The sequence below is a fragment of the Gossypium hirsutum genome, chromosome D05 (genome assembly GCF_007990345.1).
Source record: "Gossypium hirsutum isolate 1008001.06 chromosome D05, Gossypium_hirsutum_v2.1, whole genome shotgun sequence".
Lineage (NCBI taxonomy): Eukaryota > Viridiplantae > Streptophyta > Magnoliopsida > Malvales > Malvaceae > Gossypium > Gossypium hirsutum.
This window is the reverse complement of record NC_053441.1, coordinates 10,482,445-10,554,533: the sequence shown is the minus strand read 5'-3', so window position 1 is coordinate 10,554,533 and position 72,089 is coordinate 10,482,445. Positions and strand designations below refer to the sequence as shown.

Below are 72,089 nucleotides of genomic sequence, written 5' to 3'. Positions count from 1 at the left end.
ATGAGAAAATGCAAGATCATTTACTCCACCAACATGAGCATCAATCTAGAATATAAAATTCAAATATCAATTTCAGTTTCACAATGGAAACTCAGCAAGAGAACTGAAAAAAGATCCAAGATAACAAGCTCAAATATATACCTCCAGATGCTGCCGAACCTCATCGCCACCATGATAAGAATATATTTGCACAATGTGCCTCGAGTAAGCAACTCCTGTTTTCCGAACAGGTATAACATAATCAATGATCCCACACTACTTATAAATACGCACATAGGTGCTTGCAGATTAAACATTGACTAATTGTAATGGATTCAATCTCACCAAATAAAGAACCATCAGGGCTCCAAATCACACGATTTACAGAGACAGCAGGATCTTTGACTAGAGCAGCCTAAATTCAAGTAAATAAATGGTACTTAGCATGTGCAATTAGCAAGTGCATTAAACAAACACTTTGAGGCACAAACCTGAAGAGGCATTGAACAAGCACTAAGATCCCAAACTTTAAAATTCTTCAAAACCAGCCGCTCCCGAGAGCCAATTTCCCACAATGCTATGTCTCCAACATTGGTACCAACTGGATCATAGCATGTAGAAAACTCAGAATTCCATTACCCAAGATAGAACCAGCAGCCAGCCAAAAACAGAAAGTGAAATGCAACTATAAAAAATTAAAGGCGGAAGTTTAGCACAGCAGACCTAGAAGTAGAGTCTGTTGAACGGGATGGAAATCCATGCTCATAGGAGATGAACCCTGATTCAAAGTTCTTGCAACTGCCTTTGGCAGATCATCGGGTGCATTGAAAGTCTGACTGTGACCATGGCCAGGAAATGTTACAGGCAGCACATTGACAGGAAGATTTACCTGCAAAAAAGAAAGCAAAGATCGGTAAAATATTTTAGGCAAAAGGAAACACAACCATAACTATCAGACACCCGATCGAACAGCCAGACTACATATCATATAAATTAATTAAAGCAAAACTTGAATACCTCATCAGAAATCCCCATGGGCCTTGTCCTTTTGGAAACATGATCAGAGTCCCCAGATGGGTAGTCTACAGAAGGATTAGTTGGAGGAGTCCTAGGATGCTTCAATGCAGCTATAAGTCAACAATGAAACATAATTAAGGTTAAAAAAGGTCCTAGAAGAAGGAATGATCAGCATATGATAGAAAGAAAGGGAGGAAGTGACAATAGAAGAATGACATTTGAAAGAACAAAGAGAAAGACATAACTACCTGGTATTGAGGAAGGACCAAGACCAATAGCTCCACCAGACACAGCTGGATGAGTTACAGTAGAAGGGTTTGACATCCAACCAGCAAGGGGTGCTGGAACTGGCGCTGGTGTAGGTTGAAAAGGCTGAAGATGTAAACTGAGTACTTTAAGAGGAGATTATCGACAATGAAAGAGATTTTTTACACTATCATCTAAAATGGATACCTACCCCATGAGCACCAAGGGGAGGAAAGCCCCCGGCCTTTGGTAACCCTCCAAGAAGAGGATTGTTAGCAGGTGATGGTGCTCGCGCACCATTTGGCTGTCCACAAGAGTGATCCACGAAGAGAGTTTTTATATCTGGATTCGGCCTCGGGTTTTTACAAAGTTGATGCTGCCAATTCAAGCTGTAATTGCACAACAAATCAGTTGTCCTATAAAGCCACAACTAGAATGACTTGAGCTTATTCAGAACATCAATGCCAGTGCAGCCAAGGCAATAAAAAACCAAACTTGAATGTCATGTAATATCCGTGAGTTCATTGCATAAATAAGTCAGCATTGAAAAATTACCAACCCCCAATCTCTTCAAAGCAGCTAACAGAACGATGATATAACTGAAGAAAATTACCTCTGATTAATGAGGGTGCGTAACCTTGAATTTCTAAGGTTTGGGAACTGTAATTTGTCACGGAATAAAGGATTTGCTTCAATAAGCTTCTTGAGTTCAACTAACATGATTGCTCTAGCAGACTTTGTATCTCCATATTTTGACAACTGTTCATTCTCCCTGTTATGAAAAAAATTAATTCCTCACCACATTCACCCGCATCAAGACTTGAACCATTTATACACAAAGGTAACATACCTGAAATTCTCCAACGTCAAAAGCTGAGTGATTTCCCTAAAAAGTTCCTCATTAAATGTGGCAAAAACTTTCAAATCCTTTACTAATATCTCCACGGCCTTGGACAGATCATGCCTAATTAATGTATAAACATTCCAATTGTCACTAAATTCTATCAAGGAAGTTTTTGGGTTGAAACATCACAAACTTAAGTGAAACAAATCAAAAATTGCAGCACACAAAAGCTTACTTATCCAATGCCTCGAGATACTTCTGCTTTCTTATCTCGAAAAAGATTTTCATGGAATATCGATTGTCGTCTACCTTGGTGAAACCAGACAAGTATTTCTCAACCTCATCCCAGTTTCCGTTATGCACCTCATCCTCAAAATACTTCATATTAAAGAAAAACCCAGATTCCTGTTCAAGCCTATTAAAAAAATCAAAATGATTTAACAAAACCATTAATAAGGTGAAGTCATTACATTTTAAATTACCAGTTAACAAAAAAATACTGAATATCATGAATCCTTAAAAGTAATAAAACTAATAAGCTTTTTTTAACCAAAAAAAAACCTTACCTGTGAACAGTCTCTTTAAACTTTTCCTCATCTAGAAACTGTAAGATCAAGAACACAAGCTCTCTACTGAGAGACGACATCGTGGCCGCCCTGTCTTAATTTCGCAAGGACGAGACTAAAATCACCAAATATAAAGTCTAGATCTGCAAAAGTATTCCCCCCCCCCAAAAAAAAAAAAAAAGAGTCAGCTCAAACACCTTAAAAATCCTTTAAAATAAAAGATAAAAGAAAGCCCAAAGTTAATTTTACATGAAACTTAAACCATTTAACCTTCTTCAAACACCTCTCTCCAAAAGAAAAAAACTCTAGGGATTTTTAGCATCAAAGAGACAAAACGAAAAAGCAACTTTATACCATTTAGAAACCCGAGACGGAATTTTCCCAAAAAACCAAAAAATATATAAAGAAAACTGAAGGTTTTAAAGTCACAGATTCTATAAACATAAAAACAGGAACAAAAGTAAATAGATTTGTTAAAAACTTACCTTGTTCTTTGAATAGATCGGTTTTCAGACAAAAAATTAGAGATAAAAAAAAAACCTTGCTCTCCCTGAGGTAAATAAAATGAACCTTCTTCTCTTAAACACAAAGCAAATATTGCCTCTTCCCCTCTAGAAAAAAAAATTGTATTCCCTTATAAATAATACCCAACCTAAAAGCTTTCAGAAATGGTGAATTATAAAGGAAGAAGGCGACAGGTTAAAGAAGATGATATGCCGCTCCACTTATCATTGATAGCTTATGATAAAATGGACAAGTTATTTTGATAAATTGATGGACTTATTAATACGTACAGTTAAAGAGTAGGCCCCACTTAGCCGGCTACACTTTGTCGAGTTTATCGGCGCGGAATTTCTAGCTGACAGCTATTCTGCTACAACAAATAATGAGATCTAGTAAGGTATGTTTCGGTTTTCTTTCTAAACCGTCGATTATAAGTTTTTAAAATGAATCGAACGGTCAGAAATAGAGATTACTGTAATAGTGCGAAGTAGGGAAAAAAGAGCCAGGAAAGCGATATTTATATTTGCTATTCTCAGATCCCCCCAAAGAAACGACAGGCTTTTTCTCGTAGCGAGGGGAATCCAGTAAGTTTAACCCTAGATATTGCTGAATATTACGGAACCTGCCATTTCGGGGGAATTTTTTGGGGGAAATAATACTGACTTGTAGAAATATAACGTGAAACTTGAAAACATTGCATTTTTTAATCATGAATTTATCGTGATATGTTGCTGCGAGAAGTCGCTTTTGGTTTTGAAAGCGAGCAATAATTAATTTTTTAGGGTCTTTCTGAAAACATTGTTTGTTTTAGGTTGGAGTCATAATCAGAGGGGTAAAAATGTCCACAGCTTTGATTGTTTCTAACAAGGAAAGGAGAGAAGATATAAATAACATTAGTTTATTTACGGTAAAAAGAAAATGAAATATTCCACGAAATTTAAAAAAAAACATCCAATCCAATGTATTCCCTTTTTATATTATATTTTACTTCAATTTTCTAACAATACTTAGCTTAATTTTTTTTAATGGATATCTTTAATAATTATTAAAAATATATCAATTTAATGAATATAATTCAATACGATTAATTTATTCCCAAAAATTATAAGGTATTTTATCATATTTATATAATCATTATAATTAATATATTTAACTAAATTGAACGTAGTTGGAGTGATTATTTATTTTTGTAATTCCCTGCTATCTCTTCCCTTTATTGTTTTTCTTCTCCCCTATTTTGTTGGAGATTTCTCTAAAAGGTAGATTCATCCTCAGTTCAAACACCAATTCAATTATATATCACCTCGTATTCTATATCTTATTAGTTGTTTTATATCATTTTTCTCCTTTTTCAATTAAATTTTGGTTTAATGATAAATTTAACCATTAATGTTTGTATGTTTTGTCAAAATGGCTTTATTTGAGCATTTTTTGGCCTTCAACCTTTATTCTTTAACAGATTTAATGAATAAATTTAAAGTTTTAATTTTTCTTTTCTTTCAAGAGGTTTCAATTTTTCATAGGTTTGTTTATTGAGAAGTTTCTCTACTGAGTTAATTTTTTTAGATAATTATGTTTATTTTCTTTAAATTAAGAGTTCTTTTTTAAATTTAATGTATTATTTATTTTATTATTCTCCACATGTAATTATCTTATTGGGTTATCTATGCAATAAATTATATCTCCTTAAAAATATTCCATGTATGAAACTCTACATCATCCCCGTTAACTTTTTTAATGATTTTTTCATTAAATCTGTTAGAAAAAGCAGATTGAAAAAAAAACAAAGGTTGATGGCCGAAAAGCTCAAAAATACAATTAGGACTATTTTAACAAAACATGCAGACATTAATGGTTAAATTTGTCATTAAACCTTAAAATTTTGTATGTATATATGTAATATAAATATTTAAATATCAATATATATAACATTTATCTTTACCATGAATGATATTTATTTTTAAACCACAACCATAATTAGGGTTGAGCAATAAAAATTAATAAATTGAAAATTGACCTGAATTGAAGTGTTTGAACGGTTTATAGAATACAAGTTTAAAAATTGTGCTTACTCGAAATCAAATCGAAATTTATTTTTTATTTAATATAGAATTAATTTTATTTTTATCATACAAGAATAAAAATTTTATATTTAAGATAGTGAAAAAATTTTAAAAGTTTTTAAAGTTTTATATAACTTTTTAAAAATATTTATAAAAAAGACTTTAAAATCTTACCAAATAATATTTAAAAGTTATATGAGGAAGTTAATTTTATCAAAATAAATATTAAAATGTAAAACAAAAATTAATATAAAAATGGATAATTAAAGTAAAGTAAAACAAATTATAATAGATGATTAAAAAATGTAAAAGGAAATCCGACGAACCAAATTGATATTACTCTGTGCGTAAAAGTAAGCACCATTATTAAAAGTAATTCAGTAAAGCATAATACTTTTGGTTTGAATGCGTAAAAGTCATGTCAGAGTCTCCTACCAAAAATAAATAAATGAATGAATGAAAAAGAAGGCATGCATGAGTTGAAAAAGTCAAAGCTACTCAACTCAAGGAATATTAGGATTTCTCAATGTATTTTTACCTTAATAGCCTATGATAACGATTCCTTTGATTGCTAAACTCACCTAATATTTTACCAAAAAAGATGTCACCTAATACAATAAATTCCACGTATCCAAAGTCTACTCGTGTCAATTCAACTCTAATCTTTATTCACATGACTATTATCAGATAATTGATAGTAAATTAAAATTTAAAAAAAAACTTTTTATTCATTAAATGTAATTATAAAAATTTGACACTTTTTTAATATAGATTTTTAAAACCGAATAATTATCACTAGCTTAAATGTCTCATTGTTTGTTTAATTTGGTAACCTTAATCTAAATTATGTCAGGTTTAGAATAAGTTTGCATCCGTCAAAATTAGTCTGATTTTCGATTAATTAAAGAATGTATAATATTAATAAATTTTTTTAAAAAATCTGATTTATTAATTTTAAAAATAATAATTTTGAGTTTTGTGAATAGAATGTAATGGAATTTTAGGCAAGATTGTTGAAAGCCAAATTAACGACAAGGCTACACATGGTCAAGGATCGTGATTTTCCGCTTTTTCTCATGTTAGTATGATTTATTGCTTTATCAATGGTCGTTGAAATCCGCATAAAATCAAATTATTGTTTTAATATTAACTAAAGGAATCTTCCTATCCACAACAATACATATAATAAAATTTATATTTCTTAATTTAATTTCATCACATTGCAAGAACATATGTATTATATGTTAAAAAAAATCATATGTTCACAGTCCAAATTAAATTCTCACCCTCCAGAGAAAGTCGAAATTGAATTCTATCTAGGGTTGTGTTATTCGCTTATTCTTAACTTCAACAAATCTAAAGATAAAGTTAAGTATTGTTTAATTAAATAATAATAATAGGTTAAAATATGTTCAAATCTCCTATTCTTTTTGTATGTTAGAATAATTTTCTTTTACTTCCATTTTAAGGAATTCAGTCTTATTTTATTGAATTTAAAACTACAAATTCAGTTATAAATCTTATAAAAAATTATTTAAATTTAATTTTATTATAACGTTTTTACTTTTATTAAATAGGTATTAAGTAAGTATTTTTAAAATGTTATATTATTGAATATAACTAAAAACATTCTAAGAATATTAATAATTAAACCTAAAATTTAAAATCTGTCTAGTTGAAAACAAAAATAGATGAATTAATTAAATTCTATATATTATTAACCAAAATAATACCAATAATTATTATTATGATAGAAAATAGTAAATAAAAAGAAAGCCAGATAAATGTGAAGTGCAAGCCATCAAAAGGAGAAAATAATAATCAGGAAAAATCTGGGAAAAGGTAAAGATTCTAATGCAGACGCGCCACGAAGGAGCATGAAGATCACTAGCCACTGATGCTTCATCGAGCTGATGTTGGTATTCGAGCAAGTGGGTTCCACTATTCATCAGTCAGGAGGGGACAGATCTAAACTGATGTGTACGACGCGACTGTCTCCCTCGTGTTTTGGACTTGGCCTCTCTGACTCAGCGCGTGCGATTTCACCCCTCTCGTTTTTATTATAACTTTTTTCACCCATCGGTTTTTTTATTTAATTATTTAAAATTAAATATAGTTTAATGTGGGTTTTGTTAATTAGCGTGATAATAAATTTATCTCACTAAATGTTTTTACATTCTATAAATTTTATCAAAAATTTAAAATTCAATAAATATATTCTTCAATATTTACAAAATTTATCATTTTAATTCTAATTCTAAAAATAATAAACATATTTAAAAACTCTTTTTACAATTTTATAGTTACTTTTTTAAAGTTTTATAATATATTTTTACTTTTTTACAATTTATATTTACTTTTTTTCATCGACCAAACATATAAAACCCAAAAATTAAAACTATTTTTCTATTCAATCTATTTTGATTTAGTTCCCTTTTTTTATTGTTACATTATTCATCTCAAATGCTTGATTAAAACTTAGAAAAAAGCTCAAATTTAACTATTTTAATTATAAAGCTGACAAAATGGTTGGGTTGACACTTGATGGCACAAGCTCTAACTCTTTGCTGCAAAGGTAGTGTTGGTTTCAAGTTCTATTGTTCTCGTGTCTTTATCATTTCTAGCTCTACATTGGCGAGAGATTGTAAAACAATACCATAACCTTTGATATTTTAAACTTCGGGCTCCTTTGGATGCCCATTTTCCTCTGGTGTGGTGCAATTAAGTGTTATTTCAATGTAATCATGCTGGTGGAAGCTATTTGGATTGCACAGCATCAATGCGTTGAACGCTACACAACACCAGTAGAAATGAAATTTTTCACTGATGAAAAAATTGACAGTGAGTTCAACGCAGGTATGCTTTTACCATTTTGTCTTTGTCATGTGCTTTCATGATAATAAATAATATTTTTAAGTGGATTTTTATAAAAAATAATTATATAATTAATTAAGATATTTATAATAAAATATCAAAAGATACATTTTAATATTTTGTTAAATGAATTTATAAATTCATATATTTTTAATAATTTCGTAAAAGTAAATTAATTTTAAAAACTTCATTATATATCATTTTTAATCTGATGTCCTTAATAGTTATTTTTTATTCTCACCACACCGTTACAGCTGCGTTTGAATCTAAACACACACTCTACTGCTGTTTCTAATCTCACTGCTACAGTAACTAATCTCATCGCCACCGCAGTTTTTAACCTCACCGGAGGTAAACACACCGCCCATTCAAACTAAGCCTTCATCAATTGAGTGAATGAAAGAATAAAGTGGAAGATATTGTTGAAAGTCACTTTTGGTACAAAACTTTTTAAAATGTTTTTCTATTTGTTTTTTTAAATTTTGGTTATACCTCCACAATGAGTCTTTATACATGTCCATGCGATTCATTTTGTGACGAACCTACCACCTCTCACGATAAGTGAATTATTGAGCCAAACAAATCTATCGAGACTTGCACCACAATATAACAAAAAGCTTACTTAAGTGTACAAAACTTTTTAAAATGTTTTTCTATTTGTTTTTTTAAATATAGGTTATACCTCCACAATGAGTCTTTATACATGTCCATGCTATTCATTTTGTGACGAACCTACCACCTCTCACGATAAGTGAATTATTGAGCCAAACAAATCTATCGAGACTTGCACCACAATATAACAAAAAGCTTACTTAAGTTGACATTCACTAAACATACATGAGATGCACGTCGGAACCAAACTTATTGAATCATATCCTAATATGTCACATCATCGTCATTTCAAGGGAACAAACTGTGAGCTTATTGACAATAATCCCTAAACATATTGTCTTCAAATATAAAAACCCATGACAGTATCTGAAGGAGGTTAAGTCTCTTTCCATATCAAAAACTTATTTCCCTTAGACTATTTCACCATAAGATCGTCCTAACTTTTACTGACTTTTTGCCTTACTCAAAGATGAACCATCACATCTTCCCATTGTTAATCTCACTAGTAAACAAAAGCTCATTTTTATTATGATTTTTATTTATTTCAACAAATTTTAAACATTAAGGGCTAAATTTGTTTATTTTTAGATTTAAGATCAAATTGATAGTTTGTATAAATATTTGAGGCTAAATTTGTTATTAGACCAATAAAACAAAGCTTACGTTAGACTTCTGTTAAACAACTAACGGAAGAGTGATTAAAATATTTAATTTTGAAAAGTTGAATAACTAAAATAAAAAATTTTAATAGTTGAATGACCAAAATTGAACAAACTAAATAATTAGTTGACTAATCTTATTCTTTGGCCAATTAAAAATAATTATGAATGGTTATACATACAACTAATCATTTATGAACCAGGGATTAAAAAAATAACATGCATAAAAGAATTGTACAATACTCACACATAATTTCGTAACTTATTTTTTTATATAATTCTTAATTCTAAATCTTTTTACATTAACTCATGTCTTTTTAATTATTATTAAATTTTATCATATTTATGAAAGTTAACTTTCATAATAATTAAAAGAACATGTTAGGATCATATGACTTTTATAATTATGTTTTGAACTAGAATGGCCGTTTATCTCACAACCTTAACCTATTGACAAATAATAAATCATCTAGTGGTAGTGGAATGTCAACTCATAAGTGTCACGTCAATAAAACAGTTTTTTTATTTAAAAATGTGCCTCTTTAAAATAAAGATAAAAAGGAAAGCTTGAAAAGATCCTTTCACTTTTCGAACTCATAAGAATTTTGAGAGAAGAAAATCAATATGATATTTTTTTTTAACAAGTGAGAGATAAAAAAAGAATAGAAGGCCATTTTGTCTTTTTCTTTTTTTTTCATTTGAAAATAAAAAAGATTTGTCCTTAAAAAAAGGAAAAGAAAGATGATGTGAAACTTGTGTACATGACAAAATTGTGGCGTTTTATACGACATGTATTTGATGGAACAGAAATAATTCAGGTACGTTATTTTGAAAAATTATATATATAAGTTTAAAGAAAGTTTATGTCATGAAATATATTAATTTTTTTTGTACAAATATCAATTATTTGATAAATACTTTGGAAGTAACTACGATTTTTATTCGATAATTATGATTATTGAAAAAGAATATTAATATTGCGGTAAAAAGTTTGTGATTCATCACACCTAATTTCAAGTTGAAATCGTAAATACTTAATTATTAATATTTTAATGATAATATCATATTTCATATTTTATTTATATAAATTATGCATGTTAAATTTGACATAAATTAAAAATTTTTAATTATTTATTTTATATAAAAAAATTAATTATATAAATATTTTTTACATCGATATAATAAAAATATCAAATCGATTTGATAAGAAATATTTTTATAATTAGCACAAACGATGAGAAATCACGAGGTACAATGAATTAACTATCCACTAGTTTTATTTAGTTTAGAGGAAACAAGGAACCGACAAACAATGGAAGGATTGTGACAGACGCAAGCTCCAATATTCCACATTCCTGAATATAATAAAACTAATTAATGAGCAATTATGTAAACTAATAATAATGAACAATAATTAGTTGTTGTTTTTTTGTTTGTAAATCAAGCACTAAAGATGTGCTCTTTTTAATTAATTTGTCGTGGTTTCCACGCGCCACACTTGTCGTGATTATTTCTGTACACCCATTAATCCACCTTTGATATGCCGCTTCCTTGATATATTTTGAATATTATTAATCAATTTATCCCGAAGGTTTGCTTCCAGTTCGGTCACCAGATCTCGAGAAAATTGAAGAAGCTCGTTTATCCAACCAAAATATCGTGATAGGATACGGAAGCTTAGTTAGTTCGTCCTTTTTCTCGTAGCATAAATTTGTCGGTTGTCTGTTTCTTTTTACTTTTGGTTTTAGTGGATGGACGGTATTATTGTTTTTCTATAATACTAGATTGAGGAAAGATAAGAGTATTTGACGAGAGTTTTAAATACGTTTTATATAAATTAATTATGATTCACGGTGTTATTAATATTTTTATATGAAATTATAAATATACATGATAAACTCTTATTTTTAAGTAATATTTATAAATTTGAAAATTCTAGAGACTATAGAAAATAAGAATATGTTTAATAGATGTTAAAATCATTATGTTATAGGCATGAGAGTTTGAGTTTGAACCTCAGCAATTTTATTAACTTCTTGCAATTATCAAAAAAGAAAGTTTAATAAATGTATTAAGTTATATATTAATACGAGTAACATAGGACATATATATATATGCAAATTTCAATATAATGATGTAAGAATATATAAAATTAAAATTAATCATTGCTATATTAATATCGACGATGAATATCCGATTTTAATTAAAAATTAAAATGATAGAGCAAACAACCTTACTCTAAATAATATGCACAGATATATATAACTAGATTGTCTTAAGCAAAATGGTTCCGTGACGTTTTTTAGAAATACAAAACTAAATTTTAAAAAAATGAGTTAAGTAATGTTAATTTTCTGAAGAACAATAATTATTAATTAAGTAATAAAAGTAAATTGTTATGATATTTATTTTTTATTAAATTGTTTATTTGACTTTATGATTAGTTTCGTTTATTGTTAATGGATAAAGTTGATATTAATTAAATTATGACTCGTGAGTAATATAAAAAAAACTTTAAAAGATAATTAAAATTTTATATTAATAACAAAATTTCTAATTATATTAGAGTTATTAAAAATATAAACAAATAAAAAATTTAACAACAACAAATATTATTAAAAAAACTGTTTGTCTTTCAATACTTCTATATAAAATATTTGAAAATTTTTAACCATTATATGTATAAAGAAAAAAAAGAAGAAGCTATTGATGCATGCGTGTGGGGTGCAGTTATGGTCCCATGGCAATGCTATGAGTTTCAACAAGACAGCTAAAGGTTCACCTACTTTTTGCCTTTTTGGAATATTTTCTTTGGAATCCAAAAACCATAATATAGGAATACAATCCTCTCTTTCTACATTTTTCTTCAAGCGTTTAGTTTTTTTTTTTTCACGTTATAATATCATTATAATATTTAATTTTATTATTATCGTTATTTTTACACTAATAACAAATAAACGGATAGCTCACCCAAAAACACCTTAAACTATATTAAAAGTTAAGTTAAAACTATTCTCGGATATTTATGCTGTTGAAGTTATTTGCCTACCAACAATCTCAAAAAAAGAAAAAAGAATCTCCTTTTCTTTTGCTAGAAATGTTTTGTAACAACACTTCTTGTTCATCAAGTAATATTGTGTCATTCTCAAAAAATATCTCAAAAAATCTCACCTTTTAATATATATACTAACCATCAAGTCAAGAAACCCCCCTCACACCCTCAACTGGTATTCTAAAAAATATAAAAATTACACAACTAATACATATGACAATTTCTTGATGGAGTTGAGAAAAGAAAGTTATCATCAGTAATTATGCTGCCTTATATAAACATTTACACATTTGAGTGAGTATTTCTAACAACTTCAATAAAATCTAATTAGATAAACAATCTTCATTTTCAACATATTTCATCAACGAAAAGAAATTTGATGCTTTGGAGAAATTACATCTACTTGGTTTTCTTAACTCCTTTAAAACTTTTTGAAAAATAAAATCCAACCTTCTTTTCCTCTTACATTTGAAACAAAGAAACAATGGAGGAAGGTCATCATTTAGGTCTAATAGAACAAAGAATATGAGTCATGAGTGGTGATCGGGTAATGTAGGACATTGATATGATTATATCACTTGAAAACAACATAAATAAATTAAAATATAAAATAACTACGTTAAATTTATGTAATCCATATTATTATTTAAATTTTTTATTGGGTTGGTGTTTCCTTTAATCAGATTATCAACTCGGTTAAGAAGTTACGAGAATTCTCTTCCTTAATTCAAATAAGTAATATTATTCGAGGGTATTTAGTCTTTTCACTTAAAAAAATCAATAAGAATATATTTGAACCCACACAATTTACTTTAGTAAAATCTTTAATTGATCATTCAACTAAAGTTTTATTTTAATATTTTTATATATTTAATTTTATTATGCACGCTGTATTTCCCCCCTCAGTTGTATATATTGATAATATACTTCATTGATTTGGTGTCATAAGTTAAGTCGACACCGACTCAGGATTGATGACAACACCATGATAAAATAATTTAATGAATTTTTCATTTTAATAACATATATATTTCATATTGTTGTTGTTAATTAATTAGTTTCAAATCATACAATTCATTATTTATTATATTATTTTTGAACAAATCTTTGTGTTTTAAATTTATAGTTTCCACACGCTTACACGTGTCATAAAATTTCTAGTAATATATTAATTTTTTAACATTTATATAAATGTAATATATTTTAAATATTATCCGAATATACAAATTATCAAAGGTAACATTATAGTTGAAAGTCAATGTGACAATAAAGAACTAGCAATTAATAGTTTTAAAACAAAAAGGTTGTTTACAATGCATTCACTAAATTCGTATAAATCTATATTATTGTTTAAACTCTTGATTATAAATGTAGCACCCCTAACCAGGTACTTAGAAATTTTTTTCAAAACATCAAAAATTTTCAAAGGAATAGGGGATGCACGCCCATGTGGCCAGGCCATGTGGCTCACACGGCCAAGGGACACACCTATGTCTTAGGCCATGTCCAAAACTGGGTGCTCACTGACTTATGTCACACGGCCAAGTCACACGTTGTGTGAGCATACTGACTTACAATATTAAGGTGTAAGGTTCATAGGACCAAGTCACACGCCTGTGTGCTAGGCCATGTGCCACACACGGTTGAGACACACGCCCGTGTCTCTGCTCGTGTAAAAATACATGAGCATTCTGTTTTGAAATTTTTAAGTTGCATGGGACACACGGCCAAAGCACATGCCCATGTGTTAGCCGTGTAGACTTAAAACGAACCTTCTTAGACATCAAGTTTACCAATTCCCTGCAATCTTGAACACCAAGCAACTTTAAAATCATTTATTCAACCAATTCAAAATACGATCAAATACCTTCAAAACATGTCAAAATAATCAACCTAGATGTCTAACCAATGTACCCTCATAGGTACCACAATTATATTATCAAAACATATTAATTTAAACATCATTCAAATCAAATTTGTAAAGATACCAACTTCATTCTAATTTGCCTATATCATATTCATTTATGAACTAATTTAAAACATGTCATATTATAGCCTTAATTAACATAACACATACTCATATGTATATAACCAACTAATATTAACTTATAATCTTATTTACAATCAATCCACAAAATATTTAATATTTAGACGCCCTAGGTACATGCCGACACAAAAAGAGATATACATCACCACGTTTTAAGTTCAGGACCGTTGATGGATGCTGAGGTAATCAAACTTAAGTACCTAACCTACGCACGGAAAACAAAACCGTACGCTGAGTATAAACTCAGTGGTATTTCTATAATCCAAATAATTTAAATGCAATATATTACAATATATACATTTAATCACACCATAACATTAATCATTCAATTAATCAATTTCATAAACACATCATTCATAACATATTCAATTCTCATATTTGCTATTCAAATAACTTTTCACAATATAATACACAATTCACGTGCCTCATTTTCATTTCACATTCAATGTTTTCCAATACCAATCATAGTATCATCTCATTTGATTACCCCTATTAACACGACTCGGACTCTGACGGATACACGGATCCAACCAAAACACACCAGTTTGGTACCTAGTACCTCATTGGATAATTTGAAGAAATAAATTGACACCCAGTGTCTCATCGGCTAAACCGAAGTAAATTGGCACCCAGTGCCTCATCGAATTAATTCGAAGTAGTGAATTAACACTCAGTGTCTCATCGACTCGAAGTCGAAGAAATCCCTAAACTCTTCCAATCTATGGCATGCCATCTATATCCGACTTAGCTTGATACAGTTAATAGAGTTTAATTTCGCATTTCAGATATAATCAATATCCAATACCGATTTTTCATATAATCACAAAATTACGCATATAATCATTCCAATTCAAAAATAATCCATTCAATATATATATCTACCAATTCAATTCATTCAATCAATTATCAAAATATCAATTACTTACGTCAACACTTACCATATACATTAAATAAAAATTACAACAATTAATAACCAATTTCGGATTATAGAAATACAAACCAGAATTTTCGAGCTATTCCTCGTTGACTTTATCTTTTCCCTTCTTAGTAGAGGTTTTCGCCACAACGTTAGCTACGGAATTAAAACAATTAAAATTCATTAATACAATACAATTCAATTTCACATTGAATATTTTCAAATTTTATTCAACTTTTTCCTAAATTCCAATTTAGTCCCTAAACCGAGACTAACTTTATTTCTTCACAATTAATTCTATATTTTCATTCAATTTCCACTTTAAACTAGATTTAACTCTCTAATTTCACATAAATCCCTAAATTTTGAAAATTTCACAATTTAATCCGTAATACTCAAAATTTATAATTTATTCTACAATTCAATCCTATTTTATTTCTAACTTAAAAATCTATCAATTTAATCCTAATACTCAAATTATTCAATATAGACAACATTTAAAAACTCAATAATTTCTAAAATTTTGACATAGGTTGGGTAGTATTTAATACCGAAATTCCAAAAACATAAAATTACAAGAAAAAGGGACTAAATTAACTAATCAATTGAGCTTTGAACAATTGAAAACCCTAACTTGTCTTTCTCCTTATTTCTTTCTTTTTCCCTTCTGTTTCGTTTTCTTTCTTTCGTTTTCTATTTCTATTTCTTTTATTTCTTTGTTTTATAATATAATATAGTATAATATATATACTTAAACATTAAGTTTTAATATTATATAATATTATAATATATATTTTTACTTTAAATTTTATAATAATTCCATTTTATGCCGCCTCAATTATGACCATTGGCATAATTTCTTCTTTAATCCTTTTAATTTTTCTTGAATCTATAATTAAACTTTCATCCTTTATACAATTTAGTCCTTATACCTAAATACTCTTAATTCATACAAATTCACCTAACCAAAACCTAATAAATCACACAACTAAATATTTATGAGTCTAATTTACGAAAACAGAATCTCGAAAATGCATTTTCTGACACCCGTGACTATAGAGTTGTTACAAAATAGGTATTACGAGTTAACCTGGGAATAATCTGGTTAGAAAATTTATTAAAATGTATTTTTATATTTTAAACAAGTTATCGTATTAGAGAGTATTTTAGTCTTTATATTTTAAAAATAATAATAAAAAATATACATATGATGAGATTTGAATCCAATTAAAGTGTATTAGAAAAAACCTTAAAGTTACTGCACACCCAAAATTTTATTTTAATATTTTTACATATTTTAATTTTATTATGCACACCTTATTACCTCTATCAATTGTATATATTAGTAATATTGTTAATTGAATTGGTGTCATAAGTTAACTCGACATCAACTCAAGATTGATGATAACACCATAATAAACAATTGTAGTGCATTTAATATTCTTAATCTAATGTATTTACACGTTTAAATTTCGTTTACTCGCAATTTAATCTAATTTTAATGTCATACACATTGCATATGTAATTATGAATTAATTTCAAACCATATGTTTTATTATTTATTGTATGTTATTTAAACACACTCATATGTTCTAAATACGTAGTTTTCACACACATGTACGTGTGATAGAATTTCTAATAATGTTTCAATTGCTTGACTTATTCCAAAATACAATTCTAATTTTTTATTGTTTTTATTATTTTTTAAACATTTAAATATTTTTACTACTTTATTTTTTTACCTTGAAAGCCCGGTTTTGAGTCTCACTATCTTCAGTTTTGATGTATTCGTCTCCCTTCACCATATGCATAGACTTGTGTGAACTTTGTCAGGTTTTCTTTTGAATCGGTCCAGTTTTTGTTCGGTTCTTAATATGTTGTGCATTGTATTAATTGATTCTAAATTATAGTTGGTCGAATATGAATTTATATTTGTAATTGTATTGTCTTGTCTTGTATTAGTGATTTTTAAAAAAATAATTATGATTAAATTTAAATAAAAATAATGTTAAATTTAACTAAAATCGAATTAAGGAATAAAGATCTCTTACATGAAGCCATGTTTGATTGGGAAATGGGTTTTGTCGTTATTTCTTATCCTCGTCTTAGATTAGTTGCGGAGACAAACATCAACATCATTATTGAAATCCAAATCCAACGGCGACAAAACAATCTGTCGGTAGACCAACTATATTAATATTAATAATATATATGCTCCAATTTCTATTTCAGACAAAAACCACACACATGGTTTTGAATTCGACCCCCACTGTTGCTTTCAAATAGGCCCATCGCACTCAGCCACGCGTCGTTATTCTATAATTAAATACAAACGGTATAAAAAAAATAACATATACAAAAATTTATATAATATGATTTTTTTTAGACTTAATGATAAATTTGGCAATTTTGACAAAACATATAAAAGTTAGCAGCCTTAATTATATTTTTGAACTTTTTTTTGGCAATCAACCTTTGTTATTTTCTTCAATCCGTTTTTTCTAAAAAATTAATAAAAAAATTTCAATATTTCAATATTTATTTTCTTTCAAAAGATTTCAATATTTCATAGGTTTGTTTTTTAAGAATTTTTTTACTGAATTAATTTTTTTAGATAATTACATTTATTTTCTTTAAATTAAGAGTTATTTTTTTAATTTAATATTTTTTTTATTTTTCACATGTAATTATCTTATTGGGTAATCTAAGTAATAAATTATATCTCATTGAAAATACTCCACATATGAAATTCCACATCATCCCCATTAACTTTTTTAACCATATTTTCATTAAATCTATTAAAAAAGCAGATTAAAAAAAAGAACAAATGTTGATGGCAAAAAAAGACTCAGTAATATAATTAGGGTAATTTTGACAAAACTTGCAAACGTTAGTGGCCAAATTTATCATTAAATTTTTTTTATAGTTAAAATTATATAAAAATGAAATATTTTAAACATATTTATGATATTATAAAGCTATAAAAAATTGTTAACAACTTCTTATCCGGTGACAATAGACAATAGTAATATGTTGTTGAAATGAGAGTTTTTGTTCGATTCCATGTAATTCCATTATCCTTCTTCAATTGTATAAAAAGAAAAAATATTACGAAAATTGTAATTTGCTCTTTATGTGATAATTTGTTATAGTTTTCTCAAGTTTATTGTATTTTAGTGCATGATTGATTTACGTGTAGGTAGTATTTGGTGTTTTTTTATATTATGATTTTAATAGAATGTCATTATTTGGAATGTGATACTTAGAAATGTGATTGCCGGAAAATTTACTTTATAATATTTGGTATAGATATGAAGATATTGATTAAACTCTAATGAATGTTACACTATTACATTTGATTCACTAAATACTTTCTTAACATGATATTAATGTATTTTTTAATGAAAAACATATTCATTAAAAACCGAAAATTCTGAAAAGGCAAAACGAAGTGAAAACAAATAGGGCATAACTATACCCAAGCTGACAGGTTTAATTTTTATAATAAACTTTATTATTAACAAATATTTAAATTAAATATTTAATAAAAAATTAATTGATATTTTTTTTAAATATTTATAATGCTAAATGAAACGAAAATCATTTCAAATTTGTCCTACATATATTTTGTAAAAAAAAATAATGTACATGTAAAATAATGTATATATAAAACTTGATTTTGAATAAAATTAAAAAATTACATATATAATATTTACGAAAAATCCGTTAAAATAATACAAGAAATCAAGTAGAAGGACAAAGGAATACTGCAGTAACTTCTTCTTTCTTTTATGTTTAGAGTTAATTTTGTTGTAACATTTTTTTTAATTTTCATACTTTTTACCATAAGAATCATATTGTCATATTCATGAGAAAGTAACTTGTAAAAGAGAGTTAGATTCCAAAAAAAGAAAATAAATTTTAACATACCAAACATTAAAATTGTTTTTCGATTAATTAAATTTTAAAAAAGTGATTACTTTTTATCATATCAAACGCTACCAATATATCTTGATAATAGCTATAAGTATCTAATATCATTCTAACCAAACCCGTAAACCCCACTTTGTTGTATAAGTTGAGAGTTTGACATCTGGCATTAAACCAATAGGACATGTGTCTTAAATTATGCTAACAATTTATATCGCATAAAACTATGTTTAATTTTTTTAAAAAATTCCTTAATATTAGACTCTTTTTGAAAATCTGTATATGCATAAATTCCATAAATGATTATTTCAAGTTTCCATTAATCATTCCCTTACATTACCATTAATCTTGAGTTCATTATTGGAACATTCCAATTTATACGGGCTTAAAGAATAAAATAATTTAAATTTCCCAATTTGCAATTAAACTTTATATTTATGGCAATGCACATTAATCTTTTACACCAATTTTGAATGTAATTATTCTAAAAAAAAAATGGAAAAGGAAAAATCTGTATTGATTGTTGCATACTTGATAACTAGTTTAGATCTTAAGATAGAAAAACTTCAACCACTAATTTAAGGAAATGTTTTTTTAGTTTGAAGATAATATATCTACTGTTAAAAAAATTTCTTCCACACACGTAATAGGTATGACATAATCTAGTATTAATAAAAATAATATTCTATATATATTTCATCGGTTAAAATATTATATTATTGATAAATATAATTATATTAAAAATATTAAATATTTGAATTGTTAAAATATTAATTATAAAAATATTTGAAAATTCAATACCAGTATAATCCTCTCCTTATATTAACATATTTTTATATTATAACTATATTTAAAATGTTATATATTTATATGATTTTCATGGTTTAATAAAATTGTGTATTTATATCCTAAAAAACAATTTGTAATAGCCCGATTTTAGGCCTAGTCAGAACAGTGGTTTCGGGACCACAAATCCGACGAGAAAAAAAAATGTAATGGCCTGAATTTTCAGAGGTGTCGGAACGGTGATTCGAGATCACTAAATTCGACAAATGGGTAGAAAATATTATTAATTTAGTAAGTATAAGTTAAATGTGAAGTTAGGAAAATTTTTGAAATAGTGAATAGTGCACTAGAAATAAATATTAAAATAATTAGAATCGAAATGAGGTATCAAGACCTCGGGGATTTTAAACCAAGCCATAAATATTTTTATAAATATTTATGGAGTGTTAAAAAGTTAGTATTAAAGTTTCGTTAAGAAATTTTAAAGTTCCGATAATTAATTGAGCAAAAAGGACTAAATTGTAATAAATGCAAAATTTTGGGAAATAATTAAATAGCTTAAATGATAAAAGGAAGAGGGCTTAAAAGGCAAATAGACCTAAGGTCTATTTGGGCTGGACGGCAAAGGCATGAAATCAGCAAGAAAGTGAGAAGAATTAAGGGTAAAATTGGAATATTGCAAAATTTGCTTAATAAAGTTAGGACCAAAGAGGAATTATCTAGATTTCTCTTCATTTTTCTGAATTCTCATTAGCTAAAACACCATGGAAGGGCTTCTTCAAGCTGGTTCTTCATATTTTTATTACAAGTAAGTTCAATTCTTGACTATTTCTTGAAATTTTTGTATTTGTATGACTTTTACAACTAGGCCCACTTGTTAAATTCATTAGTTTTTGATTTTATGAAAGAAGTTGAAAGTTGATATGAAAATGTGCTGGAATTATATGATGATTTATCATGAAATTAGAGCTTTAAATTGTTCATATGCTGATTTTATTGAAAGAATTGAATAGAAAGTGAATGTTTGGGACCTAATAGTAAAAGAGTTTGAAGATAGAGTTATATGTGGAAATTCTGGATTTCAATAGTTGAGTAACAACTTATAATGTCTAGGTAAAGTATTAATTGAGAAAATTAGATTAATTGAGGGGTTAATTGAGAAAGGACCGAATTGTATAAACTGTGAAATTTGGGGCAAAATGGAAATCAACATTTTGCACTAAAGCAGTTTTGGACAGCAGCAGAAGTGTAACTTTGAAAAATCACCAAAACTTGTAGAGATTGAATTAGAGGATGAATAAAATATGAAACTAAAGCTTGTTGAGTCTAGTTTCTTATAAAAGAAATGGTGTGAGCAATGGAATTGTAAATCATGAGATATAATAGATTTTGTGAGACAAGGTCAGAATGAATTCGGGTTCCCCTGTTCTGACTTTGGAAAATCATTAAAAATCGGACAAAAATTATTATGAGTTATAATTTATATAGTTAGAATCCTTAATGAGTATATTTTTATAAGAAACAAACAAAAACATCATCCAAATTCTTTACAATGAGATAATTAATTTTTAGTGAAGAGTGGTCGGAACTGTCAGACAGTGAAACAGGGGAAACTTTAAAGAATAAACTGTACTATTTGGTCGAACCAAAAATTCTGAAAATTTTATGATATGAAGATATGTGAGTCTAGTTTCAGGAAAAATTAATGGATCTTAATTTGGAGCTCTGTAGCTCCGGATAAAAATAATTTAGTGACTCTGACTCGGATAAACAATTTTGAATATACATGTGAGTGAATAGTGAAATTATAGCTAATGTTGTTTAAGTGTGTTATACACATTAAGGATGTGGAATGGAGAGGAGGAGGAGGAAAATTGGGAAATATATGAATGATTTGTGTATAATTGGTCATATGCTTGATTTTAATTGATAAACGATGAAATATGAATTATACTTATATTTGTGCATTATTGGTCATGGCATGTGTGAAAATAAAGTTTCATAGTATGTGTGTATGGTATATTCAATATATGATGTGGCATGAAATAATGTCATGAATGGTTTATGAATTAACACATGTTGGTAAGCCTGATATATGAATAAATGATCAAATTGAGCGGAACGCCGGATTTGAGTACTTCTGATCAAGTGATAAAGTGATAAGTGGTAGCATTAGCTACACTTATCTGATCAAGTGAGAAAGTGATAAGTGGTAGCATTAGCTACACTTATCTGATCAAGTGAAAAAGTGATAAGTGTCACACTTATCTGATCAAGTGATAAGTGTTAGCTTTAGCTACACTTATCTGATCAAGTGAAAAAGTGATAAGTGCTATACTTATCTGATCAAGTGACAAAGTGATAAGTGTTAGCCTTAGCTACACTTATCTGATCAAGTGAGAAAGTGATAAGTGGTAGCCTTAGCTACTCTTATCTGATCAAGTGACAAAGTGATAAGTGGTAGCCTAGCTACACTTATCTGATCAGGGACAAGTGATAAGTGATCATATGTAAGACCATAGTTATACTATGGCAAAGTGAAAGTGAAGTACTCAATTTTCCGTAACTGTTCCCTAATTTGATTAAGGATGGTAAGTGACAAATGGGCCCAAAAGAATTAAAGTAAATGGATAAGTGGTAGTGTACTTATATTAGGACGATGTTGTTATTCAAGCTAAAATGATATTTTCGTTGCAAAATTGAGAATTTCATAAATGTGTTATTGAATGGTATAATCAATAAACATTGAGTTAAATGGTAAATACGTATTAGTGTTGAACTTGATGTCATTGAATTGTACGTGAACTAAATGGAAATTGCTAGTGATATGATCTAAATCGTGAGCATGAGAAATTGCGAATTGAGGGAAATGGAAATGAAGTATTGAATTGCATGAGTATGTATCGGGTCTCGTAAGCCCTAATTATTATGATTATAACATTTTGAGGATATACTGTGAAAAGTTATAGAAGCATGTTAATTATTTTGAAAGTTTTAATTTAAATGAAATTTTATAACTCGGTTAAATACGTTTACAAGTGCATGTGTTTTGGTAATGCCTCGTACCCTATTCCGGTATTGAATACGGGTAAGGGGTGTTACACAATTTGTGTATATTGTATAAAAATAAAATTTACATTTATTCCTAAAAATATTTATATTATTTTTGCACATTGTACAATATATTAAAAAATAATTAATTCTTGATCATATTTAATACTATTTTCCTTCACTCCTCTTCTCATATTTAATACCATTTTATTTTATTTTATTTTCTTGTGATGTGAGTCATCCCTATAGATCTTATTTGATTAAATAAAATTTAAATACAACATGGAAATTAGGGATAGTAACATAGGTTGATGTTATCAAATTTATTATTGTTTCACAATTGGCACGTTTTACTTCACTACTCATCTTGTTTTGTTATGAACTTTATCTACACTCTGGCGCACTTTATTTTAATTTAACTTTTATTAGTTATTTTTAATATTTTATTTTTTAAAAAGTCAAACGAATATTTAAACATTAAAAATATGGATCTTTTTATATTACATTATTATGATTTTAACTTTTAATACAGGTATAAAAATATATAAGGGTAAAATGATAACTTCATATAGTGGAGTAGGGTAGAGCGGGATAAACAATTATCATAACCACTTCATACTTATTATCCAAAAGAAAAAAAAAATTCACCCTGTCCCATCTCATATCCACTTTTCAAGAGAAAAAAAATAATTTCAATTCGAAGTGGATAAGTTTGAAATCCATCAAGTTATTCGAGTTTTACCATCTCTAATAAAAATGACAAAAACAACACAACATATTCATTAAACACAATTAATAGAAGAGTAATTGTTTGAAATATAGTGGAGTTTTTAAACATATTTTTAACTTTTATATGTACAATCCACTCGTAAATCTAAAAATTCCACTACTTACATATAAATAATTTAGGATGATATAATGAAGATTGGAATTGTGGTGGAGGGATATGAAAAAGATGATGATATATAGAATAAAGTAATGTGGGTGATTATGATTTAATGATGTGAAGAATCTTTAATTTCCTTTTTGTAAATGTTTTGTCCACTTTCTATCTATCTTATTGCTCCTACTATTTCGTTTTGTACATAATGAATGATTAATATACATTTATAGGGAAAGCACACTGATGAAATCCATTCAATTTGGGTTGGCTGGACTTCCATATATAATTTTTCTTTTTGCATTTTGGATTCAATCAAACATGCCTTTTTTTGCAAATGTAATGTATGAAATGGCGATAAGATGTACATAACTTGTGAAGTTCTCCTTTACCAACATCACTTTCCTTTATTTTTAATTTTTGCTAAATTTGATTCGGCGGTCCAAGCCTAAAATAGAAATTTCTCTATTTAAGTTTTTTTAAAGTTTTAAATTAGTAAAAATAAAACTACACTTTGACTCTCATTAAAAATGATAATTTTTTTTTAAATTCTTTCAAAATTATAAATATATAAAATTTTCAAATGATAATTTTACATTTTCACTATCTATCATAAAAATTAAAATTTAATGCTTATATTCTTAAATAAATTTTCTATCTTCACCCCTAATATGTTATTTAATCTATCGTCAAAATTTAAAGCTTGCTTACGTTAATTCATATAATTCTATAAGATTTAATAGATTCAGAGTATAAATTTTACAAGTACACGCATCAATCAAAGAAAGTAAGAAAGAGAAAACATAAACTGGATTTGATTAGGGTTTCTAGAAAAATATAAGCTTGTCACAACGGTTTGAATAGAATGCCAACAAATCAATATTATTGTGGAACTTGTCCAGTGCCACACATTTAAGGATGTTGTTAACCTTGAGATATGAACAAGTTAAACGCATCGAAGTCATGAATTCCGTATTCTGTAAAATTTGAATATGTAAAGACAACAACTTCACTGTTTAATTATGTTTTTATTTTTTTACTTATTTCAAAAATAAACTTTTAAATGCCATACGAAAAATTATTACCATGTTCATTAATAGGCAAAACATTTTATTAGCATATTAAAAATAAACATTTTGTCCGCTGCTAATAAAAAATATCTGTAAGTTTAATAATAAAAAAATCTACAAATGTTATAAGGATATTACTATTTTATTATATCTTAAAGTCACGTAATGTTATTTCATACTTGCTCGTGAAGACTTTTAACTGTACTAATGATAGGAGGAGGGGATAAATATTTTTTTTAATAATATAAGACATCACACATATAATAAAAATAATTACTTGATTTATTAAAAATTAAGGTTAATATATAAAAGTTATATATTCGAGTTATGGTCTTTAAATTATACATTCGTAACTTTATGATATTTCATTGTCATAAAATAGAGAGCTACCTTCTACGTGTTAATTTAGAAGATTAAAACTACAATGTTTGAATATTTCAAGATATCAATGGATTTAAGTACACTTTCACATTTAGTTTTTTGTTCTTAATAATTTGACATAACAAATATTGATTTATTATATTTTAATATCAGAATTTATTTTACGGCTCTAACATTATCCCCGATTTATTTTTCTCGATGACTTAAAAATTAAAATTGTAAATTTGTACATTTAGATGTGGATTGCTTTTCCTCAATTAAATGCAAAATTTGAAAATTATTTGGTGACCAATTAGTTAACCTAAAAATAAAAATTTTTAAAATTTTAAAATAGTCATTGATCAAAAAAGATAAAATTAAATAACTAATAGATTATTTTGTAATTTTTTTATAATAGAGTGATAAAAAATACAAATAGTTGGTTGAGGGTTAAATTAAAAAAATTATAATTGGGTTACTGCTAATATAGTTTATCATAACCTTTTTCTAGGTAAAAAATGCTATTTATTTTAAAATTTTAATTTGTGAGTTGGTTAAGGCTGAAATCTTGGACTCATCTATAACAAAAATGTTAATTTTGTAATACAACTATTTGACTGAAGTTAAGTATCATAAATGAAGCAATATTAGTTAAATTAAAAATTATCGTAAATTAAGATAACATATTTTTATCTAAAAATTACAAATTACTCGTATTTCCACTAGAAAAAGGATTTATATTTTCAAAGTTTCTTTAAATCTCGAATTTGTTTAATTTTTTCAGTTTTCGTATAAAACAAACATTTAATAAAATAAATTTAGGTTTATTTCAACTGGTTTACCTAATTATTTTAGATAGAAAATTGAAGCAGTTAGAACTCAAATTTCAATGCTTACGCTTTTTATAGTATTTTTTTATTATGTTGTAAAATTTAAATTAATTTAATATTTTTATCATATCCATCTAAACACTGTAATATTAATAGTTAAAAATAATTTATTTTAAATTTAATATAACATGAAATATAATGGTTGAATTATTCAAATATTAATCATAAAAAAATTATAAAAATATTTAAAATCTGATGTAAATAAATATTTCTTTAAATTAAAATATGTTTATTGGTTTCATAGTATAGAAGATAACCAAATATAGCATTATTCTGAGCTCTAAAAAAGAAACACTTAAAAATGAAAATTTCATAGAAGATTCCAAAAACTTTTGTCCCCAAAACCACGAGAAATGGCATTAAATTGGCCAAGTACAATATTCTTTATAAAAAAAAAAGTTTAAGACGAGAAATTGCGTCGTAAATAAATCATTACCTAATTTATCGTTAACATATCTTGAGATTTAGACAGGTGCGTAGAATGCGCGAGATGGGGCCCAAAATTTTAAAAGTATGAACAGTTGAGAGACCGCTTAATTATATTTTATATTTATTTTTATGGTTGCTTGACTCGTTCTATGAAAATGAAATATTCAGTTTCAAATGTGAACATGTTTTAATTATTTTTATAAATGTGATATCTTATTTATTTTCCAATCTGTTTTCTTCTCATTTTATTTATTCACTTCTTTATTCTCTCACAACAGTACTTTTACATTATATAAATTAGATCTACCTTTAATCTATTTAAAATTTAATTTTTAGTATAAAATTATTTTAAAATAATAGAATTAATTGTAATATTTTAGATTGGTCTCGAATTTTAAATCATTAAAATATTTATCGTATCAATCAAGTCTTGTTTTCAATTTAGTCATTAACTTCGGTGTTGAATATTGTTAATGGGTAAAAATAAGTATTCTATAAAAATAAAAATAAGTGAGAGAAAATGAGGAAAAATTATTTTTAAACCCTCCAATTTTTCTATCTCCATAGAAATATTCAATACCCATTCTTTAAAAAAATATAGAAAAAATTAAACATAATTATTGGTTCTCTATTTTTACCTCTTTTATTTCTTGACCTAGCTTTTTTGTTATTGGAAAAGAGAAAATTCAGAATATAATTTATTTTTATAATTTGTGTTTTGAAAAAAATAATTGAAATGAATTAAAATTTTAGATTGAGTCTGAAAAAGAAAATTTTGTGGTAAAAATTATATTTTTGGCTAAAAATGACATCAGAGCCTATTTTACAAGCCTTTGTAATATCAATTTTCAATATTATTTGGGGGCATGTAACTTGACTTGAAGATATTATTAATTTAGTTTTTAGAAACATTGAGAAAGCATGTAATGATCTAACTTTGTTTTGTTTTGTTTTTAATTTTCTACTGGATTCCATTGAATGATGATTTTTTTTATTTCCCATACATATTAGTTCTTCAACAAAAATATTTTCAAGATTTTATATTTCTAGAATTTTTATATAGAAATTTTTTATTTTTAATAATTTTGAGTTTTTTAAATTATTTTTTATATAGAATAGGAGTAAATTTGATAGAATACAAAAAAAATTGAGGACTTAAATTATTATTATTATACCAACTAAAAAAGTGTCATTTAATAGTTGGGTGATAAAAAAAACAATTTCAAAAATTTTAGTGGTTAAATTGTAATTTTTTTAGTTAAGTGATTAAAATGAAAATTTACCTCTAATTTAGTGACTAATGATGTAGTTTACTCTTATTTTAAATACTAGGGTTGTTGGCAGTATAAAGAAGAGGCGGCTCATGATAGGTAGCATGCTAGGCCAGGCCCATTGCTCTGCCTTTAAAATTAATACTATTAAGTTATTAGCTCTTATGAATGGGTTTCGGACATTTGAAATTTAAACATACTCGTATTATATATATATATATATATATGACTCCGATATAGTAGTTTAAATTGCTGCTTTTATATGGAATATTATTAAGTATTCTGAAAGTAAAAGTTTTATTAGTAATAATAACTTCCTTTTTATAACAACATTTCATTGTAAAATCCGTTGTTTATGTTTTATTTTTATTGTTTATATATCAATAACAATCATTTAGTATATATAAAATAATAACAACTTATTATTTCAAATTTTAGTAAATTTAATTATATCAAGTGAAATAAAAATAAATTTTAGCTAATATATCGTTTCAATAAAATATTTAAATTTTATATAAAATATAAATAAAATAAATTATACTACTATGAAACAAGCCTTAAGGCCTTACTTACATGACATATGTCCAATATCAAATTTTTTTTACGGCTAAATTCCAGTTTCTAATCCCTCTTTTATTGTTGAGATTATGTATGAAAGGTTTTATATTTCGATTAAATTTAAAATTTAAAATTTAATCTTTATATTTTATTTTTTTGACTTAGTACCTCAATTTTTGTAATGTCTTTAGTTAGTCTAAATACTTTATTCTAATTAAAATGCTGATGTGGAATTTTAAAATTGTTGACACCAATAAAATTTTCTATTAAATTCAGGTTCATTACAATGTTAGTTTTTTTTGTTACATGGATACCAAGTGAGTGTTTTTTTTTAAATGCCACGCCAACAAATTTAATAGAAGAATTTTAACACTATTAATAAATGAACTTAAATTTTCATGTTCGAAAAGTCGAGAGACTAAATCCCTACAAATAAAAATATGGAGATTAAATTTCAAATAGTGTAACCTTTAAAATTTTACTTTATAACTTAACAAGAATGTTGTTATATAAGTGTATAACAATCACATTTTATAGTAAAAAAAGAGGTTGTCATAAAGAAGATTAATTGTAATTAAAATGATGATAAATAAATAAATAAATGAGATATTTGTGATGATTAATTCGCGTAAACTTTTAGCTTGCATGTATCTAATAATAATATAGTTTAAAATTTCAATTCGAATATTGTAGTGTTGGTTTTTTAGTACTTTTACTTTTTTTGATGTATATTTTAATCACTTCTCCCTTGCTTTAAACCTTTATAAAATCTAAAATGTTAATTAAAAATATCAAATGTCATTTCATAAAATAAAGCGTAAAAATGATTTACCCCTAACTTTATTCAAAGGTCTTTTAGAGCGATTATATTGCTTGCAACAACTATATCACTGTCATACCAAATATTATAGCTTGAATCGGAAAAAGTAAAGGTCCAAATATTATTTTTAACAATGATTTTATGTAAGTAAATTTTATATTTTTATTACATAAAAATAAAATTTAACTTTGAATAAACTTGGAAAAAAGAGTTAGTTTGGGTTACAATACAAAAACAAAGGCTTAACTATAAGAAAAGTGAAGAACTTTTGTTTTTTGGTTTTGAATATATTTCATAAATTTGTAAATTTGCTAAACACTATTTTTATGCATGATGTGTACTACTGACAAAATAATTCGACTTTGACAGGTTTCAATCCAATTTGATTTTTTTTGGGGTTTGAAAATCAGGTTTTAAAGTAAATGGAGGTCAAATTCTCTCCTCCTCGACTTAAACTTGTACAATACTTTGTAATATTTTAATTATCTATTTTTTTTAATTTTATATGATTTTATAACAAGTATTTTATTTAATATTGCAAATATAAAAACATTAAACATGTAATGTTTCAAGGCAGGATTGGGTCTGGTGATTTTTTTCAGAATTGGATTTGAGTGTTACAAAAAACTGCGTCGCCCATATTATTCTGATGTCATCCTTAATTATGGCTATCCAACTTTTTAGAATTGAGTAAGTTTAATTATTTGTTTTTAATTTGGTTTAATCCGTTTAAGCGACTTTGTAGAAAATTGTACCGTAAGTTCTAAGCTCATACCACAATTTTTTGCGTTTTTTATGAAAAATTTGAGTATTGATATAAATTAAAAATTCTAATAAACTTGACAAATTTTTTTTTTGCAATTTTTCTCCACCTTTACATGATCCTCCACGAGGGCTCTTTTATTTGTTGGCATAAAAAATCCCAAGGAGAAAAGAAATCATGGGATCAAGGGGAAAAATATCAATACTTTTAGTTCACATGGATAGAGTATGAAAGTAGGGGCTCCGTGAACCTCTTCATTCTTCATTTTCAAAAGTCTAATCAATAGGGGCATGTGAATATGTTCGACAGTGTGCGCACAAAATGAAGCAATCAATCTTTTTTAATTACAAAGGGTTAAATTTAAGATTTAAAAATTATATTAAATAAATTAATTAAGTTTTAATTCGACCTATAATAATTTGAAAATATAATTACACTGTTTTTTTTATTTTAAAGAGAATATTTTTTTTGAAAAATGCATAAAAAATAAAATAATGTTTTGATATAATTATATAATGCAGGTTTGAGCAGAAGATAAATAATGTAGAAATCATTGGACGAAGATATGCCTACTATTATGGTAGCCTGGGTGTCCTATTTTATTTTACAAAGTTAGGATTCTCATCATAATGCCAGTAATTATGTTATTCACCATAATTTGGTAAAGTAGAAGGGTGTTTTTGGTAGCTTGCTCCAATGCAACGGTTGCAAGAGTCAAATCAGCACAACTGCAAAGGGTCTGGTTATCAAACTCCAACCTAAATCATTATTTCATCTAATCTTTTCTATTTTAAGATTTAATATTAAGAAGCAGTCAGATGTTTTAAATATCTAATAACTTTTATATGATAACTTTTTGATTTTTTAAATAGAAAATTTAAATTATTTTTATATCATAAGATATTAACATTAATTATAGATTAAATTTAAAAAAGGATTTAATTGGATTTCAAATAACGATAATTTTTGGACTTGGATATATTTTCAATTTTATTTGCTCAGGCCTAATCATCATCATCATCATCATCATCATTATTATTTATATACACTCCTGTCTATGCAGTCGTCCACTAGATTTTATATGCCTTGAATCTGGACTCTGGAGGCACTGACATTGAGATATCTGAGTCGTATAGTGGTATTGGAAGGGCATGGACTGGTTTTCTTGGCTTTCAAAAACAGGCCTTGAGCCATCCCTGGTTTACGAGTACGGCCTTTCATTTTCCCACAACGAGCTTGAAGAAGAAGACATAGTATACTTGGACCATGAGTTTCTCCAAAGCATGGGCATATCGATAGCTAAACACAGGCTGGAAATTCTCAAGCTTGCAGGGAAAACCAAAGGAAATCAGACGAGTGGTTGGAGACCAGTAGTGCGGAGGCTCATGTCGGCAATCAAGAGAACAAAAAGGAGTAAATGGTGGAGAGAGAAGCGTCGGCTCTTCTTGTTGTTAATCAAAGGAGTAAATGGAAAGGTGGCGCAATGTGGAAGAGAAAGAAGAGGGTGGGGATGGGTGCAGAAGGGCGGCTGCTGCTCACCAATGGGACTCATCTTCCACCAATCACAATGGTGCTGAAGTACCAGAAGAAAGAGAAAAGGGAAAAGGGAAAAGGGAAGTTGGTTAGATGGTGCTGAAGAGATGAAGTGGGATGCAATGTTCCAGGATTTGAAACCAACTTGATCAAATTACTTGGTTTATTCATCAATTACGATGACAAATATTAGTGGTAAATATGGTTGTTCCTTAATTTCATAAACACTTCTCATGATCCCATGTACAATCTGAATGATGAGAGATGAGTTTTTTTAGTTTCGTTCCACCACTTTTTACGTTTTTTCTTTTTCTTTTGCGTTTAGAACATAGGAGGATTGGCATTTTTAATATTTACTGGTAGGACTTGTGAAAGCCAGGCTTTGGCTGCACATCCAAAGTAGCCGAGCCTCTTTCAGTATAAAACTGTCTCCTCTGCCTTTTTATTTATTATTATAAATGTCTTAGAGGAAATGAAGAAAAAGAAGAGACCAGGAAAGGCTATAAAAGAACCATTTTTCAGTTGTGCAATTGGGAATTTGCATTGCAAAGTAGAAAGCTGTGTACTATTATTATAAAATTAAAATGATTGTTTGTGGGGTGAAAACTTAAAGAAGTAATAACCCAATCTTGTACTAGAGTATATAAATCCGAGAATTCTACAAGGAAATGTGTTCCTTTCTTTTCCCATAAATTAGTGGGGAAACTATTATAATGACTGTATAATCTAATGCATACCGCGGACATCAAGAAACATTCAATAGAACAATGACGACCAGGCTCATTGTGCATCATCAAAGTGTATTAACGATGAATTTGGGTGGATTCTGATCTCCAAAAGACTTTTCTACATTGCTAACGCACAAAACCAATCTCCAAATCACCCAACCTCATTTATATATTGACAAAAACAACCTTTTGAAATTACAACTACTCATACCACTATGATCAGAGAGAGTAAAACAACTTGCTCATCAGCAACTCACTCCAAAAACTGTGAATAAAAAAAAAATCAAAGTTAAGGACATATTTTATTTGTTTTTTCTTCTTATCCTTTTAATTTGGCAATAAAATTATCGCCATTATTGTTTTACCTCACTGGATATGTACTATCCACTAAATTATACCAAAAAGAAACTAATTTTATTGTATAATATAGAAATAATATAAATATTGATATACAAATTTATCAAAATTTGTATAATTTTAAATTATTTATATAGTTATAATTTTATAATCTCATTATTAATAAATGTTGGGTGCAGTGATAAGACAATTGTATTTTTAAAAAGAGTGTAGGTTTCAACCATAGAGACTATATTGTTAGGAGGAACAATCCCGAACCAAGAACATAAACTGTAAAATAGACATAAAAAAAATACTAAAATAAGATTAGGTTTAGTTCAGATTATTCAACTTTTTCTTTTCCTTGATTTTTTGAATTGTTATTGTTATGATAATTGAGTTAATTTTAACTCTCACTTCTTCCCTACAAAATTTAAACATTGAGACTTTATTTTGACAAAATTTTTGAATATTATTTGATAAAGTTTCAAAAAAAATTTATAAATATTTTAAAATAATAAAAAATATTTTTATAGCACATTTAAAAGATTTTCATTATTATAAATACAAAAAATATAAAATTATAATTCGATTCAAGTACAAAACAAAAACCATCCAAGCACCACAGTTTTATTGATCACCCTAGTGTTAGCTCCCTTACAATGTCGAGGGTCAAGATACAATTGGCAAAAATTCATTTGCTTTGCTGTACCTTTTTCATCCGCTTACAACAGTGTCGGCAATCAATTTAAAAATTTTCATGAAACATAAAAATAAATCTATGACTAACCTATCATTTTGAGAAGGATTTCAAGGCAATTATACTAAACATATTCTAAACTCACGAGATCATTTTTTTTAAGAAAAAAAACAGAAAGGGTTATTTCCAGTACAATTTTAAAGTCCATTCATGCATTGACATCTTTCTGTATATTATGTATCATGTAAAGTCGCCAGTTACTTTATTAGCCAAAAAGTACAATAAATCACGTACTGATAAATAATCACAATTAGAGTTCTGCGTTTATGAAAACTTGCATGACAGTTCGTAGACAGAACTTACATAACAGTTGTAGGAAAGCAGGGAAGCCATAATAGCTACTCCAATACGCATAAACACAATTCGTTGTGGTTTTAACAGTTGACCGTAATGTTGCCTAGTGACATAAGTCAATGAACCAACCGTGGGAGTTTTCTCGAGTTGACAAAAAACAACACCAGAGGCTGCTTCCTTGATTGTCAAGATTTGCATCCTAAAACTGCTTATTTGGTCCTCATGACAGCAGCTGTCGCAAATTCTTGTCCTCAATAATTGACACAACTCCAGTTTACAATTCTGATTGAGTCGGCAAAGATGGCTATGCAGCCATCGAGCAATTCTCCCAAGTCCCATATTTTGAGCTAAAGCTGCCCCCACCACTCTGTTGTGCATGCTCAGAAATAATGGCTCGGGCACAAACATCCCATGTCCTTGCTATCTCACCAAGTGACATAGGCTGTGAAAGGGTCCGCAATAATATACTAAACTTCGACTTCGCTTTTACTGAAAGGTCTTCGTACTCCTTGCTGTGAAACAGACATAAGTGACCAAAATTTTTTGTAAGGAACATAACCCCTTAGACAAATGCTAATAATTTACCAAAACAGAATACCAATCTACGAGGGAGAAGAGGAAGTGATGGATGGGATTCAAGTGCAATGTTTACTTACCTGACTTCAACTGGGAACTTGTCTAATAGGACGGGGGAACAATTTGGATAATTTGTGGGGACTAGCAGACGCAAGGGCTGAATTGGTGACTGCATTGTAACAAAGCATAGATCATTCAGAGAAATCATAATACTTTGAGTTAATACATCAGTTTCTTTCCATGATTTGAAAAACTTACCATTTGGGCTGACATGTACTGTGATTTCAAGTTTGAACTAAGAGCCACAGCATTGAAGGAGCACTTGACAACAGTTCCTTCACCCCCTTCAGCAGCTGTTGCCACCGTACCTGGATCAACATCTTCATCACTGATATCAACAACTGTGTCTATAAGTTGTTGATTTATTTCCCTTATTTCTTCCAAAAGGGCATGGTTAGCCTGCAATAGGTCCCATAAAATGTTATATATCTAATTACATAAAGCAAATAGCACATTTCTATGTTACGAAACACCAGACTATACATCAATTACTAAATGTGAAAACTAACATGCCAAGGTCTATGTGGCAAAGTGACAGAACATCAGAAAGTAGAATGGCAGTCAGAGAAAAATATATTGCCTACACTCAGTGCACCACTGTACAATATAACTGCAGAAATTTTGTAGTCCTGATAGAAATCATAGCTTGATTCCCAATCATTGCAGATGTTATAAAAAGAAAGGTCAAACTGCACCCTAGAATTTAGCTGATAAGTTTCAAGGATTACAGATGAAAATGATAGAATCCATAACTAATATTTTCATTACAGGTTTAATAGACTGAACTCTGATGCTTCATCACTATGCTTGTTAATTCATGCTTATAAGGATTATATGCATTCTAAGAAAAGGAGGATGGTGTTAATGTAACAAAGTAATTACAACTACGAATCATGCCAAATAACGATCGTAGTTATTAATAGGTATATGTATGCAAACTCATTTGCAACCAACTTTTGTTAAAGCATTTATGATTAATAGGTACATCCTTTTCATAGTTCAGTGAACAATCTCCTCAAATTTCAACTATGTCCACCTTAAAGAAACTCATTCCTTGGGAACAGAATCAATGTTTTTTTCTGCTCAAGATTGGCGTCAACACTATTGATCAGTTCTCATGTACGAGTCAATGATGGTTTCCTCGAGATTTTCTTTCTCAAGGTTGGATATAGCTGTTTGTATCAAGTGAAATTTAGGATTGAAACATAGCAGGAAGACATTACAAAAACTGACCATGTAATGGAACACGTAATAGTCAACCAGCATGCAACTCAAAAGTTCTATAAGAGTTTCAGGAAACATGATATCCTCAAAATAATTGTGAACAGTGAAATGAGCCAATAAAGTAAAGAGATGATTGACCTGACACAAATACTTTGCGGAGAACTGCATGTCACCAACAATAGAGTTTAACAACCACTTTCATTTCAAATAGAGTGCTTGCTTTTTGACTGAACAAACTTTAACAACCTCGATTTTAAAGTTATTGAAATTAAATTTTCAAGATTTTTATCAAATTGATGTTTAATAGATTCTAATTCTTTCAATAGTAGTTATCTCTCCCCTTTCATCTGGAAGGAGAGGAAATTGACCCCCAGTAATTGATCATCATTCCTAGCCAGCAGGCAGGGGTCGAGTTCCTCCCTTGTTGAGAATCTATATGGTTAGTAATGAAATGATAATAACATTGAGAAAATATAGGCAACGAGTTACGTTCTAAAAAGACATTAGAACATAACTTTTGAAACATTCCAAAGTGAAAAGATGGATATTCAATACAGCATAGATGTAGAACATAGTAATTAAGTATCAGTGAGTGCTGGCAGAGGCTTCCCAAAAAGGAAATAAGCAGCAGACATATTCAAGAGCTGACATTTATAAAAAATGTACCATGAGCAAAGCATAATACCTCAATTCTTGGCTTCTTGACAGTAGATGTTGCCGTTGACTCCAAGTCAGATGTCTCCGAACCGGTTAACTGTTTGAAACTATCATTTATGCTACCCACAGATGATACAACATTTAGGGGCATGGCACTGGTGTGGCGCCTCATTTTCTTTGTCCCGCTCATTCCATCTTGAGTGATGAAATTTCTTGCTTGTAGACGACACTTTGTCATAGCAACCAGATCCTCACCGACTGCAGCTCTAGACCCATTACCTGGCGCTGACCCAGCTATCCTGTCAGTCATGCTGACAACTGAGCCAATATCACTTACAGAAGCACACAATGCAGTAGGCGACATGGATTTCACCTGAAATTGTAGTGCATTAAAAATCAAATAAATGCAATATCTCTTTAAAAGAACAAAAGGGATGGGAACTTCCAAGCTTCGCCAAAAAAGGGAAAAACACTAAGCACAAAAGAGAGGAATGAAGTGTCAACTGAGCTTTACTAACCGCCTTCATTAAACGTTCAAGAGGCTGCTCAGTAATGTTTGACTTGCTAGAAACAGTTGTCAAAACATTAGCATGAGTTCCATCAGTGAACTCTGCGAGCAGAGGTGAGGCTGATATCCCAGGAGTGCCAATTGCAAGTGATTGAGAACCTGCTTGAACACCAGTTCCTTGTTGGTGTCCAATATTTGCAGCATTTGAGAGAGAGGAAGTGCCTGGAGCAGGTTTTTCAGATTCCCCAGGCATAGGTGATGGAGCCAAGGGAGTTGAAGGTGAAGGAACAACAAAAGGTGAGTTTGCAGACTGCAAAGGGGTTCCAGTTTTTGAGATAGATGGTAGCAGACTCTGCTGATCAATCTGTGGGGAAGAATGCTGAGGCATCTGAGGAGATGCAGCAGGATGGAGTTGAGGTGAAGAAATAGGAAATTGAGCACCTGATTTCAACTGTTGATGGGTATAAGTTTGACGCTGGCCAGCTGGGAGGTGCTGTTGGAAAACACCTGGCTTAACGCTAATCCCCTGCTTCATATCATTTACATCATTCATCTGATGCAGCTGTGGCATCTGGTGTGCCTGCAATTGAGTGGGCAGCTGTTGCTTTGCTTGCTGCTGCTGCTGCTGTTGCATTAGTTGATGCTTCTGCTGCATAATCTGATGCTGCATCTGCCGCTGTTGTTGTAACTGTTGTTTGTACTTTTGTGACTGCAGAATTTGCTGTTCCTGCTGTTGTTTCATATGCTGGTGCTGAAGCATGCTGGAATTTGACTGGAGAGGATTCATATTTTGCTGCAGGACACTTAACCCACTTTGTGATGACAAACTATTAAGATTTGCCTGTTGGGAGGTACTCACAGGATTCTGTTGCAAAGATCCTGGTGCAACCTGCTGCATTGAGCCTAGAGCATTACCTTGTCCTGGATCCAAATTTGAACCTGGTTGCAGCGAATTTAACATGGTCTGCTGTGCTGTTGAAACCCCAGGTAAAGAAGACAAGGTATTATGCTGCAAGCTTGTCATGTTGTTAGGCTGCATTGTTGGCATAGAACCTTGTAAATTTATTGACTGCAACTGAGGATTCATTTGATTATCATGAGATTGTGTTTGATTACTTTGAGGTTGAGGCTGCTGCATGGAATGCATATGAGGTGGAGGAAGCTGTCCTTGCTGCAGAGCTGAGACAGGCTTCCTTGGCCTATTGGTATTTATACAGTTTAGTATCTGCTTCTCATACGAACGCAACTTGTCCTTGAAAGCCGGTACTATATTAGCTTTGGAAACTGTTAAGAAATGTAGAATAGGCTCCAACATGGTCTTGAATATTTTCAACTTCTCAAGCTGCTCTGACTTTGGCTGCTGTGGAAAAGAATCATGCTGGAAAATAGAAGAATTGTTTTAACTGAAACAAGTAGAATAACAAACCACTATTACATCAGATAAGCATAAAGTGCAACCAGTAAACCGTGCCTAAAGGAAAGGGATTCAAATAGCAATTAAAAAGCGGTATGGGATCAAAAGCTTCCTGAAGTGTAATGAAGTCCTCCCCATATTCAATTTAGAGATACAGGGTGGCAGAGGTTCATGCAGATGGGTTCTATTACTCTTTGAAGGTGTATTATGAGAAAGGATAAACCTACCTGCAGCAACTTGGCAGAAATTTTCTGGTGCATCTCATTTAATTCAGAGAAGTATGTCTCTTTCATGGCCTTGATCTGCAACATTAAATCAGGAACAGGATGGTTAGCCAACAACTAAACCATTCAACTCATCTGGAATCATGGTTTATTAGAAAAGTAAAAAGATATTTCCATTTTCTGATAAGTCGGTACTGATTTTAGTTAAACACAGAAGAAACAAAGGTATAACAAATGATGATTACTTTGAAATCAAGCATGCAAAATCTTTGTAGTAGTCCTTGGGCCTTAGGTTTCTTGCTAACACATCTTAATGGATCTTTCAAATGAAACTAATAAGTATATATAAGCTTGAATTTCTTTCTTCTAAGAACATTCAAGTCCATATAACCAAACTAATAAGTCAATCAGAAAATATCTGAATTCCTTTTCCCAAATTACTTTTAAAGTTCTAATTCTTCCGTTTCATAGTTCCTGTAAAGAGAAACATCACAACATAAAAAAATCACAACATACTCAGGGTTCAGGGGTTTTACCTTCTTAAACCAAGTTGTAAGCATAATTATTATCTATAGGAGAATGTGTCAAGATAGTTTTTACCTTTTGATAGACCTCTTCTTGCCAATCACCCCCATTAGAATGTCCTGTTTGAGCTGTGGAATCTAAAGATGCTAAAAGAAGATACAAAAAGAATAATGAAAATTTTTGGAGCAAGAAGAATTACAAATTCATAATTTAAATGGAAGAAAATTGGTTATACAAAAAAATACATGATTTTGTTGCAACAGTATGTAATGGCAAAAATTCAAAAACATACTTGACGATGTCTCCGGAACAGCTCTCTGTGATTGATACAACTGCTTTTGCTGATCTATCAAATTTTGTGATTGAAGCAAGGAACTTGATGTTTGACCTGATGCTTGAAGTCTCTGCTGCATATTTTGTTGTACTTGATTGGGCTGCTGTTGCAAACCCAACTGTTGCCGCAACTGAGTAGGCTGTGATTGCATCTGAGACATCAGTTGCTGCTGCTGTTGTGGCTGCTGGGATGTCTGTCCTTGAGTTGGCAGTAAATTAGGTGCAGTCTGCTGCGTTTGTTGGAGTGCAACCTTGGGCTGGGATAGCATGTGTAAAGATTGTTGATTAGTTTGCATGCTTGAGTTACCCGACTGGGTTCCAACCAATTGCTGCTGCTGTTGCTGTAGTCCTGAAATATTACTCTGAGGACCCAACTGTTGCTGATGCATATTTGAAAGGTTGTTTTGTTGAGCCATTAACTGCTGCTGCTGCTGTTGTTGCTGCAGATTACTAGACTGGCCTAGCAGTCTCTGCTGCTGCATGTCTGCAATACTGTTTTGTTGTCCAATTAACTGATTCTGTGGTATATTTGCAGCATTTGCCTGCTGCCCCATCATCTGCTGCTGCTGCTGCTGCTGAGGCATCATTGACTGCTGTGTCATTGGTGTTTGTTGTTGATGAATACCAGCACTGGTGGTCTGTTGTGGCTGTTGCTGCTGTCTAAGAACTGACTGTTGATGCTGCTGAAGCATGGACTGTGTCGACTGTTGGAGAGAAGATTGCTGATTCTGTTGAAGACCAGGAAGAGTTGACTGCATGGCTGATGGCTGCATAATGGATGATGTTAGCATACCAGATTGCTGGGAAGATTGCAACTGAGTAGGAGGTAATAGGTTTTGCTGCTGCTGTTGCTGTACGTGAGACTGCAGGAGTGAAGGCTGAAGATTCCCCTGTTGAATCTTTTGCTTCATAAGTGTTTGTTGCAGCTGCTGATGATATAGCTGTTGCTGCTGCTGTTGAGGAACCACCTGCTGCCTTCCTTGCATTTGCCTCTGCTGATTAGCAAAAATATTGGAAGGCATTCCTTGCCCCATTGAGTTCTGCAAAATTCCAGACATGTTCTGGATGTTGGAATTCTGTCCAACAACATTAGATATAGGATTCTGAGATAGACCAGATACAGGAGGCATTCCAGATTGTAAACCAACAGAACTCTGAACTCCAGCAGATGCCATGTTATTTGGAACACTCTGGGGTAGCAGTTGTTGATGTGCTTGAGACTGATTACATTGTAATGGTATAGGAACTGATTGTCCTTGACTGTGAACTTGGTTCTGCATGCCCTGAGAACCTACCACCGATATTTTTGGTTCAAAAAGAGTAGGGGAAGAGCCAGAAGAAAAGAATTGAAGAGCATTTAAAACAAGATAACAAAAACCAAATTAATAATTAAAACATTCAAAAAGATAACTAGACCTAAAACAGGTGAGGGCACTTGAACAATACCCAACTAGTTTAAGTATTAATACGCTACCATTATGGGGACAAAAGGGGTACAAAAATAGAAAATGTTCACTAAAATACTAACTAGAGCAAATGTCGATACATGTTAAACATTAAACGACTCTGCATGTAGAAGAATAGAAAGGACATGCGAAGGGAAAGTACCCTACTACTATAGTACATCAAAGCAAATTCTCTTTCTTGCTGTTACCTGGATCAGGTGGTTTGCTGTTATTCCCAGTGTTGGGCATGGTATTCTGAGACTTGGTCTCCATTGTAAGCATCTTCAACGATATTCTTCTCAGATAATCAGTCTGAATATGGAAATCCATAGCGGTGTTAAACAAGTTTCTTTACTATTCTAATACAAGATTCTCAAATATTTAAATTAATCATGCTTGATATTGAGTAGCATTTAGCATCTTTAGTTTTTCCCTCTCCTCTCTCTTTCCTTCCCAGATTTCTTCCATGCATATGAATAAGAAAAAACAGATAACACAAATACAAAGACACAATGCAAACACACCTAAATATTGGTAAAGAAAAATGCAGCCAAGCACATTATGGAATGCTAACATTCGAGGATTACCTGACTGCTTGCAGCTGTAAAAATCTTTTCCTCGAACCTCACAGCAATTTTCCTAAGTTCACTTAAACCCTCTTGCCCAGAAAATGGAAGATGCCTCTTCAATGTATCCATTCTATGTGCGCAAAACATTGTTTAAGTTATTGACAAAGAAATATGATATACGTAGGAATCTTCAATTGGTATATAATAAATGCTAAGAATGCGAGCTAAGATTTTCCTCTTTAACTTGTTCAGGACATCCTTCATTTAATTCCAAAGCCGTAGCACTTGAACTTAACAAAACCTTTCCAATATAAACAAAGTAGTCATCATGGCCTTCATATACCAAATACATTCAAATAGACCACATACCATCATAATTACCATAGTTCAGAGACTGTTGTAGAAAGACAAGGTCATTAGTGTACCTTATAGCAATAAGTTATTTAATAAGACAAACAACTTCATCACTGAGAACAGAAAAGAACCACCAAATCTTGCAAGGATAGAAAGATCTAAAAGAAGAATGCATCTTTATTCAATCACATGGTTAACTAAATAATGATACCAAGTGTAGCAGATACAGTTGGACCTGGACGAAATAGCTTAGCTACATTAAGCTAAATTTACGTGGCTAACATAGTGTAACCCCAAACTATGGGTAAAGCAAGCTTTGATTCTGAAGCGTTACTAAACAAAACAGGTCCATTTTAATAAGAAATATGTTTTTATTGATGCTATTGTTTCTCACTGCATACAACAAGCCACAGGATTTCAGCAACTTAACAAGTATATTTAATGGAGAATTATACCATAAAATTGACTTACATCTTGTTGACAATTCTTTGTCGTGAGTCAGGCTGCAAAGTGGTTCTCCAATCACCACTGTCCATGCTGGGCTCTCCACTAGGAGGAGTAGGCCTCCAGTTATTCGTATCCATGAAATTCTGAAAAGAGCAAAAGAGAAAACAACAGTCACAAACATATTCAATCCGAATTTCCCTAGTCATAAATTGAAACTAGTCAATTTGAAATAAGTTACTCCTCAAATATGAAAAACGTTTGGCAAAGTTCTTTTCAGAAATACTTCCCTCCCCATTCTAAGTTTCTACTACTGGTAAGAGCCTCGGGAAAACACGGACTTTGTTAAAATTTCTCCTTATTCCCTCCCAAAGAAACCAAAAAGAATAAATCCATACATAAGAGCAGAATGTACTGTAATGTTGTAACTTGTAACACATGGGGGACAGTTTACATCATTTGCAGCAACATTTAAGTTCTAACAAAAAGACGGCAAGTTATTAGACACTCAGAGACACCCTAAGACCATGATTGAAGTTGAACATGATCTTTCCCGATGTAAACCAAAACTTTACAAACCGAACATCAATTTGGTTGATTAATACTAACACAAGGTGATCTTTTTAAGATTCCATTTTCTTTCTCTCTGTTTGCCCCACTAGCCCAGCGCATATCACTGGCAAGCAATGCTTATATTCAAGTAATAGCTATTCAGTAAAGAATTAAATTGTTAGTTGGCTTCTGAGAATGCTACCTAGACTCACCGTTATAGAAAATTTGAGCCCTCTAACCAAAAAAAGCAACTGAAACTCTTGCAGCTATTTTTTTTTAGACAATTTCCCGAAGAAAACAGCCCCTTTAAGTAGAATTTTAGCGTAAATTATTAATTACAAAAAAAATGAAAAGAAAAAAATGTATATATGTAAATACTTGCTTTGAGGCTTGCTTCCGTTATTGAGTATCCAAATATTCAATCAAGCTTTATACTTTTTTTTCACAGCAGAAACTATATATGTAAATACAATGTCACTGGTGATACAATGATATTCAAAAAATAAAATAAAATCTTTCATTCTTGAAAGTAAAGACCTAATCACAGGTAAAATTTTTGAGGATATTCAAGCAGCAGAACCCTAAAATCTATAACTTTTTTTTTGAAATTTTTACCTCGATAAGGAGGCCCTAATTAGAAACAGTGACCGGCTTCAAGAATTCCAGAAGAATGTATTTCCCAATTCCGAAACAGAGATGGGATTCGAGAATTCTTGAAGGATGTGTTTTGCAAATATGGAATTCCTTAAGGAAGTACGTTTTTTTTTTTTTGATCGAAACTTGAGGAAGTATGTAAAGAAAGCAAAAGAAGAGGGAATATTAAAAGAGAGAGGACAGACCAAAGTTGATGAATTATCTTTTATATAAATACAACCGTCCCTATGTTTATCGCCCTTGTTTTAATTTTGTCTTATTATTACTACATCGAAATCCAAATAATCAAGGGATATATTAGTTTTCTATCAATACTAATATCGATTTATTTCAATATATCATTTAAAATTTTTTATAACCTATAAAAAAATTTGATATATGTATATATTCTTTTTGTAAATATCAAATAATAAAATTAAACAAACCTTAAGTATAAATACTCATTAATTATATCATTGAAATCAATTAATAGACACTCATATGTTCCGTATCAATTGAAATTTGCATTAGAATGAAACTTAATATTTGTTTTTTTGATTTACTATTAGAACAAAAGGGAAGCACATGCGGTACTAGAACAAGTATTGGTAACAGTAGTTAGGCACATTGCACTTCCAACAAAAAACACAAGTTTACACATTAGTAATGACATTGTTAAAATGATTAAAACAAACCTCGAACAAAATATGAATTATAAAACGAGTGTATAAAAAAATAATATCGTATTAAAATTATTTCCACAACTATTTAAATTATTCTCTCATTTTATTAATTTTTAAAATATTTTAATTTTAAATCGCAAGAGTTAAGTGAGGTAGATATCTTCAAAAATAAAAAAAAAAATTTATCTTTAATCTTTATTAAAACTATTCAAAATAAAATAAATAATATTATAGTAATAAGACAAAAATAAAAAATTTTCAAAAATCAATATTTATTATTACCAAACAAAATAATTATATTTAATGTATACCAAATATATTTATAACATAAATTTAAAGCTATTTTTTTAAAATTTTCAAACTTATCTTAAATTCATTTAACAAATTATGACTTTTTCTTGCATTTGTTTCTATTGAGTAAAATTTGTTGTTAACTAAACTTTTGCAAACTACAATACTTAAAACAGATCGAACGGACCAATTATATAAGTCAACCACGATAACCTAACCGAAGTTCTTCACTTCGATTCAGTCGTTTTTCTTGGTTCCGACTTCCGACTTCGTTTTCCGAAATATTTATTTATATATTTATGGAGCCTTATCCTGTCCTGAATTCAAATTGGAACCTGGTTGCAGCGAATTTAACATGGTTTGCTGTTCTATTGAAAGCCCAGACAAAGAAGACAATGGACTATGCAACGAGCGTGTCAGGTTGTTCGGCTGCATTGCTGGCATAGAACCTTGTAAGTTTATTGACCGCAACTGAGGGTTCATTTGATTATCACGAAGCTGTGTTTGATTAATTTGAGGTCGAGGCTACTGCGAGAAATGCATACGAGGTGGAGGAAGTTGTCCTTGCTGCAAAGCTGAGACAGACTTCCTTAGCCTATTTGCATTTATAAATTTTCTTATCTGCTTCTCATGCGAACTCAACTTGTCCTTGTAAGCCGGTACTATAGCAGCTTTGGAAATTGTTAAGAAAGATAGAATGCGCTCCAACATGGTCTTGAATATTTTCAACTTCTCAAGACGCGCTGACTTTGGCTGTTGTGGAAGATAGAATGCATAGAATTGTTTTAACTGATGCAAGTATAATAACAAACCACTATTACATCAGATAAGCATAAAGTGCAACCAGTAAACAGTGCCTCAAGGAAATGTAACATCCACATTTTAACTCGGGATTAGGTACAGTGATGGATCGAGTCAAGAATTAGTATAAATTTTTTTGAAATATAATAAGTAGGAATTTTGAGTATTAAATTAGGAAGTATATAAATCTAATAAAAAATATAAAAAATAAAAAGTGGTAATTAGCCAAAGTAGTAGAGGAAATTTTAAAATAGATACATTGATTTAGTTGAAAGAATAAAGAAATTGTTGTGGCCAAAGTAGGAAAAATATTAAGTTAGGAGACATATAATAGTAGAGGAAATGAATGAAGGATTAAAAAGAAATCTAACCAAAGTGTTGTATGAGTTATACTAGGAAATATGAAAGATGAGGAAGGACAAAGTGATAATTAGTTAAGTGAATATTTTTTAGATGTAATGATATGGGTAAAAGTAAAAAATGGATGGCTTAAGGACTTAGTAGCAATTTGACCATTTTAATTAAAATTGTGAGATATTTTATTGGAATGGTGTAGAAAAGTGCACAAACTGTAACTACGGCCAAATCTTCATTACTTAAAAAAATACTTCTGACTCCAAAAGTATTTTTGGAAGAAAAGCTGTACAGAACAAACTACTTTTGGCTTAAATTTTTAGCTTTTTAAATGTGCTTTTCAAAAGTATATTTGAAAAGGAAAGCTAAAAATTTTAGTTTTTCCTCTCTCAAAAGTATTTTTTGTGCTTAATTACTTTTTCACCCCTCTAATAACATAATACTTTTCTTTTTTTCTTGGTGCTTAATTACATATGTGTTAAAATCATTAATTAAAAATAAAAAAAATATTTTTTAAAATACTAATTACAAATATTTAATGATTATATTTAAATATTTAAAATATAGTTTATATATTCTAATTAAATTTTATAAATAATTAATATTTATTACTTAAAAATATTTAAAATTTATATTTTATATATTAAAATATTAACAATAAGTTATAATAATTTTTTTATATTCTTACTAAAATATAATAATATTAACTAATTTAAAAATGATTTAAATGTATTTTTGTTACTTGATAATAAGATGTCTAAAATAGATATTTTATTTCTCAAAAGCACTTTTTGACAGCAATGCTAAACACTCAAATTTTAAACCAAACTTTTCAAAAGCACATTTAAAAAATACTTTTCAAAAGCAATGAAGAACTGATCCTTTTAGCTTTTCCTTTTTAAAAGTGCTTTTGAAAAGCATTTCTGAAAAGATAAAAGTTTCAGCCAAAAACAGCTTCTTTAGCACCGCTTTTCTTCCAAAAGCGCTTTTGGAACCAGAAGTGTTTTTTTTAAGCATTGCAGAACATGCCTTTAGTCATCTTCCCCCAATTTTCATCCAACTTTTCTTTTAATTCCCTGCGTGTCCTACCATCATAGTTGAACCATCCAAGCTTCAAACTTTCATTTTTTTTTTTGAAATTCCCCTAGTAAAAATCAAAGAGCTAAGGTAAGAAATGATAAAGTTATCATACCATACATGTTTATTTTTATTAAATAGTATAGGAAAGTCACTTGATTGTTTTTTTTTTAACATATAAATGTTATATGTTTTATATGAAATTGAAAAGAAAGAAAAAAAGTAGGGGACCTAATTGAAGAAAAAGGGAAAGATAAGGCTAAGGAGTGAAGGAAGAAGAAAATATCATCTCAACCTTTTTGTTGTAAGTACTACTTATTTTTATTTAAATACTTATATTGTTGTATGGAATTACTTAGAATAAAAATGTAAAATATATATTTAAATTTGTAAATAGAAAAGAAGAAGAAGATTAGATTATGAAATTTGTAAAGAAAAATATAGGTGGAGAATATGAAATGGTATATTGTTTGAACACTAAGTAATGATGCTGTGGTAAAAGTATATGTGTGAAAAAGGTGTGATATTTGTGATTTGTGAAATGGAGACTAAATTGTAGATGATGGAGAAATGAGAAATCTTTTTCGAAATATTTATGTAAATTATTTAAATATATGAAATTCAGCTTTAATGCCCAAGTGGACGGAATTTAGAACTACTAGGATATTAGTAGCATGCCATTAAGGGACCTTAGCGCGCTCTCCTATTATTAGTACATTAGTGCTCTCCGTTTAGCACATTCTTGTTCTTTGTATAGCACTTTAGTGCTCTCTGTTCAATAGTACATAATAATGCACCTCTGTATTTTTTTCGTATATCCGGTGTGTTCTATAAAGTTTACTTTGGGCTAAAAATATGAGTTGTGAAGAAAAGTGAACCACCAATGTGTTAAGGTAAGTTTGATAACTTACAAAAAGGTAAGTTAAATTTTTATTAAAGTAAGCATAGCTGAAGTAACTTATATGTCTGTAAATAAGTAATAATTGAATAAGTTTAAAATATTTTGTTATGATTCATTTACCTATTTATTCTTGTACTAGTGATTACTAAGCCTTCATCGGTTTAATGCGTTTATTTTTAACGCGTAGGTACAGTTAGACTCGAAGAGGTAAAATCGGGTTGGAGATTTCTCATCTCATCACATCCTTAAGAGCTTTAAGAGTAGGTACCATATTTTGAATTAAAACGGCATATACATATGTAGACCAAATGTGTTTCCATGTGTTAGGGACTAAAATGTAAACTCTTGAAATTCTATCTATTTTAGGTTACTTGAAGTCGTACGATTGGACGGGGTATAGGGGTGTTACAGGAAAGGGATTCAAGTAGCAATTAAAAAGCGGTATGGGACTGAAAGCTTCCTGAAGTGTAGTGAAGTCCTCTCCATATTCAATTTAGAGATACAGGGAGGCATAGGTTCCTGCATTTGGATTCGATTTGTCTTTGAAGGTTGATTATGTGAAAGGATAAACCTACCTCTACCGTGCAGCAACTTGGCTGCAAATTTCTGGTGTATCTCATTTAATTCAGAGAAGTATGTCTCTTTCATGGCCTTGATCTGCAACATAAAATCGGGAACAGAATGGTTAGCCAACATCCTAACCACTCAATTCATCTAGAATCATGGTTTATTAGAAAAAAGTAAAAAAGATTTTTCCATTTTCTGACAAGCTGGCACTGATTTTAGTTAATAACAGAAGAAATAACTGAAGGGCTTAAGTAAGCTTTATTTTCTTTCTTCTGAGAAAATTCAAGTTCATATTAACAAAATAATAAATCAATCAGAAGATGCCTGAAATTCCTTTCCAAATTGCCTTTTGAGTTCTAACTCTTCCGTTTTATAGTTCCTGTAAAGAGACGCATCTCAACATAAACAGATCATACCATAACCTAATATTCTCTCAGTACCCTTTCCTACTCAAAATCATCTTAAACCAAGTTGTAAGCATAATATTATGAATAGGAGAACGTGTGAAGATAGTTTTTACCTTTTGGTAGACCTCTCCTTGCCAATCACCCCCATTTTCATGTCCTGTTCGAGCTGTGGAATCTGTAGAAGATGCTAAAAGAACATAACATAAACAATGCACACATAAGAAAAATGAAACTTTCTGGAGCAAGAAGAACAAGGAAAACATAATTTAGATGAATGAAAACCGGTTATGCACAAAGATACATCACTATGTTGCAGGTCTAAAAGAACATCGAAATAAATAACTTACGGAAGAGGAGCATCTTTGAGCAGAGCCAAGTTGAAGAAAAGATTCTCGTAATCTCCTCAAGTTGGAAAGAAAATTACTTCCTATAGTAGAAATGAAACGCAAAGCAACAACATGGACTAAAAGAAAACTGTATAGTGGGTGGTGACTATACGGGGAAAAAGAATTCACGGCACTAATTAAAATAACACAGTATGAGAAAACAACGAAGAAACAAATCAAAGAGCAGCAAAGATTCAAAAACTTACTTGATGATGTCTCTTGCTGTTCTTGATGATGGTGGGCTGCAACTGAGTAAGCTCTGATTCATTCTGAGACATGGGCTGCTGCTGCTGCTGCTGCTGGGATGAGTTGGCAATAAATCAAAGTGCAGTCTGCTGCGTTTGTTGGAGAGCAACCTATAAAAAAAAGATAATGAAAATTTTACCTAAACTCGAAAACAAGAGGGGCTTGGAGAATCCTATCTGTTAGGCTGAAAAGAAAACGGAAGATTAAAAGGGAAGAGAAGTAGAGAAGCTATTAATGGGAAGTTATGTTATATCTGAAATCTGATTCAACCCTTCTTAGATAAGCTTAAAAACTGATACGAGCCAAAATATGGTGGTAAAATTTACGGATAAAAGAAACAAAGAAGAAAGCGAAGAAATTGGTTCTTTTTGCTCAATGAAAGGTAATAAAAAGGTTCAAGAACATGAGAAGACAAAGGGAAACAATTAAGAACATGTAACAGCATTTTTTTCCTTTTTGTATTGTTATTGATCAATTTACGTGATTGCTTGATATTATTTAAGAAAATATGGTCAAATTCTGCTATTAGACCTTATACTTTGTGTAAGTTGTGGATTTAGTACCTGTACTTTGATTTGATCATCTTCAGTCCCTATACTTTTAGAATTTAAAATTTTGTTCTAACTTCTAACCAAATGATAATATTAAATTCATTAACTTAAGTTCTGTTATTTTTAAATTTTGATGTGTCAAACATATTATCACTTGTATAATTCTATATATTTTTTTCACATATTAGTTGAAATTCAATCATTTGCATTAAGACTAAAATGTTGAAATTCAAAAAATATAACCATTAAAAATGATCCAATTGGTGAACATAGACTAAATCTATAACTGTACACATATTAATATAGGACTAATAACATAATTTAATCAAACAAATTTATTACTATTGGGTCAGAATTAAAAAATTCAAAATTCAAAAATACAAGGACTCAAATTGATCAAATTAAAGTAGAAGTACTAAATTCACAATTCACACAAAGTATTAAGACCCCACCTGGGAAAATACCAGTCATTGTTGGGGTCAATGGATAATACTTCGAAACCTTCTTAATATGACAAATAAGAATCTATATTAATTCGAGACTTTGAAGGGTAATAGGTTAAAGAACAAGGTAATAAGTAGCTAAGAAACAACTTATCACTTAATGTAGAACACACCAAAACATATTTTATAACTTAACTATAATACTTAAATTTACAACACTCAATTTTTTAGTTTAACAAATAGCACATAAATTCAATTATAAAAAATATTTAAATTATTATATTAAAACTAAATAAAATACTAGAATGGATAATATTTAATAAATATTAAATTGCATTTTATATTTATATTGAAATACACTTTTATTATAAAAAATCTTATTATTTAATACTAGATTATGCTTATAATTACACAGACAATTTGAATTATTAAAATTTATTAAAAAAAGCAATATATTCGTAGGAAAACATTGACAAACACAAATATTTTAGATATTCGAATGATGGTTTGGTCATAGTACGCAAATATATATAATTTCTCAAGCTAGAATAAGAAGATAAATTATCAGGACATCTAATGGATTACAAGGGAACAAGTTCCCTGGCTACTATTATTATTATTATTATTATAAAGAGAGAAACCAATGGTAATAAAAAGATCTTTCATCCTTTACCCAGAAATAAACTTAAAACAAAATTTAGGGGGGTGGGGTATAGAACTGAACCGGTCCTGCATATTCTAGTGCTTTAATATTGGTGGTTGAGGTTGAAAATGAAAAAAATGATGAGAGCTAATATAACTAATGCACTCAAATAACATCTCATTTTCTCAGCTCCACTCATTCCAGTTTGGGTAAAGAAATTTCTTGCATGCAGTCCTTGCTTTCTCATGGCGGCCAAATCCTCGCCGACTGAAGTGACTGCCTCATCAACCATGGTCACCACAGTTGCACTCAGTGATTTGGGTTTTGCCTGAACCATACAAAATAGTAATCAGCAACTGAGGGTTAATATGAACATCAGAAAGGAAAATAGATGATAAATTTCAAGGTGATTTCCCCCATTTCCTCATGAACAAAACTATCAAACCCAATCAAGAAAAAAGGAAAAAAAGCATGTGAATTACTAACCATGTTCACCTTGAGATCATGTGGCTGTTCTGCGATGTCCGGCTTGCCAAAATCAGTTGTCAAAGCATTACCACTAGTATCATTAACTTCTTTAAACCCTGGAAGTAAAGGTGGTATTGACATAATTGGCGGCACACCAATCCCAGCAGTGTCGGGGGCGTGGTATTCAGAACTTGCTTGCTCATAACCTGGAAGTTGGTTACTAGGGAGATTTTCTTGAAGAACTCCAGAATCAATATCTATTTGATGTAAATATGATAATTCATTTGTTTTAATCTTTGCAGGTGACTGCAGCTCATCAACCCGGTGCATACCTCGCTGTTGCAGCATTTGAAGAAGCTGCAGCTGCTGTAGCCTCGGCATTTGCTTCTTCAATTGCGGCATCTGAGCTGGTCTCATCATTGACGGAAACAGAGGGTTCATTTGATTATCGTGAGATTGTGTTTGATTACTTTCAGGTTGAGGCTGCTGCATGGAATGCATATGAGTTGGAAGAAGCTGTCCTTGCTGCAAAGCTGAGACAAGCTTCCTTGGCCTATTGGCAATTATAAATTTTCCTATCTGGTCCTCATACGAACTCAACTTGTCCTTGAAAGCCGGTACTATAGCAGCTCTGGAAATTGTTAAGAAAGATAGAATGCGCTCCAACATGGTCTTGAATAGTTTCATCTTCTCAAGCCGCGCTGACTTTGTCTGCTGTGGAAGAGAATCATGCTGGAAAATAGAATGCATAGAATTGTTTTTAACTGATGCAAGTAGAATAACAAACCACTATTACATCAGATAAGCATAAAGTGCAACCAGTAAACAGTGTGCCTAAAGGAAAGGGATTCAAGTAGCGCAATTAAAAAGCGGTATGGGATCGAAAGCTTCCTGATGTGTGGTGAAGTCCTCTCTGTATTCAAGTTAGAGATAAAGGGAGGCAGAGGTTCATGCAGATGGGTTCGATTACTCTTTGAAGGTTTGATTATGTGAAAGGATAAACCTACCTCTACCTGCAGCAACGTGGCAGAGATTTTCTCGTGCATCATATTTAATTCAGGGAAGTATGTCTCTTTCATGGCCTTGATCTGCAACATTAAATCAGGAACAGGATGGTTAGCCGACAACTAAACCACCCAATTCATCTAGAATTATGGTTTATTAGAAAAGTACAAAGATTTTTCAATTTTCTGATAAGCCGGTACTGATTTTAGTTAAATACAGAAGAAACATATGAATAAATGATGATTACTTTTAAATCAAGCATGCGAGACTTTTGTAGTAGTCCTTGGGCCTTAGGTTTCTTGCAAACACATCTTAATGGATCTTTCAAATGAAACCAAAAAGTTTAGAAGCTTTATTTCTTTCTTCTAAGAACATTTTGTTATTATTATATACAGTTTCTATGTCTGAATATGTGTTTATGGAATTTATTAATTTTTTATTTATGAAATCTATATATACCAAATGTTTTATTTTAAAAAAGGATTTTTTTTAAAAAATTTTTAGAAACTCAAATCATATAAATAGTTTTATTATGTTTCTTGCAAACACGTCTTAATGGATCTTTCAAATGAAACCAAAAAGTTTATAAGCTTTATGTTGCGCGGAAGCGTGTGAAAGAGTAAAATTATTGTACTGAAAAATCACACTAAGTTCAATTCCCAGGAAAGAGAGGTGGATCACGAGGATCGCTTACATACCAGATCTTTCCTAGCCAGAATATCCCTCTATCGTAATTTAATAGCACAATAAATCACTACAATGACACTTGTAAAATATGCAGAACAAAAATAAAGAACACTAGAATTTTAACGAGGTTCAGCAAATTTTGCCTACGTCCTCGGGCACTACCAAATATATTTCACTCCAAAAATACAAGTGAAAGTTTACAAATAGGGAGAGAGAACAATTGCCTTAAGTAGAGAATGGCAAGTGTGGGATGAAGAAAGTAAGAAATGGTTAGGCCTATTTATAGTTGAGGTTCAAGGATCAACTTGCAATGTCCCTATACAATTAGGGACCAAAATTGCAATTATCCCATGCCAACTTTTAACCCAACTTGCCAACCAATTTTACTTTCTACTTTCGGTGCCCACCCTTTTTGACTTTTCAAACAATGGGTGGGTTCCAATAATCTCCACCTTGAAGATTTGATTAGGATAATCTTATCTTCACACAATTCTTTCTGCCTTTGACAACAATACTTGATAGTGCCTTCTTCAACTGTTAAACTTGCAGGATATTAATCAAGTTCAAACAATGTTCGAACTTGGTTGCTGTTACCACCTTAGTCATCATATCTGCGGGATTATTTGCAGTCTTGATCTTCTGAAGACAAATTTTCCCCTCTTCAATAATTTCCCGCACAAAATGGAATCGTACGTCGATATGTTTTGTACGTGCATGATAGACTTGATTCTTTGCTAAATGAATAGCACTTTGACTATCACAATACACGTTAATATGCTCCTGAACCAACCCCAAGGTTTTAGCCATACCTTGTAACCAAATAGCCTCCTTTACAGCCTCTGTTACAGCCATGTACTCGGCTTCTGTGGTTGACAATGCAACTGTAGACTGTAGTGTAGACTTCCAACTTATTGGTCCTCCAGCAAGTGTAAACACATAACCGGTGGTTGATCTTCGCTTGTCCAAATCACCGGCATAGTCAGAATCAACGTACCCAATAACACCTTTACCAAGTGTATTATCCTGCTTGAACAGTAATCCAACATCCACGGTCTTCTGAATATACCGTAGAATCCATTTCACAGCTTGCCAATGTCCTTTTCCAGGATTATGCATATACCTGCTCACTATACTAACTGCCTGTGAAATGTCGGGTCTTGTACACACCATTGCATACATCAAGCTACCCACTGCATTAGAATACGGAACTTGCAACATGTATTCTCGTTCTGTATTCGTCGAAGGAGATAGTTGTGCAGAAAGCTTGAAATGAGAAGCCAACGGGGTACTTACAGGTTTGGTCTGCTCGTTCATGCCAAACTGCTGTAGTACTTTCTTCAAATACTGCTTCTGAGACAAGCTAACTCTGCCATGAGCTCTATCTCTACATATTTCCATGCCAAGAATCTTCTTAGCTTCACCTAGATCTTTCATCTCAAACTCGAGATTGAGTTGAGTCTTCAATCTCTCAATCTCAACTTTGCTCTTAGATGCTATTAGCATATCATCAACATATAAGAGCAAGTATATGAAAGTTCCTTCTTGTAGCTTCTGAAAATATACGCAATGATCAAATTTACTTCTTGTGTACCTTTGCCCTTTCATGAACTGATCAAATCGCTTGTACCACTGCCTCGGAGATTGTTTCAATCCATAAAGCGACTTTGTCAGTTTGCAAACCCAATTTTCTTTATCAGCAACATTGAATCCATCAGGCTGAGTCATATAGATTTCCTCTTCCAAATCACCGTGTAAAAATGCTGTCTTCACATCAAGCTGAACTAGTTCAAGATCGTATTGCGCAACCAAGGCTAGCAAAATTCGAATAGACGAATGCTTCACAACTGGAGAAAACACTTCATTGTAGTCTATTCCTTCTTTCTGAGCGTAACCCTTTGCTACCAATCTAGCCTTGTATCGAATTTCATTTTTACCAGGAAATCCTTCCTTCTTTACATATACCCATTTGCATCCAATTGCCTTCTTTCCCTTGGGCAGTCTCACCAACTCCCAAGTCCTATTTTTATGAAGAGACTGCATTTCTTCATTCATAGCTTGCTTCCACTTTACACCATCAGAGTTACTTATTGCTTCTGTGTAAGTGGAAGGAACATCATCATCTGCAATTGGAAGTGCATAGGCCACCATATCGTCAAAGCGAGCAGGCTTACGAATCTCTCTTCTTGGCCTCCTATATGCAATTGAATCTTGTTGCTGTAGAAGTTCTTGGGTCGAAACTTCTTCATCATTTGTTCTTTCAATATTAGCTGGATCATCATTAACCTTTTCAAACTCCACCTGCTGCAAAGTACTACTGGTTTTGTCATCCTTTTGTGAATCCTCGTTCTTCATCATGGTTGATTCATCAAAAGTTACATCTCTACTGAAAACAATCTTCCTTGTATCAGGACACCAGAGACGGTATCCTTTTACACCACTAGTTATACCCATGAATAATGCTTTCTTTGCTCTTGGGTCTAACTTAGATTCTTTTACATGATAATATGCAGTGGAACCAAAAACATGTAAAGAATCATAATCAGTAGCAGGTTTACCAGTCCACATCTCCATAGGAGTTTTTCCATTTATTGCAGCTGATGGCAATCGGTTAATTAGATGGCACGCATATGTAACTGCCTCAGCCCAAAATTCCTTGCCCAATCCAGCATTGGACAACATACATCGAACTTTCTCCAGTATAGTCCGATTCATGCGTTCTGCCACCCCATTCTGCTGTGGTGTATCTCGAACAGTGAAGTGTCGCACAATGCCCTCATCTTGACATACTTGTAGAAATGGATCATTTTTGTACTCAGTACCATTATCTGATCGAAGTCGTTTGACCTTTCGACCTGTCTGAGTCTCCACCATCTTCTTCCACTTCAGAAATGCATCCAAAACTTCATTTTTTCTTTTCATTAGATACACCCATACTTTTCTTGAATAATCATCAAGAAAAGTGACAAAATAGTGCATACCTCCCAAAGAAGCCACTTTGGTAGGTCCCCACACATCACTGTGAACATAGTCCAGAATTCCTTTCGTATTGTGAATTGCTGAACCAAATTTTACCCTCGTCTGCTTGCCCAGAACACAATGTTCACAGAATTCCAATTTGCAAGAATTTGCACCTTTCAACAAGCCTTGCTTCGCCAAAGTCTGCAAAGCTTTTTCACCAGCATGTCCCAATCGCCTATGCCATAACCTGGTAGCCTCTGAATCTACATCTTTCACAGAAGCTGTTGATGTTGATCCAATAACTGTACTTCCATTTAAATAGTACAAGTTATTTCTTCTAGTGCCTTTCATCACCGTCAATACCCCAGCTACTACCTTTAGTAATCCATCTCTCAAAGTGATTGTGAGCCCTTTAGATTCTAGGGCCCCTAATGAGATGAGATTTTTCTTCAAGCTGGGTACATAGCGAACATCTGTCAGAACTTGGATTGAGCCGTCATGGTTCTTCAATTTGATTGTACCTACACCCATTGTCTTACAGGCACTATCATTGCCCATAAAAACAACTCCACCTTCTAGTTCTTCAAGACTAGAAAACCAGTCCTTATTAGGACACATATGGTAAGTACATCCCGAATCCAATATCCACTCATCCGTTTGACATGCCATTGCCATGCCAACCAAGCTAAAGTCTGACTCCTCATCATGCTCCGCTACACATGCATTAGAAATAGACTTGCCCTTTTGTAACTTAGGACAATTCTTTTTCCAATGCCCTTTCTCACGACAAAAGGCACATTCATCTTTGGCGGGTCTCCCTTTGGACTTACCCCTTCTACCAGGTTTGCTGCTGTGTGAACGACCTCTTACTGTTAAGACTTCTGCAGTTGTATCTCTGTGATCTCTTTTATCTTTCTTTCGAGTCTCAGATCTATACAACGCACTACAGACTGCATCAAATGTGATTGAATCTTTCCCATGAAGCAATGTGGTGGTAAGATGATCATATTCATCAGGAAGGGAATTCAACAACAATAATGCCTTGTCTTCATCTTCAAATTTCTCATCCAAATTTAGCAAGTCTGCTAAAATTTTATTGAATGAGTTCACATGGTCATTCATCGACATACCGGGTGCATACGTGAACCGAAAAAGTTTCTTTTTCATATAAAGCCTATTTTCAAGACTTTTCGTTAGAAACTTTTCTTCCAATGTATCCCACAGCTTCTTCGCTGATGTCTCCATCATGACGGAGTACTTCTGCTCTTTGGCCAAACATAGGCGGATTGTACCACACGCCTGTCTATTGATCTTGGCCCACTCCTTGTCATCCATCTTGTCAGGTTTTTCTTCAAGGGCTATATCCAGCTCTTGCTGACATAAGACATCCAGGATCTCACACTGCCACATACCAAAATTATTGGTACCGTCAAATTTCTCTACTTCAAATTTTGCATTTGTCACAGTAGTCCTTGCTGATGACGATGCTGCTGCCATTTTTCTCCTCAATCCCAACTACTGTATACGTGAACAGTACCGTATACGTGAATAGTGCCGTATACGTGAATAGTATCGTATACGTGAATAGTGCCGTATACGTGAATAGTACCGTAAACGGTCGTATTCCCCAAGTACGAACCTGGCTCTGGTACCAATTGTTGCGCGGAAGCGTGTGAAAGAGTAAAATTATTGTACTGAAAAATCACACTAAGTTCAATTCCCAGGAAAGAGAGGTGGATCACGAGGATCGCTTACATACCAGATCTTTCCTAGCCAGAATATCCCTCTATCGTAATTTAATAGCACAATAAATCACTACAATGACACTTGTAAAATATGCAGAACAAAAATAAAGAACACTAGAATTTTAACGAGGTTCAGCAAATTTTGCCTACGTCCTCGGGCACTACCAAATATATTTCACTCCAAAAATACAAGTGAAAGTTTACAAATAGGGAGAGAGAACAATTGCCTTAAGTAGAGAATGGCAAGTGTGGGATGAAGAAAGTAAGAAATGGTTAGGCCTATTTATAGTTGAGGTTCAAGGATCAACTTGCAATGTCCCTATACAATTAGGGACCAAAATTGCAATTATCCCATGCCAACTATTAACCCAACTTGCCAACCAATTTTACTTTCTACTTTCAGTGCCCACCCTTTTTGACTTTTCAAACAATGGGTGGGTTCCAATAATCTCCACCTTGAAGATTTGATTAGGATAATCTTATCTTCACACAATTCTTTCTGCCTTTGACAACAATACTTGATAGTGCCTTCTTCAACTGTTAAACTTGCAGGATATTAATCAAGTTCAAACAATGTTCGAACTTGGTTGCTGTTACCACCTTAGTCATCATATCTGCGGGATTATTTGCAGTCTTGATCTTCTGAAGACACTTTATTTCTTTCTTCTAAGAACATTCAAGTACTTATAACCAAACTAACAAGTCAATCAGAAAATATCTGAATTTCTTTCTAATTCTTCCGTTTCATAGTTTCCGTAAAGAGACACATCACAACATACTCAGGGTTCAGGGGTTTTACCTTCTTAAACCAAGTTGTAAGCATAATTATTACCTGTAGGAGAATGGGCCAAGATAGTTTTTACCTTTTGATAGACCTCTTCTTGCCAATCACCCCCATTAGAATGTCCTGTTTGAGCTGTGGAATCTAAAGATACTAAAAGAAGATAAAGAATAATGAAAATTTTTGGAGCAAGAAGAATTACAAAATCATAATTTAAATGGAAGAAAATTGGTTATACAAAAAAATACATGATTTTGTTGCATGTCTAAAAGAACATTGAAATAAATACCTTATGGAAGAGGGGTAAATTTGAGCAGAATATGACCAATTCTCAAAGAAAATTAAGGTGCACATAGCATAGAAGGGGAGACGCAGGGATCATAATGCAGTCAATAAAGAATTCTTAAGTCATAAGATTCCATCAGACACACCACGGGTACAACAGAAAAGCATTTGAAGAAACCATTAAACATTTTGGACTTGAATATATGAGAAGGTTTTATTGCTAGTTTTTGCAACTATCCATGCATATCCAAGTTTTTTAGGTTATCCATTAAAAAGCATGCTCCCTGCAATCCCATTCAAATGCCTTTTCCTTTTGGGATATTCCAAGATCTATGTCTACTCCACTAAAGCAGAAATTCTGTAAAGTTTCCATTGTGATACACAAAAGATCAAGTCAGAGTTCAAACATCATTCTTAACTATCAAGGCTAGTTTAAAGCTAACTATTTGCCACCTACATCTAAGTTCAGTTGGAATATGAATAAATGATTGGTAAGTTTAAGTGAGAAGGAAGACCTAAAATAAGTTAAATATTTTCTGCTATTGACCTATTAAACCACTGAAAGCTAAATCTGGTAAGCTAATAAGGGTGAATCAGACTAAGCATTAAAATGATTTGTGGAACAAATTAGCCACAAGGGATGTACAGTTCAGATATAAAACTTAATTAATTCTGCAGCACAAATCTCATGTCTCAGCGGAAGCAGTGAAACTGAGCCAAGACACCTCTAAAACAATCGAGTTTTGACACCCTTTAGACCATTTCATGCAGGAAAGAACTGCCTCGCTGTAATCACTTGCTTATCTGGACATTCTTTGTGCATCCTTCTCCAAACAAAACTCCTAACATTTGCAAGCATGTTTACCCTCTAGTTTGATGCAAAACCAGTAACAAGCCGATTTCAAGGCCTGCAATCTCCTAATCATATATTTCATGTTGAGCTCCATGTTGGGAATATCCTGAAAGTTAGATTACTAGGAAGAAAAAAGATACAAACGTTGGAAAAAGGAATTGAGTGGAACCAACCTGACATAATCAAACAAACTGCTAAAAATTTCAGACTATTCTAAATTTGAAATGAATTTGAAGGCATGGACATGTTTAGTTGAGCTCAATAACTCACTGCAAAATTTTCTCCTTTTTAAAATTAACCAGCAAAACATGACCACTTCTTTCCTTTACACGGTAAACAATTTTAACTCATTCCTGAAAAAAGTTCTATATTCAATAGGACAACTCAATGAATGAAGGAGAAAGAACTGTTTGTCAAAGTGAATAGATTAATCCAGTAGTTCCTTCATGGTTTAACAAAACCGTTGCACAATTACTGCAGCAAAGCATTAACGGTGACATGATAGCAAGGTCACAGCAGTTAAGACCTCACAATGATAAGGGCGACAACAATGTTTCAGGAAAATTGTGTAGTTGATGCAAAACAAAAGCATCAACTATGAAAATTGTGTAGTTGGTGTATAAGAGGAAAGAGAATTCAGGGCTATCTGAGGAAATATTTAGAGATCAGTTAAATAACACAATATCAGAAAGCAACAAAGAAATAAGGCAAAGAGCAACAGTATGTAACTGCAAAAATTCAAAAACATACTTGATGATGTCTCCGGAACAGCTCTCTGTGATTGATACAACTGCTGTTGCTGATCTATCAAATTTTGTGATTGAAGCAAGGAACTTGATGTTTGACCTGATGCTTGAAGTCTCTGCTGCATATTTTGTTGTACTTGATTGGGCTGCTGTTGCAAACCCAACTGTTGCCGCAACTGAGTAGGCTGTGATTGCATCTGAGACATCAGTTGCTGCTGCTGTTGTGGCTGCTGGGATGTCTGTCCTTGAGTTGGCAGTAAATTAGGTGCAGTCTGCTGCGTTTGTTGGAGTGCAACCTTGGGCTGGGATAGCATGTGTAAAGATTGTTGATTAGTTTGCATGCTTGAGTTACCCGACTGGGTTCCGACCAATTGCTGCTGCTGTTGCTGTAGTCCTGAAATATTACTCTGAGGACCCAACTGTTGCTGATGCATATTTGAAAGGTTGTTTTGTTGAGCCATTAACTGCTGCTGCTGCTGTTGTTGCTGATGCATATTTGAATGGTTGTTTTGTTGAGCCATTGTCAGGTCTGCACAATCCACAGATGCTACAAGAAATTGTATAAATGTTAGAAAAAAAATATTATCTTCTTTGGACCCCTATCTATGATGTCGTAAAACTGCAGGACAGATGATTTAGAAAGACTTAAAAATAAGGAAACATCCTAATATGGGGCTGAAAAATATTATAATCTAAAAAAACCAAAACACATACTTGACCGTATCGTAGGCGTTTGTTCAGAGATATACAGCGCTGGTAAAGGAGGCCACTGTTTTGGGAAGATAACGTCAGGTCCATCTTTCCCTGGAAGGTCATATATGTTGACTTTGCCCTTCATATCATTTGGAATGTTCTGGTGTGATAGCCCTTCACCGTGAACTTGTTCTGACTGCATGCTCTGGGAACCTACCCAATACAAGAAGCGGAAGATACACAAATATCAAACATGTAAAAGACATAAAAGGACCACAAATTCATTTGGAACACCACAGACATGCAGGGGAATTCATGGAAGGAAAAAGTGTGTAGCATTTCCCATTTTGTCGCCATTACAACACATATTGCCACCAAAATAAATGATGTACCAGTGTTATAATACTACTAACACTACTGTCATTGAAGTAGAACAACAAATTGAATATAAGATCAATACTTAACTAGTGCGAGATAACATCACTGGTCTCGGATACCTGGATTATGAAGATTATTGCTACATTGACCAGAATTCTGTACAATGTTCTGAGATTGGGTCTCCTTTTGAAGCAACTTCAGAGATATTCTCCTTACATAATCGAACTGAAATTAGAGATCAATAAATTAATTGTTCATAGTTAAACATATATATATGATTATACAAATCATGGATATGCGGATCAATCTACCTGGTTACTTGCTGCATTGTAAGTTTTTTCTTCAAATGCTTCAACAGTTTTTCTGAGTTCATTTAATTTGTCTTCCCCAGAAGATCGAAGGTGCCTCTTCAGCGTATCGAACCTAAAACAATCATGCAAAGGCTAAAATTAAGTGCACATGTTCAGATTTTGAACATAAACAATACCAAAATTCTTGCATTACATCTTGTTCACAATAATTCTTTCTCGTAAATCACTCCGTAATTGGGTTCTCCAATCTCCTCTCCCCATTGCGGGCTTCTCACTTGCAGATGTAGGCTTCAAGTTGTTGCCATTCATTAATGTCTAACAAAAAAAAAAGGCAAGACAAAAAATAAAAAAATAACGAACCACGAATGCATTACCAAATCAGGTTACATTAAACTTGTTTTATTTATTTATTACAATATCATGGGTGTAGAAGAGGGATGACGAACTTATATTTCCTAAATGCCAACTTTAAGTTTTAAATAGGTATTGTATATGCCTTTTAATCTCTCCTCAACTCTCAAATAGAAAGATAATGCATTTTAACACATTCAAACACACGACTTTTTACACTAACAAGAACACCATTAAGACTCAATCAACTATTTATTCATATTTAATTAATAACCAATTTATCAAGGTACATGATTTTGACTACCTCGTTACTAATAAAATGTGGTGGTAAAACTAACCAATAACTCAACCTTTAACTATTTTGAAAAAAAAATAACCATTACATATGTATTATATGATACATGAAATTATATTATTAAGTTTAATGATTAATCATATATAAAACTATGAAAACATATCACTTTAATCAATCATGAAATGAAATAAGAGAAAAATACGTAGAAAATAGTTGTAAAATGACCTCTTGATCATGATCTGTAGTCTCTCGACAAGTCTCTTTTTCACAATCTGTAAAAAATTAAAGAGAAGGCAAAATTATATATATATATATATATAAATACAAACTGTTAGGAGAAATGTTAAAGAAGTAATTAAAATATTAAAATTATTGTTTAGAGAAATCAAAATGTATAAGGAAGGGGGTAATTAGTTAAAACAATAAAAAATAAAAGCAACTTAAGATTAAGAAGACGTACCTCTATAATCCATGAGCAGAAACTAAAAAGCTGTTTGGATGGATTTGCTGATTTGATCAAACTCCAAACAAAAGAGAGAAACGATGTATCTAGTTTGGTGCAAGAAATGCGTGTTGATCACTTGATGTCAGTATTTATAGAGGAAATTGGAAAAAAAGGGGGGAGATTTGAGAGTGTTTTAGTTGTTTATGGTTTCCATCAAGTTTGTTGATGGAATAAATCTATATAATGGGAAACATAAATAAAGATGATATCGACTTGGGAGTTTTCTGTTGGGATACATACTTTAAATTAGGGATTTATAATGGGTTTATAGATTCAGATAATATTTAATACAGATATTTAGCAAATTCCAGGGTTAACAGATTATCGTATTTCAATCGTAGCAATCTTGATTTAATATGATAATAATATACTTTTATGAATTCAAATTCCTAAGTTGAAAGATGTGGGTGAATAACATTAGGATAAAACATCAAATAACTCCTGAAATATTTTATTGCTGGCCAAGCAGCCGATATCTGACGTTTGAATGCTTGTTTTGTCAGGATTTTGTTCCTATAGAATTTAGATTCTCAGTCTCACACCCAATTATTGTACGTTGGAAAATATAAGTTCCAACTTGAATATAAAATTACTGGACTAATAATGTCTGCAAAAATGACAACATTCAATTTAAATAGATATGAAGATGTACATTATTTGACCTCTAAACAATTTCAGCCATTTTCTAGATGTATTCTTGTAAATGCAAATAATTCATAATTTAAATCATTTTTAAAATGAATTCTTTGTTATATTTTAATAAAAAAATTTGTTATTTCAACCGAAATACAATGAGCAAAAGGGTTATCCATTTAATCTTATTTAATTAAGGAATAATGATCTATTTGGTCTTTTAATTTTATAAAAATTTCATTAATTTTTCATTTTTTAATCTTTAAATTTACCTTTTTTTGTTAAATCACCCTAAAAATGGATGAATGCATATATGTGAATTGTATGTGGATGACACGTTAGCATTTATTTAATTTTTAAAAATTTAAAATTTCAAAAAATTATTTTTTTAAATTAAAAATCATTAAAATTATTAAAAATTATAAAAATTATATATTTTAAAAATTTTAAAAAATTAGTTAAATATTAACATATCATTCACATCAACAAAGTTAAACTTTAACTTTTTTTATTTATTTTAAGGTGATTTAAAAAAATTTTAAAAACTAAAAAAACAAATAATTAAATAAAAAATTAATAAAATTGAATTACCAAAAAAGTTATTATAGATTTAATTAATGATTTCTAAATACACCAATAATTGGGTAAAATAGTCGCTTTCTTAAATTCTTGGAAAAGGTGGATCGTGGTCCCTCTATATAGTAATCCTCAATGGATAAGGATTGAGGACATTTTATTATTATATTTTTAAAGTGTTAAAAGATATTTTAGATTAGGTTGAAATGTACCACAAGTATATGTAATTTTCAAAAATTAAGAATTTAGTCTCTTTACTTTTATTTTATTAAATTTGATCTTTTTATTTTTTAAATTTTAAAATTCAAGTCCAAATGTTAATACTGTTATTATTTTGTTAAATTTAAATTAATTACAAAATTATTTTTTAATTACATAGCTACTAAATGAGTATTTTTTTTAATTTCAAAAAATGCCACAACAATAAATTTAACAAAAAAATTAACCGTGTTAATGGTTGGATTAATGATGTTAACAGTTGAACTTAAATTCTGACATTTAAAAAATAGAAGGATTAAATTTAATGAAATAAAAGTACAAGAACTAAATTTTTAATTTTCAAAAAGTAGAGAGACTTAGATTAAAATATATATCGTTAACATTGGTGCAATTAATAATGATGTAGGAGGCCGGCATTGATTAGGTTTGATCCCCGCCTATTTTAAATATGATTATTTCACTCATCCAGGTATCCCCTATAACTTTCGTTTTCTTAATCAAAGGTTGAACAAGAATGCCTTGTTTATTGTTTATGGTGTAGTTAACAACTAATTAACATAATTTTATCAAACATGATTAAAGGCCTCTATTTTCGAATATATGAATGAAAATTTGGCAATTAGATTCACATGCCTCCTGTTCAGTGGGCTGACACAGCATGCAATCATGATCCACTTATATGTTCTCTTTTTGCCACATATCACCACCGTTTGAACTCTGATTTTGTATTGTTTGTGTTGCATCAAATATATTTTATTTTTCATTTTTTAAAATTTTGACAATGTTATATTTAAATAAACAGATCATATTTATTTGTTTCAGATTCATGTTTAATTTGTATACTACATTCCATGTATATCTTATAATCTACCTTAAACATAACAAGAGACATAAATTCAGGGGGAAAAAAGCCAGAAACATATATTTTTTAATATATAATATCCGAAAGTAAGCAAAAAACAAAAAAAAAACGAACAATTACAGAAAGAAAATAAATCCGAAATTCACCGCTCCCCTGAATAATCCCCGTCGGTTTAAAAGTTTGAACATCTCTTATATACAGAAAGAACTCAAAATTCTGAATTGAAGAAGACCTAAAAGATGATCAAGAAACCGTCACTCCATTAGCAGAGGTGTTGAGTGAACTAAACCTTGAAGGTTTGGGGTGGAAATTGCGCCTCCTTTGAAGATCGATGTGGGTGGAAGAAGGTCTAATGATCTGCATCAGAAAGGCTTTGATCAAGCTTGATTTCGACGATGACGATGATACGTTAGACATCATCAACATCATCGCCGCCTTCGACTGACGCTCCCTCTGTCTATTAACATGGGGCGTCGCCGCCGATTTGCTTGAAACTCTATCCGAATTCCTATGGAGGCTGCACCTGAAAGACCCAGGGTGATTGGTCGGAGAGCAAAGGCAGACCCGAGTTGAAGAATGCGACGACGAGCTCTTGCTTGCCATTGCAATCGATTTGTTTCTATTTCTTGAACGAACTTCTGTGGTCTTACGCTAAAAGAAATATTTAAGCTTGGCTTTCAAGTTTCAAGAAGCTGTGTGAGGGGGTTTCTTTAACCTATTGACGATGTTGATTTACCAAGTAGACCTTTGTATTTATCTAACATTAGGATATGATAAGATGGTGTTTTGGTCATTACGTGTGTGAATTGGTTAATGTCGATGTTAATTAATTTATGTAGTAAATTGAAGTTCGATTCTGGTCATCTTTAGCCATTTGATAACGAGTGCGGAGTAGTGTAGTGTAGTAAATTACTAATTGCTTAGCTTCCAAGTCAGAGCCAAAGCCGAAAAGCCATGGTGACTATTGAATAATATGGGGGCGTAGCTGAAGGGGCCGGGGGCTTGGCCCAAAATTTCAAACTCTTTAGCATCTATCAATAAAAAAGGGAATATTTCTATGTTTGGCCCCTCCAAAGTTTATGCTCTTTGGCACCTTTTAGCATGCCTAATATAAAAAAAAGTAATTATATTTTTCACATTTCACTTATTAATTTAATTTATTTTTCACATATCACTTATTAATGTAAAATTATTTTACGTCTATCTGTTGTATACATAAAAAATTATATTTATTGAACATAAAATTAGTTAAATCAGTAATTTTTTTATTTCTGACCTAAAAAAGTATTTTTTTATTAAAAATATTCTCATATTAATATTTATATATTTTATTATAACAAATGTATTATTATAAAAAAATAATTTGAGTTGGACCAAATTAATTCAATTTTCTGAAACGAATAAGCCCATCATATGCTTGTCTGGCCCATTAGGGTGGGAAAGTCGAGGGAAATTACAAATTTGTGCTGTCATATCATATGAGATTTTTCTTTAGATGTTTTTGTTCTTTTGGAGAGCTTAAGACAATAGAGGAATTTTTGTTGCAAAATGTTGTGTATTGTTTTGATATAAGATTATAATTTAGTAATATCACTATTTTTCTAATATCAATAATTTCAAGTATATTTTATAATTTATACTTTATGTTGATTATATATAACAGATGAGATAAAACCCTAAAATCTTACAAATAGCAAATGTGGGAAGCCAAAACTTGGAGCAGAAGAAAATAGAGTACCCTAAATAATAAAAAGAGATACAAGAATGTCAAATGAAGAAGAAAAATAAATAGTGTGCTTGGTTGGTTGTAATAGCCAACTAAATCATGCGTGATTCGGTCGTTTCCCTTGATGGAATTTGGTATTCAATGGAATTACTCTTCAGGATTTATTCAACGTTTTCTATTCTGAGCTCTCCTTCGGAATGGCTCATTTGATGCTCTAAAGAATAGACAAAAGTTTTATAAATACCCTTCAAGATTTCATCCTTTCCAAATCAAATTTCAACAATATTCACTACCACATTTCAGCAATATTCATTACTACCAAAACCCAAACCAGAAAAGAGAGAGAGAGAAAGCGTGGATAGTTTTTATAAATTTATGATATTCTGGTGGTTTTTAAGAAATAAACAAATGAAAAAAGAGAGAGAGAGAGAGGAGGAATACTTGGGTGAAATTTTGGGATGTAGGTTAGTGACATGGTGGAGGAAGGAGAAGGCCACGGCGACTGTTGCTAAAATCTGAAAACTTCATTCCACAATCTGCAAATGAAGGTTACAAACTTGGGAAGATGGAGCTTTCTCTAATGCATGATCTCTTTTTGGGTTGAGGAAATAACCAGCCATCTCCTTAGATGTATCAAATCTGACCAAACACTTTAATTTGTGTGAAGATTTTTTTTTTCTGTTCGATTTTGCGTGGAAAAGTAATTATAATAAATATGTTATTATGTAAAATATACGGTATATGTTTGCTTTTTTTTTTAATTGAACGAAGGTTTTATTATATTATTTTAATATGAAACATTTTATAAATTTTAATATATTTTTTAAATAACGTTTTATAGTTATTAAATAATTTTTTAATAGTTTATAATAAATCTATTACTAAATTAATTTTTTATAATTAGAATATTATTTTATAATAAAAGAGTCAAACTTATATATATATATTTTTATCTATCCCTTACAAATTCCTTTTAACACATTCAATCAACTAAATAATGTACTATTTTATTTCCCATTTATTACATTTCATTCAACTATATTATATAATATTTTTTTATATTATATATTTTAATTTTATAATTCATGCCTCTTCTAAAAAAGAAATAAAAATTTCCTCCGAAAACTTTTATATAAATATGCTCATAAACATCAATTCTATACAGCAATAATACTGTAAATACAGTTCATCAAGATTATAATACAAGTTGAGTAGTGGTTTTCAAGTCTCATAGTCGATTTGGGTCGTAATGTTGTTGAACAGAAAATAGCTAGAGAATCGAAATTACTATTTCATTTCTTTATCTTTACCAGAGATGTTTGACACATACAACCAAAACAAATTAAAGCCTTAAGTTATTAGGGAGACTGAATACTGATTCACACAATGATTTGGGTATAATTTCTTTTTTGGGGGGGGGGAGGATTTTGACTCAATTTGACTTGTATTATTATTTAATTATAAAATTCAATATACTAATACATTTTTTAATATTTATAGATATTAAATTGAAAGACAGATGTTTTGAGTCAAAATACTGATCTGGAACTATACAAACAACAGATATTTTGGGCTTCCAAACCTAATTCGATTTATACATATATATAAAGGTAGTGTTTGAGCATCAATTGATGATATATGTTTCATATAGGACTTTGTTAGATACGTCTTATCCTCAAATAATTAGGTTTCCCACTTTGGGTCTCTCTCATGCTTACGAGAACTTTAATTTAATCTTTGACATAAAGCATATTAATTAGAAGATTAGGCTTTTGGTTTTGGACCTCCGCACTTTTCATAGCAAATTGGTACCTTGTTTGCTTTTAAGCGCCATAGCTGGAGAACAGTCATTGGATAATTTTATTTAGAAGCAGCCGAGGATTAATGAAGAAGCCAACAAACATTGTCATCATTACAAATTTAGTATATTTTATACCTTGGAATGAAAGCAAAAGGAAATTAAAAGCACACAAAACCATACTTTTTATATTTAACCTACTTTTTAACACTATACATTGGAATCTGCAGTAAAAATAAATAAATAAACAAATCATCAGTAAATTTCAAAAGTTCAACCCACATCTTTTAAGGAAAAATTATACCCTATCAATCTGACTAAATCTTGGGTTCATGATTAACACATATTCAATAGGAAGAAAAAGAATCACACACAAATTAACCAAAATGAAGAGAGAAAGAGCGTTAATGTTTACCGATGGGGATGGAAATTACTGATCAGTCATTGGCATCGGCGGCATCGATACGGAAAACCCGACTGCAACTATAGACCGAGCAAAAAGCTTGCAGTGTCATCAACAACAATAGCAAAATTGCAGCCAAGAACGTAAGGATCTGCCAAGAACCAAACACATAAGATTTCATCATGTTTCTAGCTTTGATGTTCCATCGTCCATTGTGATACTTGTTGACCTCTTCGATCGTCTTATCGAGAGAAGGAACTTTGGTCAACCTGATTGACTTGCTCATCCCATTCCAAACATCTGCAGCTTCTTCATCGCTCTTCAAGTGATTCAAGATGATCCCTTTCTCCCTCAGCAGCTTCACGTCGTCTCCCGTGTCGATGATCCCATTCATCATCTCGGTGTAACGCGTGAAAACCAGTGGCCCCGATGCATTCGATGCTTCGTATGCTACTAAGTTCCTCAATATCACCTCGGTGTTGACATCTAAGCTGATGGTGGGGAGGTATAAAGTGAAAGTCTTGGGATCAAACGTAATGGATGAGATGTTGCCTGTTGTGGGCAAAAAACGAACCCCAGAATCTGAAAGCTCAGAAACTGAAGGAATCGTAATCTCTTCCACTAATGGTGGCTTGTCAGCACTCGATTCTTCATCTGATTTGGCGCCTTCACTATCTCCTCCATTGAAGAAAAGTTCCATAGGCTGTTTCAAGATTGAAAACCCTGGAAGTTTACTGAGGACCGTCCAAGGCAACTTGAATATGAGTTTGATTGGTTTTGAAGATAAAATCTTCTTGATGAGACGTATTGGACCCTTGTTTAGGTTTGATAACAGGTTCCATATCGCGCATAGGACTTTCTGAACGTAACCAGGGTCCTGATCCTGGGATGATTCTCGTTTGCCTTTGTTGGTCTCATTTGGATCTTCAAGCTCGGATATCTCGGACGTCGTTCGAATTTGGATTTTAGGCACGATCCTATCATACAAACAATCTAGCAAGGGAGATGCTTCGGAAAGATGGATCTTGGGCAATACCTTCATCATCTTGAAGGGGGAGAGCTCCTTGCATAGTCCAGTTATCATCGACAGCAATAGATCATCAGCTTGTTCAAGCGATGCGGATTGAACTTCCAGTATCTTTCTCAACACAAATAGAGGAATCTGATTCTCAAGCATCATTATATCTCTAAGGATCGCGTTATGGGCAGATTTCCGACCTGCATAATCAACCAAATGCGACATCCTTGAAGAAACCCTGGTAAGCGACTTACCTTCTTTCATGGCATAGATTTGAAGGAACTCGAGCAAGAAGGAAGCGTCAATGGCCACCATCCATCCCAGAGTTTCATTGTTGAAGTCTAGTAACTTATGGTAGCATGCTCGGATCTTGGGCGCTAGCCTCTTGAGTTGCTCAACAAGATCATCAAACTGGAGATTGTTGTGGAGTAGGATATTTTTCTGGGTTCTTTTAGCAGCATCGATCTTATATCTCTCCATCTCGTACAGCTCAGGACGCCAGTAGTGGTAAGGACCAATGGCGACCAACTGTGGGGTGTATGAATCCGGATCACTCGAGAAAAGGGTTTTGGGGACATTGAAAATGCTGACGGGGATTTCATGGTCATCTTCAAGCTCTACCTCCAGTGTTCGACGGATTTTAATCACCCATCGATTCTCATCAAAGCTTGGAATAATAGTGGAGCTTGCAGCCATAGTGTTTATAATTAGGTGTAAGCTTTTTTCTTTTTTCTTTTGGTACAATGGAAGTAAGGGGGTTGAGTGATAGACTTAAAGAGGATGCCCCTTTAATTTATAACAAGGAAAATGGTGCAAATTTATAAACAACCTTATCAATATCATTAGGTCTGGCACCAACTTTGGCTTCAGCTTTAGCTTCGTTTATGTTTCTTTATTATTATTATTATTTTTTTGGTATGAATTAAGAAAATGAAAAATGCTTTCCTCATTTTCTAATATACGCGGTACTTTGTTCTCCAATACCATTCATTTGCGTATGCCTACGTCTTGATAGCAAATGATGTGCATCTCAATTGTCAAAAAATACTAAAAGAATAAATAAATCACCTCTAAATTTCGAAACTTTCCAATTAACTCATTTCGTGAGTCACTTCCTTAACTGTTCTATTACATGTTACTGTTTGGGTGCAACACATGTAATTTTATTATTTTTATTGCATAGTTTTAATTTTCTTTTTATTTGTTTATAAATAAATATAAAAATAGATAATCTTTTAATTTTAACAATTAACAATAAATATATATAAATATGTTCTTGATTAAGTACCGCAAATAAAATAAAATTTTATATTTCATAAATAGTTTATTTTATCTAAAACTTGATAATAAAAAAATTATTGACAAATAAATGATTGGAGAAGTAATCCGGACGAATATTGTTATTATACATTTGCACAAAGTGAATAGACATTGAGATTCAAATGTAAGCTAAACTTAAATCCGAATTTGATAAAACTGATGCTTGGACACCTTTGTCAAGTAACTAAAACGGAATGTCTAAGAAAATAAAAAAGTAAAGAGAATCATTTTTTTATTTGTTTATTTATATATATTATTTAATTTGAAGGTTCTTCTTTAAGGTTGTTCTCGGTACTCATCAAAGGAAATACATGCTGGAAACCAACAAGTTGCCTTCTTGATTTCAACTTCCTAACTACAACTATTTATGTATCTTATAAACAAATGATTAACTTATGAAAATTCATAAGTAACTATCAAATTAAAATAATTTGCTTATAAATAGATAATTAGACTCGTCTATATTCACATGGAATTTTGAACATATTTCTAGAGAAGAAAACTTAGAAGTTGACTTCATCACCAAAATGACGTTTGCAGAAATTTTATTGGATATTATTAGATAATTATATTTAATTTATCTGGTTTTTTATCAAAAAAAAAAAGTAACTATCAAATTCAAATGCGTGTATTTATTTTATTAAAGAAGGGAAACAAGAAATTTAAATGTACCTAGTTTAAGTCTGCTTTCATGGGTTAAACGTGCCTGCTTTGCTTGTCTTTACTTTCTAACTTAAGCACACATTCTTTGAGTGAAACACTAAAGA

General features: G+C 31.0%; 6 protein-coding genes and 1 pseudogene across 9 annotated transcripts in view; 1 reads left to right on the top strand and 6 right to left on the bottom strand.

Moving 5' to 3' along the window:
- LOC107906445 (protein TOPLESS) overlaps positions 1 to 3,380 on the bottom strand; it is an 8,147-nt gene extending 4,767 nt beyond the window's left edge. Inside the window, exons 1-13 of one of the 2 annotated variants that reach the window (XM_016833431.2) lie at positions 3,138 to 3,380; positions 2,653 to 2,795; positions 2,322 to 2,501; positions 2,093 to 2,206; positions 1,856 to 2,014; positions 1,454 to 1,631; positions 1,245 to 1,368; positions 997 to 1,106; positions 703 to 868; positions 471 to 580; positions 325 to 394; positions 142 to 215; positions 1 to 45 (exon numbers count right to left, since the gene is read on the bottom strand). The exon at positions 1 to 45 is cut by the window's left edge and continues 51 nt beyond it. In XM_016833431.2, the coding sequence (XP_016688920.2) occupies positions 1 to 45; positions 142 to 215; positions 325 to 394; positions 471 to 580; positions 703 to 868; positions 997 to 1,106; positions 1,245 to 1,368; positions 1,454 to 1,631; positions 1,856 to 2,014; positions 2,093 to 2,206; positions 2,322 to 2,501; positions 2,653 to 2,732 (1,410 nt within the window). In that variant the 5' untranslated portion in view covers positions 2,733 to 2,795; positions 3,138 to 3,380. Of the gene's footprint in view, positions 46 to 141; positions 216 to 324; positions 395 to 470; positions 581 to 702; positions 869 to 996; positions 1,107 to 1,244; positions 1,369 to 1,453; positions 1,632 to 1,855; positions 2,015 to 2,092; positions 2,207 to 2,321; positions 2,502 to 2,652; positions 2,796 to 2,922; positions 2,971 to 3,137 lie in introns of those variants that run through there. The other variant, XM_041093663.1, reaches the window with a different exon arrangement.
- Positions 3,381 to 31,236: 27,856 nt separating this feature from the next.
- On the top strand, positions 31,237 to 32,273 carry LOC107903237 (uncharacterized; annotated as a pseudogene).
- Positions 32,274 to 33,722: 1,449 nt separating this feature from the next.
- Positions 33,723 to 43,560, bottom strand: LOC107906442 (mediator of RNA polymerase II transcription subunit 15a). The gene is made up of 12 exons (XM_016833428.2): positions 43,339 to 43,560; positions 42,199 to 42,317; positions 41,392 to 41,503; positions 41,014 to 41,116; positions 39,319 to 40,650; positions 39,102 to 39,172; positions 38,505 to 38,579; positions 36,874 to 38,241; positions 36,384 to 36,728; positions 34,673 to 34,873; positions 34,495 to 34,583; positions 33,723 to 34,350 (listed from the first exon to the last, which is right to left on the bottom strand). Exons 2-12 carry the CDS (start codon positions 42,309 to 42,311, stop codon positions 34,143 to 34,145), a joined length of 4,017 nt encoding a protein of 1,338 aa, XP_016688917.2. The 5' UTR covers positions 42,312 to 42,317; positions 43,339 to 43,560; the 3' UTR covers positions 33,723 to 34,142.
- A 4,148-nt stretch (positions 43,561 to 47,708) lies between these two features.
- LOC121217695 (uncharacterized) lies at positions 47,709 to 49,023 on the bottom strand. Its single transcript, XM_041093661.1, has 3 exons — positions 48,785 to 49,023; positions 48,551 to 48,624; positions 47,709 to 48,120 (listed from the first exon to the last, which is right to left on the bottom strand). Exons 1-3 carry the CDS (start codon positions 48,795 to 48,797, stop codon positions 47,884 to 47,886), a joined length of 324 nt encoding a protein of 107 aa, XP_040949595.1. The 5' UTR covers positions 48,798 to 49,023; the 3' UTR covers positions 47,709 to 47,883.
- Positions 49,024 to 50,640: 1,617 nt separating this feature from the next.
- On the bottom strand, positions 50,641 to 62,994 carry LOC107906443 (mediator of RNA polymerase II transcription subunit 15a). 3 transcript variants are annotated; one of them, XM_016833430.2, is made up of 11 exons: positions 62,723 to 62,994; positions 62,488 to 62,534; positions 61,810 to 61,931; positions 61,617 to 61,728; positions 61,425 to 61,530; positions 60,949 to 61,140; positions 60,239 to 60,781; positions 58,433 to 58,503; positions 52,182 to 52,262; positions 51,202 to 51,906; positions 50,641 to 51,034 (listed from the first exon to the last, which is right to left on the bottom strand). In XM_016833430.2, exons 1-11 carry the CDS (start codon positions 62,733 to 62,735, stop codon positions 50,810 to 50,812), a joined length of 2,217 nt encoding a protein of 738 aa, XP_016688919.2. In that variant the 5' UTR covers positions 62,736 to 62,994; the 3' UTR covers positions 50,641 to 50,809. The 3 variants fall into 3 exon arrangements, with proteins under 3 accessions (XP_016688919.2, XP_040949594.1, XP_016688918.2); XM_041093660.1 differs by having other exon boundaries at positions 51,193 to 51,906; positions 58,433 to 58,494; positions 62,723 to 62,991; XM_016833429.2 differs by having other exon boundaries at positions 51,193 to 51,906; positions 62,723 to 62,990.
- A 2,096-nt stretch (positions 62,995 to 65,090) lies between these two features.
- Positions 65,091 to 66,096, bottom strand: LOC107903236 (uncharacterized). The gene has a single exon (XM_016829276.2). It carries the CDS (start codon positions 65,658 to 65,660, stop codon positions 65,301 to 65,303), a length of 360 nt encoding a protein of 119 aa, XP_016684765.1. The 5' UTR covers positions 65,661 to 66,096; the 3' UTR covers positions 65,091 to 65,300.
- Positions 66,097 to 68,694: 2,598 nt separating this feature from the next.
- LOC107906433 (putative UPF0481 protein At3g02645) lies at positions 68,695 to 70,775 on the bottom strand. The gene has a single exon (XM_016833415.2). It carries the CDS (start codon positions 70,696 to 70,698, stop codon positions 69,019 to 69,021), a length of 1,680 nt encoding a protein of 559 aa, XP_016688904.2. The 5' UTR covers positions 70,699 to 70,775; the 3' UTR covers positions 68,695 to 69,018.
- Between the last annotated feature and the right edge of the window lie 1,314 nt (positions 70,776 to 72,089).

Coding starts and splice junctions, on each gene's coding strand:
- LOC107903236 (XM_016829276.2), bottom strand. CDS start 65,660: ATGGCAAGCAAGAGCTCGTCGTCGCATTCTTCAACTCGGGTCTGCCTT.
- LOC121217695 (XM_041093661.1), bottom strand. Junction 48,121..48,550: donor AAGGAGAGGTCTACCAAAAG/GTAAAAACTATC, acceptor TTTATGTTGCAG/ATCAAGGCCATGAAAGAGAC.
- LOC107906433 (XM_016833415.2), bottom strand. CDS start 70,698: ATGGCTGCAAGCTCCACTATTATTCCAAGCTTTGATGAGAATCGATGG.
- LOC107906442 (XM_016833428.2), bottom strand. CDS start 42,311: ATGGATACGAATAACTGGAGGCCTACTCCTCCTAGTGGAGAGCCCAGC. Junction 38,580..39,101: donor AAGAAGAGGTCTATCAAAAG/GTAAAAACTATC, acceptor TTAATGTTGCAG/ATCAAGGCCATGAAAGAGAC. Junction 34,351..34,494: donor AAGTTCCCAGTTGAAGTCAG/GTAAGTAAACAT, acceptor TCTGTTTCACAG/CAAGGAGTACGAAGACCTTT.
- LOC107906443 (XM_016833429.2), bottom strand. Junction 58,504..60,238: donor TGTTCCGGAGACATCATCAA/GTATGTTTTTGA, acceptor ATCTTCTTTTAG/TATCTTTAGATTCCACAGCT. Junction 52,263..58,432: donor AAGAAGAGGTCTATCAAAAG/GTAAAAACTATC, acceptor TTAATGTTGCAG/ATCAAGGCCATGAAAGAGAC.